At 38.0% G+C, this 72089-nt stretch overlaps 3 protein-coding genes across 4 annotated transcripts; 2 read left to right on the forward strand and 1 right to left on the reverse strand.

The window, feature by feature from the left end:
• Nucleotides 1–270: 270 nt before the first annotated feature.
• LOC121867292 lies at nt 271–16157 on the reverse strand. 2 transcript variants are annotated; one of them, XM_042367185.1, is made up of 5 exons: nt 15970–16157; nt 10865–11363; nt 5405–6221; nt 4856–5041; nt 271–1068 (listed from the first exon to the last, which is right to left on the reverse strand). In XM_042367185.1, exons 2-5 carry the CDS (start codon nt 11287–11289, stop codon nt 547–549), a joined length of 1950 nt encoding a protein of 649 aa, XP_042223119.1. In that variant the 5' UTR covers nt 11290–11363; nt 15970–16157; the 3' UTR covers nt 271–546. The 2 variants fall into 2 exon arrangements, with proteins under 2 accessions (XP_042223119.1, XP_042223120.1); XM_042367186.1 differs by lacking the exon at nt 10865–11363 and adding an exon at nt 13876–14012.
• A 9644-nt stretch (nt 16158–25801) lies between these two features.
• LOC121867293 (probable serine/threonine-protein kinase kinX) lies at nt 25802–36738 on the forward strand (the record flags this gene model as incomplete). Its single annotated transcript, XM_042367188.1, has 2 exons — nt 25802–26023; nt 34343–36738. A coding segment is annotated over exon 2 (2226 nt), but the record flags the coding sequence as incomplete, so codon positions are not given.
• A 2-nt stretch (nt 36739–36740) lies between these two features.
• LOC121867122 lies at nt 36741–51533 on the forward strand (the record flags this gene model as incomplete). Its single annotated transcript, XM_042366877.1, has 5 exons — nt 36741–37043; nt 37097–39615; nt 41513–42419; nt 49048–49236; nt 50873–51533. Coding segments are annotated over 5 exons (4440 nt in total), but the record flags the coding sequence as incomplete, so codon positions are not given.
• Nucleotides 51534–72089: the final 20556 nt, after the last annotated feature.

The following is a 72089-nucleotide window of genomic DNA, read 5'->3' on the forward strand; positions in this document are numbered from 1 at the left end:
GCAATGTTCAGTGGATTTGGCATTCTTTGTACTGCTGGCAAGGCAGTGGGTTCATAATGCTTGCTTTGCCCGTGGTGCTCACCGTTTCTGTATGGATGTTAGTCACACTATAATTACCCATTATAGCATATACCTGTTTCTTCACACAGCCAAACTGTGGAATGCTTTGCCTTCTGTGTTTCCATCCTCTTACAATGCCTCACTTCAAAAAGCTGGTTTCCAGCATCTTCGTGGTGTAGATTAACATACCGATACTCTTTGTCTCCTCTATTTTTTTTTATTATTATTGTTTTTTATTTTTTTTTTTCCTCCCCTCCCCCAGGCTCTGTTGTGGGCTATTCCTCATTAAAAAAAATTGCTTCTGGAATTCAGTGTCAGCAATCCTGTCAAATCAAGTTAATCTAGTAGTAAATAATGTGTAAATTTTCCTTTCATTACTAAGACTTGCTTCCAACAATGCAACTGATCTCAACATTGTATATAAAAGATATAACCTTGTTTATATATCACTATTACTACTACTACCACCTAAATAATAACCTTCCATTACTCAATGACTACACCACAGTCACAGATCTTCACATCTCTAATATTGTTATGGTTTATAACAGAATCAATGAAGTGAAGTCCATATTCTACACGACCAAATGCTGCCTCTTCTATAACGCTTGCATCATCCTTGGTGTATATGCGGAAAAGAGAACTTGCCTTTTCCCTTTCATAGCTTCCAGCCACTAGTCCTGCACTGATGGGTAACCTCCTATTTTCTCTTGATTTGTCATGATATTTGGCCTCTATTTTTAATGAAGTTCCTCCACTACCATCTCCTTGGTCATAGTCACCTCCCCAGACATGTTCACCTGGAAGGCCCTTCCACCAAACACGGTGGAAATGGGAATTGCGGAAGGTAGGTCCCATCTCCCCAGTACACAGCTTCAGGAACTGCTGGCCCCTCACTGTGTCACCCATTAATCGGATGAATACTCGACCAAAATGTGAACCACCCCAAGAAAGGTCCAGGAATGTTAAAGCTGAGGCAGAGTCGATGCATAACATGGCAGCTTGTAGCTGTAAGTATCAAAAGACATTGCACATTTAATGTTAGAAGTGATAACTATTTTGCAATGTAAATTAAATTAAATATATATATAAAACTAATTTCTCCACCCTTACACCCTGGGTGACATACTAAGTTGCCAGACTAGCCACTGTTTAAATGCCCAGCATGGGTTATCAGGTTCTAGTGTGACTATTTGCCTGTCACACCACAAAATCGGCCACAGGGAAGCTTCCTAAATGTAAGTACCTACTTTTTTTGTGTTTCATTTTCATTGTTTGTCCATTTTATCATGTTGTATCAAAGTAATCTTCATTATACGACGAAAATTTACTGTATTACCACTCCCAACTGGTGTTTGACCGTGTTTCCCATTTTCAAGGAAAGATGTTCTCTCACCCACTGCATGCAATGTCAACAGTGGTTCTTCAGCTTCTTCAATTGCTTCTCTGCTAGACATTAGCACATCTGAATTCGAAGATCCTGTGCAACCAAATCTTAAAACTTTTTCTCTAATAAATAAAAGAAAGTTCAACATAGGATATCATAAGAAGTATAAGTGGCGAGAATATTCTCAACTACAGAACAGTGTTTATTGTTTTGCACGTCGACATTTCAGTAGTATAAGAAGAGGGGGAGCTTCATGGCAAATGAACATTTATTGATGTGGGATTTTCAAAATGGAAGGACTGTTCAGAATTATTTTAAAAACATGCTCTAAGTGAAAGGCATGAAAGTTCTTTGAGCTTGAACGTTGTAACTAGCAAAAGAGACACTTCAATCAAGAATAAGCTTTGTGCCAACAGGACAAATAAAATTAAGGAGAATAGAGAACATGCGAGATGTTTGTTATGCGTTACGAGCTTGCTTGGCAGACAAGGTTTGCCATTCTGTGGTCATGATGAAAGGGCAACATCTGTAAATAAAGGAAATTTTGTTGAGACTAAAAATGCTAGCTGACGCCAATGACATCCTGCAGAAAAAGATGCATAACAGATATGGCCACTACAAGTCTCCTGAATACCAAAATGATTTAATACAGGTGTTTGTCAACAAGATTTTGAGTGAACTATCTACACAGGTTAAGAAAGCAAAATATTTCTCGATATTAATGGACAAGACAAAAGATCAATCATGAAAAGAACAGTTAAACATAATTATCAGACATTTTGATGGTGAAGTGATTCAGGAGTACTGTTGTGGCACCTATCACATGTGAAATTTAGATGCAGAATCTCTAGATAACTTCATCATGAGAAGTTAGAGGAATTAGGGTTAGAGCTGACGGCATGCGTTGCGCAGTGTTACGATGGCGCGAGCGTTGCGAGTGGATGGCCGTCTGGCGTTCAAGCCCGTGTCAGAGAAAAAATCCCCCAAGCCACCTATATTCATTGTTATGCACACAGACTCAACCTGGTACTTATCCACATTATCAACAACCTTGAAGATTATGCGGAGTTCTTTTCAACTATCCAAACATTGTATAACTTCATCTCTAATAGTAATACAAGTATGAACTTTATGTTCAATAGCAAAAAGGGTTCGGACAGGAGGTATTAGAGTTAGAAAGAACTGTGACAACAGGATGGTTCTATTGGTACAGAAGTATTCGCAGAATTCACCTTCGTTATGAAACCATTCTTGCCATACTAACTTCTCTATCCGAGGTCAGTAATGAGGCATCTACGGAAGCCTCTGGACTGAAATAAAAAATGGAGTCCTGGAGTAAGTAGTTTGCCTTTTTATTTCTGAAAACTGTTCTTGCAAACAAATTCTCTGTCCGAGCAGCTTCAAGGAGGAGGTACGGTGATATCCCCGTTAGTTGGAACAATTGGTGCAGAGCACTTCCGGGAATAAGAGATTTCCGGGTAACGAGACGACTCTCTCAAAGCCGGAAAACAATCCCTCATCCCCAGAATTTTCCAGATAACATAAAATGTTCTCGGAAGTTCCAGAAATTGCCCATTACATCACCTCTCGAACCTGGAAAAATATCTCTTATTCCCACAATTTTCTGGGTCACGGAAAATTTCTCGGAATTTCCAGAAATGTGCCTGATTTTCATCTTTCAAACCTGGAAAAACTCTCCCCATCCCCGGAATTTTCCGGAAAATGTGCCCCTCGGAAAATCATTCCTAAAGCCAGAATTTTCCAGGAAATTCCGGCTTTGGGAAAGATTTTCCGAGAAAATTTCAATTCCGGCAATCAGATAGTTCCGGGTTTGATGGATTCCGGCTAACGGAGATATTACTTATTTATAGTTCGAGCTGTGGATCTCCTAATGGCCATGAAAGCAAACCTTGTTAAAATGAGATCTGATAGCGAATGTGATCAATTGTATGAGGAAGCAGAGGAGTTTGCACCCAAACACGGCATAGTTGTTCCAGAGGCAAACACTCAACAGCATGAAGGATCAGCTCATAGCAAAAGAGTGCAACGAATATCAAATACTTTGAAAGATTATCTATCAAACAGTGTCCTTGGTAAGAGTTCAAAACATCTAGAGAATGTTCAGAGAACAGAAAATGGTTAAATCGTTCGATACGGAAGAACTGGTTGATAATTTTGCTCGATTGAAGAACAGTTAATAGCCACTAGCTGTAGACTTATGTATGTCAAAGATGTATCCTATTCTGAATATTCTGATTTGCTCACTGATGATTTTCTTCACTACACCCACCTCTCGTTTCATGCAGGGGTTACATTCTTGAAAACCACCGCTTAATTTAAAAACGCGCAAATTAAACAATTTTCCCGTATGAATACATGTAAATGGTATACGTTAGGGGAACCATCATATACAGTACAGAGTAACTTACAATAAATATCTTTATCTTCTCAGCATTGTCTCGAATGGTACAAACAGTGCTCTCACTTAAACCGAGCACACGGCCAACCTCCACCATACGCTCTGCTCTCTGAAGGCGGGTCATCACATTTAATTTCACGTCCATTGCGATTGTTTTTCGTGCCGTTTTGGCTTTAGGCGCCCCGGAGGAGGCAGACGGACGTTTTCCAGACATGCTCAATGGGGAAAACAGCGTTTAACACTAAAATAGTACTGTACATGATAAACACACAATGCAAATGAAAGCACAGAGAGAAAGTAGTGCTGGTGTGAACTGAGAAAGCAATATGCGGGAAGCTTGCTGGACGTCATCACAGTTGTTTTACAGAATACATCATTATCTTCATCATTAGTAGCAACAATCTTTATTATTACATTATTATTATTATTATTATTAATAATATTAAAATCGTTGATGTTGATATGACTGCGACTTTATAGTAATAACTTACAAGCACCTCACCAGGCATCACACGCAACTCCACCTTTTGGTATTAATTGAACAATCGCGTTATTCCAAAAATGCTTAAATCAAACGCAAGTAAAATGCAAATTACCTGTATTTAATTCTGTCAATATATTAGCTGATACAATTATTTAGTCAATAATTCAAGAATTGTACTCTTGATATTGATAAAGAAAAGTTTGCTTTGCTGGTATCATTATCATCATCTTAATAAAATGAAAAAACATTATTGGATTTATTTATCACAGCCATTTTACTATATACTCTATTTAACAACAATTTTGTAATTAATTATGCAGTCACCACATCAAAGGTTTGCAAGGTCAATCCCAAATACTATGAAGCAGGATTTTGACCCCAAACTCTGAAACCCCCCCCCCCCTCATAAAATCCTGGATCAGCACGTTAATACTGTATTCACTCAATGCCAAACTCACCACCCTAAATGGTTAATCAACAAATGTGTACATTACAAAGCCCTTACCGGTATAGCCCGAGTCCCTGAAGGAGGAGTAAATTGCTTTAGAGAATGTAGAAGAATGCGGTCACCATCACATCCTAATTCAGAATAAACTTGGTTCTCCTTTCTAGTACATACAGCAAGGACTCCACTTGTTGACGCACTTCCAAATGAGGTGGAGTGCAGCAACACTATAGTGTGAAGTTGTTCCTGAAAAGAATGTACAGTTCAATACCTGAAGTTATCTATACAGTAATAATCAATCAATGCATGAGCAACCAACACAAAAGACACTGAGTGCAACTGTGGTACTGTAATGGATTTCTTTAGGCATCCTTTATCCTATCATGAAATGGTAAAATGAAAGGTTGTATTCTCTGTAAACTTGGCAATAATTATGTAATCCCAGCACTTTGAGAAAATGATACAACTGCATTTCATAAACAATTTGGGAAATGTGACTTTCTTATATGTAGCTAATAACAGAAAACAAGTAAAATAATGAATAAGTATAACAAAATAAAGATGAGCTAATATTGTTTTGACTAAAAAATAATTCAGCATTTATCTTACCTTTGATAATTTATTCGCTCTATCACTCAAGTGAGCAGAGTCAGAACTTGACACCCACTGTCGAGTGTTACTGATCGAACCGTCAATATCATGGAAAACTTTTAATGCATCATTTACAGTTTTCATTTCTGACAAGTCCTCTGTAACTGATTGTAAAAGTGCTTCTGCTAGATGACCGTCTGACAAAACTTTTTCAAGACGTTTTTGCTCCATTTTAATACAATCAAGAGTAATTTGTACTGTTGCTGAGCAGGACTCCAATTTATCACTATAATTTTTTATTTCACCCCAGGATTCCTTTAAGTTTTTGCGGGCAACTTCAGCCTTGTTTTTCTTGGCTTGTTTCATTTCAGATAATGTTTCTTTAAAAGGAGTAATAAGACATTCTATTCCTCGATGATCAATTCTGCAACATTCCATACACAGCCAAACCTGACAAAAGGCACAGTGACTTGCTATATCTGCCCCAGCCTCAAGACATTTACTTGAATGGGGGGAACATTCTTTTTGTTTGGGATGAGAGGAAGTCCTGTTAATAGCTCCAGTAACACTTGATGAATGACTTCCAGAAGGCTGCCCTCTTTCTCGTGAAGCTCTTGCATTTTCCTCAAGCATATGTATCAGTGCAAAGTTTGCGGGTATCTCTTCAGCAGTCTGTACCCCCTGGACCTTATAGCGGCATTGAGGGCAGGTTACCATTTTCCCCTTGATTAGATTTTTAATACAAGATGTACAGACAGAATGGCCACAAGGCAGGGCCCTTGGTCTATGACCTTCAGTGAGGTAGCTTGTATCACACACATCACACTTCATATTTCTGTGGAAAAAAATGTAAAACCTTAAAAACTATCACTTCATCACTACTTTTAGGAATACTACACCAAATGATTACAGTAATTGAAAGGATAAGAGAATTGGAATTCCCTACCTAAACTAAATCTATTTACTTTAATACTGTATTTCAATCAACAAGAGACACACTTGTACACTGACAGAACATGCCTTTAGTGAATGAAATAGAGCAGTGGTTCTTAACCTTTTTCAGTGCCCATACCCCTTGAGTTTTCATATTTTCTCACATCCCTTGACAAAAATAAGTCTTAGAATTAGATTATTAGATGTATAACGCTTTATTTTCACAGCATAACCACACACAGAGGTGAAGTGGCACAACAACACAGGAGTGGCTAAGAACTTAGATTTAATAAATGGTACAGCCAATCATACATAGTACTGTACCTGTATTTGCTTAAAAGTCATTAAGTAGGTTAGAGTGCAAATACTGTACATAGCTTTATTACAGTAGTGGCGTACAACCATACTACACACTGGCACAGTCTTAGTTAGTGTCTCTTTGTTCTTGCCTTTGAGCAATGATTTTCGTGAAATGAGGTTCTTTCTTTGTAATGGCCACACGCATGTCACCACATGGTTTCTGGCCTTATTTTGATGTGTAGGAGTGTTAACAAACCTGCCTTGCACAATCAGGTGATCGCAAATGGTATGAGGACCTCCAGAGTTCTCTTTGCCAACTGTGGGAACGTTTTAAGCCGAACAATGACATACCAGAAGATGCCTAGCTGCATTGATTCAAATTCCATTCAGACTTTTTTATTGGTTTTTAAAAAGATCATCTTTCATTATATCAATGTCATCCATGGAACCCAGGTTGAAAAAAAATGGAACCTCTCCATGCTAAAAGTAACCTTGGAAAGACTGAATCGTGAAAAATATATAATAGTGAATCAGCCAGCATGTTTCGCACTTTAAAGGGTTGCGTGCACCCCAGGTTAAGAACCACTGTACCAGGGTAATGTAGCTACTTTAAAAATCTGTAAGCTATCATTAACCAAAAAATGCTTCAGAAAATAGATAATTATTTATGCTCACTTTTTCTGTATTATTATTTTTACAGTGTACAAATGAAGAGCCACAAATAAAAATTTCACGCATTACAGATGATAATTTCTTTTTCATGCAGCATAGGAAAAAAAATGAAAGGTATAATAGTAAAGGGTAAGGGTCCAGGTTAACCAGCTGCCTAATGAAACATTTCTCTACTGTATTAGAGAGCTTTATTTTCTTAATAATACTCGACAAAAAGCAAATTGGGTGGGAGCCTAACACTTTTCTTATTCCATTATTATTTTGTCTAGCTTTTCCCATAAATTAAGATGCTTCAGGCCACTTATCTATAGACAATGCCATGTTTGTTTCTTGCCCTTTACCCAGCTTTTTAAGTGCACAGGAGGAGGAACACTTTATAAATATAAATACATCTCCATTTCATACAAAATAATTAAGAACATCAGTAACTTTAGAAATTTTTTGAATAAACGATGGTGATACAATATTATTTTCAGTAAAGAATAAAAAATAAATAAAGGTGTACAATTTTGTAATAATATTAGTGACCAAGCTAAGCATCACAGGTTCCTTCGCATACTCTAGTTTCCTCCTGTATTAACATTGGATGATAAAGCTCATAATAAAGTAACTATGAGCAGACTGCTTGAACAGTTAGAAAGCTGAAAAGAGGTGAATGATAAATTAAACAAATTATATTAGAATAGGCAAAGTGAAATTCCTCCACCCAATTTGGTTTATTCTTGAGGCAAGAAATAAGTTTTCAACATACATTTTTTCATTAAGTATTGTTGCTGGTTAACCCAGACCTCTACTTTACTATCACTAAACAACAAAGGATTAACAGCAAAGACAAGAGAAGGACTTTAGCAGCTGGACACCACTTTCTTAAAGAAAAACTAATTCCCATCCCATCCCATCTGGCATTGTACGTATATAGTGAGAAAAGAATGTACAGTACAGTACTGTACATTTAAGTATTGTACAGTTTTCAACTCGTATTTTTGGGGCGATTTAGGGGATTTTTAGGAGTGTTTCTGACTACTATATGGTTTTTGGCTGTATGTGAGGTCCCAGGAACATATACCCACTTAAGTTGTGAGTCTACTGTAAATAAATTTATCACTACCGGTATATATTGGAAAATGTTGATAATTTTGATAGTCATGATAAATTCAAAATATTTCCTGCCCAGTTTCCCCCGCGAACTCTTACGAAATAAAAAATTTATCCTATATACCATACCTGTATAGGAAAACGCTGATAAATTTGTTAGCCGCGATATAAAAAAATTGTTATACAGTATAAAGTCGCTATATAGCGTGACACTACAGTACAGTATTTTTTGTCGTCACTTATTTATTCCTCACATTTACTGGTACTGTATATATTATTTTAAGAAAACTACGGCTAAAGGAGCAAAATACATACAGTACAAAGGTTTTTTCCTAAATACAAGTATACAGTACTGTACTACCTGCCTTAAAATATGGTACTGTATTGTACTTAGTATCCATAAGGGTGGTGAAAAGGTTAAGTCTAGGGCTTTATCAGTGAACTAAAAGAATGTGTACAGTACTTTGTGTACTTTACTTTTTGTATTAATTTTTATTAAAAAACACGTATTTATTTCATAAAAATTGGATACATTGGTGTTGTACTAATTTCTTTTTTAAATGGCATTCCTTTCAGAAAAAAATTGCTCTAAGGTGTAAAACCTCCTATCATAGAACACGCCCCAATTAGTCTGTCTGCCTTAAAGAGATTTTACTGTACTTCAAACTTAAAACTCAAGAGACTACAGTACAGTACTGAACAGTAATCTCACCTTCCCTACAATGGAAATGTATAGAGATCTAAAGAAATAAGTTTAAGTTACTAAAAACGGTTAACACTCAAAGTTTAAATCCACAGAAAGAATAATATCTTTTACAATTTAAATTCCATTATATCTGTCATTGAAGACATTCTTAAAATCAAAGGAAACATAAGTTCTACAAGCACCATTCTGTGACCATTACCTCCACTATATGATGATTTGTTACAATGATAAACTGTATGCTTTTATATTTATAGTATTTATACTTTACAACAGGTATCAAGCCCCCCCCCAAAAAAAAAAAAAAAAAAACCAGATTTCTGTTTAAGTGACCAGAAGCCAACAGATAAAAAATTTGGATGTGTAGTACAGTACAGGTATAACTAAATACTGTACTGAACTTATGATAGTCATTTTTAAACTCAATTTCGATGGCTACAGCAGAGATCCACATTCAGCTTGAGGTAATATACTACTGTATACCGGAATATCATACAATTCATCCGATTGGTTTCCAACTGTAGGACTTTTCATTTAACTACACCTTTCACTGCAAACAGAAGCCTCCTGGTGAACAGTTGTGCTATTCAATTCCAAAAACAAGAAACATTACATCTTCCATTTAGCATAAAGACAAAACTATCTGGTCTACCATCTCATATGTGACATTCTCATCTCAAAAATTTAATTACTGTATGCTGCATGTTCTATATACATACAGTACCGAGATACTGGACGGGGTTATTTGTAAGTGCAGTTTAGGGCAACTGCACAATTATTGACCTGAGAAGAGGGTTTTTTTTTCTAATTCTTTAACATATCTATAATCTGTTCACTTATACCATGTAGCAAGGCAGCTGATTGGCTGACAGACATGGGAAAAGTCACAATAGTTCTTTAGTATACTGTATAATGTAGGGTACTGTATATATTTATAGCCTTATATTTTAAGATAATAACTACAGTATTTTCTGTGTTATCTCTGATAATTTTTTACTTGCGGAAGCAAAATTAGCATAATAAATCCTCTGGTATGTGTTCTTTTCTATGTCACTAGAGCATTTCACATACTAATTTTTCCTCCAAGTGTGAAAATTATCAGATAACACAGAATACAGTACAGTATCAGAATATATATATGATATATCAAATACTTAATAACTGTGGTGACTTTTCTCATGTCCATCTGCCAGCCAATCAGCTGCCTTTCTACAAACTGACCCTAGGCCTTAGTTGCAAGATTCGAGTGAACAAATTATAGGCATTTAATTATATTAACCAATTATTTTAAACAGTTGTAGTCACCACTGAAAACTGGAGATCACTGTACTTCACAATAATGTGCAGTACAGTATATATGGTACAATTTACTGTTCCTACAAGTAGCATTTACTGTATTGGAATTTTGTGTGTGCATAAAATTTATTAACATGTGTACAATGAAATAGAAACGGTTTAGCCTGCACCATATAGTTCACCGGACGCTACAACAGACAGACCCACAGCTCAATCTAAGCTGAATTGTGTTTTGGTTCGACTGAACATTTGCTCAGCCCAGCCTGAACCTTTGAGGGAAATTTCCCAGTGTAATTGCAGCCAAGTCACATCAACCCAACAGCCTGGTGATACAGTACAACATATACGTCAGCAATAAAAAATGCAGCACAGATGCCAAATGTCACATGCCAGATACGTGATCAAGGGTGTCTTGGACCTTAATTAGTCTTTATTTAATATTAATACAACAATGGTAATCAATTTTCATATTTACTTACTGTGTTTTAGTATATTCCTTTGCTGTAACTGGCTCAGAGCTGGCACCCACATAATGCTGACCATGGAAGTGCCCACTGTTATTACCTTTCTGTCTGTTTTCTTTAGAACTAGATTTTCCGTAACTGTCGTGCCAATAATCATTGTGGTGATACCCTGGAGTATATTCTTGGCGGCAACAAGCACCTTGATTTGGTCGAGGATTATTCTGATTATGATGTTGATTACCACCTTGCTCATAATTTCTGCTGTTTCCTCTTGAACCCAAATCACCATGACTCACTTCCTGTGGTTTGGAAAGAGATGGAGGTTGTGTACTATGAGTGGTGTGATGTCCACTGTTTGCCGTTGCTTGTTCATGGCCACCAGAATTACCAAAATTTTCTTGATTTCTCTGACCCTTCTTTTTCTTCTTATTTTTGGCCATTGTTACCTAACTTATGGGAATTTTACGAAGTTATGGAAGTGCTATTTTCCTGAGCCCCACACGTGCTTCAGCCACTGAAAATGTTACAAAACACCAGTTACTTCTATCTCCTCTTTTTGTGTATTGTCAGTTAACACATAATGTTATGAAGTCCAACCGTTCCACAGAAATATATCAAATTAAAAAATCTCCCTTGGAAGAAATCATTACACATACTGTAGCTCTATATGTAATCTTAAAGAGCAGGCAGGCAGTTACAGATGTTTAATGTTTTCTTGATAATACAGGTACAGCATAGGTTACTGTGGACTTGGTGGTGCTCAATGAGCATGAGTTCCTGAAGTAACATTTATGTCCACTAAAGTGGTGTTGAAATCAAGTTAAGGTTATAGTCGGTCCATGCTAACCTGGCCCATAAGCCACGCCCCTCTTCTACAAAAATGGCTGATTGGTTAAAAGAAAATGTTCGTGTAGCTGTCCATTTATTCAAACTAAATACTGCATGTTCATAATTGGTTAGCAGCCCGGTTCTCTAAAATAATATTAAATATATGGACTATCAAACTGTAAATGGTTTCAAGGCATTAGCACTTTAGAGAGGGTGTTAGAAAATTTTAAATATTTATCATAGAAGGTCCAAGTCAGAGATGAAATTCACTTTCGAATTGATTCTTTTCATTATATCTTTGTTTTGTACCAAACATAAAGCAAACAGAAACAAATGATACCAAAAATATAGTACAATAGGTAATGAACTACAGTTTGTATGGCTAGATATATCCCAAATCATTTATATAACTGGTAAAACTCTATATAAATACGTGCAGTCCGGGGAGAGGTAAAACGCTCAGGGGAATAGCCACGTGACTTGGCGGGAATTTCACTCGTCCCGACACACAACAACCAGCAGATCTCAACTCTCAACAGATGTCAGCACTGTAATACTTAACCAACAAAAACATTTCTCACATCCACGAGCAAATTATTAAATAATTTATCCATTAACTTGGCATTCCCCATCTTAAATGCTGCATTGTGACAAGATATAAGTAATAATATATGCTACGTATTATTAAGAAGCGATGTAGAGGTTTTACATTTTCATCCTCCGTCATCAATTATCAAGAAATTAGGTGCAAATGAATGAAAATCTCGGTCAATGATGGACGAGCTCTACCATATTGGCAGTATGAGTCAACTGTCCAGTTGATCTGTTACTATTAGCTGATCACCCAGTCGATGTGGCCGCGAAGTCCAGTGGCTGTTCCCCCGAACGTTTTACCTCCCCCTGGACTGCAAGTATTTATATCGAGTTTTACCAGTTATATACAGTGGGGTATGCTATAACGAATCTAATTGGTTCTAGAACCTTGTTCGTTATAGCATTCGTTCGTTATAGGATTAATCCGTTCCAGGCCCCCAAATACAACCACTTAACACTGAAAAATATAATATAAAATTGTAAAAATCGTAAAAAAGTGCATAAATATGCATCTAAACCCCTGAAATAAAGAATATCATTAATACTTGTAATAAAAAACAATAAATTAGTAAAAAAAAAAAAAAATATTATTTAAAATAATGTTCATTGTAGGAGTTTCGTTCGTTATAGCATTCTCAATTTTATAGGTAAAACCGTTCGTTATAGGAATATTCGTAGTAGGATCCGTTCGTTATAGCATACCCCACTGTACAGTAAATGATTTGGGGATGCATCCAGCCCTACTTTACCTTTAAAGACATTGTTGGATTTATAGTTATACTAACTTCGCCCATCTTACTAACCCTTCTTAACCAGTATCTACTAGTAGGTCCTGTTAACTTTGTCCCAGCCAATCCCCTAGTCACACTGGCCCACATTCAACCTGAATGATACTTCCTGTTCGCCTGCGTCATCTTATGCTCAATCCCCGACAAATTAGGGGGAGTTATTGGCCTTGCTATATCAATCATGGTTCTAATAATCCTACCCTTTACATGTATCTCTAAGTTTTGAAGGCTAACATTCTACCCACTAAAGCATATTTTTTTATCCCCAACCGCTGTGGTAATCCTACTAACTTGAATCGGCGCACGACCTGTTGAGGATCACAGATCAAATTTTAACTGTGGTGTATTTCCTTTACTACCTTACCAACCTTCTTATACTACTATATGTGATAAAGTTCTTGACCGGTAGTTTAGCTTATATAAAACAGATGTTTTGAAAAATTCAATAAGAACACTAAAATGTCGTAACTACCATACCGGCTTTCAATATACCGTACTAAATTAGTTACAAATTCATAAGACAGTAACACAGTAACAACAATGCAAACAGCCTACTCATAAAGAAAATTCTTGCATACTCAGCCATAAAAATCAACGTGAAACCTCCTCCTCTATACTCAGTATTAAAACCAGACACTAATAGGCTAGGGAAAATATTGAAAGACCCATTACAAATTGCAATAGTAATTATTTTAATGTTATTCAACTTAGACACATGACTCAAATAAAATAGTGAAAGTATAATGGAATAAAAAAAATGGGTACACTGTCTAAAATGCATAAACTCAAAATGGCCATCAAATAACCGAGTTATACCTGGTGGAGGCTGACTTTATCAACATATTTGTTTTGTGTTGAATGGTTGACATGTTTTCATTTCCAGATATGGTTTAAGAATGATACTGTATATCATTAGGGCTCACCATTTCTTGTAGGCATATCACTCACGGTTACTGACAAGAGTACATCTCTTTTAACAGATTGAGTCATGATGGATGAAGAAGAGCTCAGGTGTGTATTGTGTCAGAAGGCCATATCTTCAGACCAGCTAAGATATAAACTAACACAAAAAGGTTGCGATGGCATCAACAAAGCAAGTGAGGTAAGGCATGATGACATTTGTGCTATTCCTGTACCCAAATGTAGCCGCAATGAAGTCAAATAATGGTCCTACATGAATAAATCGGACTGCTAATCACTTCTCGACTAGTATTTGGTGTCACAAAGTCACAAAAAATTGGAGAACTTACTTTAATCTGAGTTAATAGATCGCGTGCATGTACCGAGGGAGCGAGTAATTACCCAAATGTAGCCGCAATGAAGTCAAATGATGGTCATACAAGCGTAATTCGGGCTGTGAACCACTTCTCGATTATTATTTGGTGTCATAAAGTAAAAAAAAATTGGTAAACTTAATTTAATCTGAGTTGTGTTAGGTTAGGTTAGATTAGGTTAGGTACATGCACTTGATCTATTAACTCAGATTAAATTAAGTTTACCAATTTTTTGTGACTTTGTGACACCAAATACTAGTCGAGAAGTGATTGGCAGTCCAAGTTATTCATTTAGGACCATTATTAGACTTCATTGCGACGACATTTGGGTAATTCCTCGCTCCCTCGGTACATGCACGCGATCTATTAACTCAGATTAAAGTAAGTTTTCCAATTTTTTTTGACTTTGTGACACCAAATACTTGTCGAGAAGTGATTAGTAGTCCGATTTATTCATGTAGGACCATTATTTGACTTCATTCCGGCTATATTTGGGTAATTAGTCGGACCCGGTGGAAGAGCTGTGCCCACATTGTGATATAGATTATATTACGCCAATCACCGAGTTTCATCGGAAAAATAGTGAAGCAATTTTTTTTTTTTTAGAAAACACGGTGTATTACCGAACGTTATTTGTCCAGAGCATAATAATCAGTGTACACTGCGTGAAGAACTACACATTTGGTGGTGTCATCACAGTTTTCTTCAGCCGAACAGTATGAAACTAGAGTTGCAACCCTGGTTTGGTTGGTTGGTATTTTATTTATGTGATTTACAAAAAATTAAATAAAAAATACAACTTCTTTCCCTAAGATTGTTGGGTCTTAAAAAAAGTGATTTCCGGCGGAAATGAATATCAAATTCGTTGGAAACTCATCAAATACCTTGGGAAAAACATTTTTAATATCCAAAGAACGGTGCTTTTCTATAAATTTACCGGTAATTTTAATGATTAAAATACTCGAAAAAATATAAATTTCCGACGGAAATGCCATTGAAGAAAAGTGTCTTGGAATTGTCTGAACTATGCGAAAAAACGTATTTTGAATAAAGAAATTCCTGCAAGAAATTCCTGTGTTTAGTAAGTGGTTTTCGGTTTTTAGTATGTGTTGGTGTTCAGGTGAGGGCTCCATGAACCTCCCCTGTCACGGGAGGTAAGGGGCGAGATGAAAATAAATTGGGGTAAATTTTTACAAGTGGACAACCATCGATTTTTTGTTGAGCAATGTGATTTTCCGATGGTTTAGACAATGTTAGGACACTTCTTCTGTGACGATTCCCTCGCAAATGACTTAAATATTCCAGCCCGGTTAGGATGTTAGGTTAATTTTAAGTCATTAGAGAGGGAAATGTCATAGAAGAAAAGTGCCTTAACATTGTCTAAACCATTGGAAAAACGCATTGCTCAAAAAAAATCCATGGTAGTCCACTTGTAAAAATTAACCTAAATCTCTAAGTGTCAGCATTAAATGATTACGCATATACTTCAAATTTTTCACGAAATTCATAATTCTAAATACACCACCCCCACTCCATGGGAGGTCTATTATTATTTTCGGCACACACAACTAAACTCAGTACAGACTTTATAACACTTGTCCGAGGTGCAATTGTTTGACTCGTTATACACACTCACCAGTACCGTGTTTTTCTTTCCGCGTATCACTCAATAATAAAGTACTTTATCACGAGAATGACTTGAAACCACGACGACGAAGTGCGTGAATGGTGACTCAGTGAATGAGGCCTGAGGAAGTAGGTGAAAGAGTCCGCCCCAAGGAGCCAGTCAGCCAGTCTATCCTGATCAACACATGTACAGTCTGCACCCGTGTGTGAGAAGTACCAACACTTAGTTTCATTCGATTTTTCTTGTTTAATTCAACTACGTCTTTATAATTATCCACTGGATTTCTAATTTCAACATTTTTCGTCATTCTTAAAAATTGTATACATAAAAATCTGAATATATATCATTCATAACGTAATATATTCAATAAAGAAACCACAACAAAGATATGACCTTAGTAACACTTCTGCATAAGCGTGGCGCAATAACATCGACCAATGAGAACTCGAGAAACGCCCCTTCCTGCATGCCGGAGCCAATAAGATTAGTTTTTATTATTGGAGGCTAGGCGCGTGAATATACTTGTGTTACGAACTTAGGAAAGTTACGAGTACCACGTTGCTACGAGACGTCAAGAAAACACCTGTACAGATCTGCTGACAACCTGACTTGTCGGGGCAACAATTATGTCATGCATTTAAAGAAGCTGCATCTACCCTGTATAATTAGGTTCCATGACAAAACCCCAACGAGGTTGTCATTTGTCAACACTAACCTAACCTAACCTAAGCTTATTAGTGTATTATTTTATATTTTATATATGAGACAGGGATTTTATCCGTTAGGGTTTTATCCGGTCACCGTATAATTATGGTGTGTTCAATATCAGCTACTGAATAAATTTTCTACAGATAGATACTTCTATGATTAAACTTTGAAGAAATAGATGATATGCGTTGAATTGAATTGAAACAGTTTATTTAGCCAGAAAAACAGAGATATACAGTGGATAATAATGCAATATTAACACGGCTGAGTCAATTGAGAACCTGAGCTCCTTTTCTTAGGCACCTGATATATACTATACATACATTTATCCATTATTTAACCCACAAAAAAACAACATACGGTTAGGTGTGTGCTTACACCGTAACACGACATAGCAATTCAACTAACATGAGAATATAAACAACACCAGTACTACGAAAATAACAAAATAGTATTAAAGCACCAAGGACATCATTAACAACGCAATACAATACAGGAAGTGTACTTGAATATTATACAGTAAACACATGCCCGCAATACAAACGTACAATAGTAACACTAGCATTCATTTACCTTACCTTACCTGTTAAGATATATTAGATTAAGTTAGGTTAGGTAGACTGCATACTATAGTAGCACCCAAAATAGACAGCCCAACAATAATACATAACAACAGTAACACAATATATAATAGCCTCAAGAGTAATACCAGCAACATTTTACGTTGTGGGGTAAGGGATTGTTTGGTGTTCACTCAGGAAGGGTTGGCGAAAGGAAACTCATAATGTGCTCTCTGTATACATGTTGTATTGGATGTACAATGCAGCTTGGTGCTGGGAAGGCAGCATGGTTACAAGCGTGATGTAGAGAGAGCTGGTTGGTGAGGATGCTCAGAGGAGGACCAGACTGTGGGTCGCCATGCTCGCCGACGGGAGCGAGGACCGCCAGGCAGGCGGAGGAGGAGGTGTTGCTGGCTGCGGCTGTAGGTAGAAAGAGAGAGATCACCACGAGGTCAGGTCTTAAATAGCGGGGGTTGGCGTGGCTTAGAAGTTGACCCCCGCTCCGTGGTGTAAGGCGGCGCTGGTTGACCTAGACCACGAGGCATACACTGGGGAATTCGTGGGGTCGACTATACAGCGACAAACATCGTTTGTAGGGGAGGAATCCACTACAACGTAATAGAAATGTATAGGAGACGTACCGTTCCCTAGACAAAACTTGTGAATTAATAATAATAGCTTTTTGGTACAAAGATAATTTCCTGTTTGATAAGCAATTAACAGTCCTGATGATATAATGTTTTCAAGGTTATATCCTAATTCATCTGTACAGGGTGCTCATAACGGTCATAGTATATAATACCTAATACTTTGGTATATTCTACTGACAACTTGACGACGCTGAGTCCCTGTAAGGGTGATGCAGCTCATCTCCAGCTTTGCCAGGAGAAGATCAAGGCGTGGAATGGCCACCGTTCTCTTGTAGTATTCAGCCGGTCCATCAGCTGACGTGTTGTCTCGGTGTCGTTTGCAGAGTCTTGGGCATGGAAAGTTTAAAACCTACAGCCCCACACAGCTGTGCTGCCTGACGAAACCATTCAGTGTAGTGATCATCCATGTTTTTTTCGGACGTCTTGTAGTGCTGTTTTCATACAGTCAATTTCGCTGCTGGCCTCAACTATGCCCTTGGCCTGTGCTTGAAGGCTAGTGGTCACACCTTTCAGGTAGCCGAGTGCATCGTTGGTGATCAGAAACACAGTGAAGTCTGTGCTGGTGATGGCGAGCAGCAGGGCCTGGGCATCAGTCAGTGAGTCTGTAGACCAGCTGCCAGGACCACCCTCCACAATGTCCTCCATGCTGGCCACCACCGAGGGATGTAACTCCACAAAGGTTCTAGGGCATCTTGGCGTTGCACCCAACGTGTACGACACAGGTTTTTCAGCTTGTGTTTCTTGATTCAGGTTGGGTCTGTTGGACAGTTGCTTCAAAGGCATGTGCACGTTTGGGATGCTCTTCCATGAAAGTTGAGATCCCGTTCATGGTGCCCATCATGTTCCTGACACCGGAGATCTGGATGGATTTAACAACAACCAGGTTGAAGGCATGTGATGTCTTGGCAAAGGGCCAGGGGGCTGGTCTCCTTAATAATAGCTGCTGTCCCCTTGTTGCTACCAGCCCTGTTGCCAACTCCATCATAGGCCTGAGGTGAGGACACAGGCGAGGTCAAGTTCCTGTCCAAGGGGGGTTTCCGGGCAACCAGGAAACCCCCCTTGGGTGCACCTTGTGTGCAAAATAATAAAAATGTGTTACACACTATGTATATATTCAGCTTAATAAATTCAGGCATTTTATGCTTCTGCAAATTAAATATGCCCCTGAATCCATCTAGATAGAACTTTCTCAAGCGTAGTCTAGTAGGCCTATGTCGGTTCTTCACCTAGCTCAAATATTTGGAATTTGGAAACCCCGTAAAAAATCAGAGTGTGCCCCTGTCATTCTCAGAACAAGCTATAATTATCTTTTCTTCCACTCATCCATGCCCATCTTTTTAATTTAGCACATGTTTCATCCTCAGACCTTTCTGTTTCGCTGCTAACTCAATTATGGACTGGTGTGTGTGTGTGGCAACAAAAACTTTAGAATCACAGCATATCCCTGTATGGAAATTTTTATGTTGTTTGGTTACTGTGGAGGCACCCTTGTCTTACTGATTTTTCAGTCCTAAATTTTCATACAACACTTAACCCAGTTTACATAAATATTGTTTATGCCTAATTTTTCCATTAACTTTAATACAAATTTGATGTCAACTCAGTCAATGCTTTTGACGAATCCAAGTTTATTATGACACATTTTTTTTGTACTTGCTACTGGGAAATTGCACCACATCTCTTATCATAATATTGCAATCTATAATTGACCTTCCTTTAATACAACAGTATTGCAGTATTGGTCTTTTGACGATGTTTAATTTAATAAAGGTTTAATTCTGTTGGCCAATATTTTTGCGACTATTTTATAATCTACATTTAGGGGGGTTATTGGTCTCCAGTTTTCAATTAAATTCAGATTACCTTTCATGGATTTATGCGGAGGCAGATATAGATATGTGCGTTTCAAATTTTTCTTGCCGTAGAGTACTGTAGTGGACGTCTCCCCTACAACTGCGTAGCTGCAGGCCACCTGCGACGTCTTCCCTAGCAACCAAATGAGCGGCGTCACCAGATGCCGCAGTATCCTAGCAACGGAGCCAAAGACCGGCGACTTTCTCGGGTTTTCCCACCATGACTCATAGATGACTCACGGCTGCTGGGTATATAAGATCTGTCTCTTCATTGAGATTCATTCTGGCCTCTCTTCCTGAACAAGCAACACCTCCTCCTCCGCCGCTGCCTGGCGGCCCTCGCTTCTCCTCCGCCTGCCTGGGGTCCTCGCTCCCGCCAGCGAGCATGGCGACCCACCAGCTGTCCTTCTCTGAGCTTCCTCACCAACCAGCTCTCATTCTGCTCTCGGTTCCTGAACACGCAACACCTCCTCCAGCAAGCTCCTCGCTGTCCAGCTTTCATTCAACCAGGAGGCCAGCAACAGGCAACATCTTCTCTAACGAAGCTCCTGCACATCTACCTCCTTCAACACGCTACTCACCGAATGTGTCTACTGAGCAGCTCCTCACCACAATGCACCTCCAGCACCAGACTGTCTATCATATAACTTATATTATACAAGAAAACCACCTTAGAGTTTCTATCCATCCTGAGTGCTAGACAACATTATACCACGAAACCCTACAGTACCTTCACACTGGTTACTCACCCAGGATATTATAGATGGTCTTTGATTATGGTGTATCACTACGTAGAAATTCACTCCACCACCCGACATTCCATGTGATTTATACTTGATAAAATTAATGATGATTTAATGAATTCCATTAATTTCCAACATCCATCTAAGTTATTGGTTATACTTTGTCATAACCAATCGGTCATTACCTTTAGAAATAATAAGATAGGGATCACACATACGGGCAAATAAATTCCACTTACAATAGTAACAGAACGGTAACACCACACAGCGACATAAGTTAGTTACACTTCACAACAGCATAACAGTAACAACACAGCACCATAACAGTAGCAAAACACGACAATAAAATGCGTAATTGCATGATACACCTGTGGGTTGCGATTGTTAACATAATTATCGAGTATGTATAGGCTTACCACGTCATCATACCTATTGTCATTAGTGTCCTGATAACATTACGCTCGATGCCTGGCAAAACAACGAACAAACCTCTCTGATAATGTATTTTTTTATTATCTGTTATTCTAATATGGTTATAGTCAGTGAAAATAAAAAAATTATTTCTTGATCTTGATATTCACGCTTGTAAGAATATTACCGGACAGGGACATCTATCATCTCTCTACCTGCTCCAATTAATATACAGTAATTATATTGTCACATTTACCAGTTTTAATATAATATGTTCTTAGAACTAACCTTTATCAGGCTGGAAATTATAGTTGCTGGGGAGTTTATGAAAGGTGTTGATACAATGATTTTTTGGCGTTTCGAGAGCTGCAGGGTATCGTTGTTTATCCTGGGGAAGACAAGCATCAAGGTCAGCGGCAACACTAATCCATAACATTTGTTTTGGTGGTTGTTGTCAGGCTAAATAAGCTTGCCATCCACTCCAAGGTTAAATCAAATAAAATGTCAACACATGTGAATTAACTAAGTACTGTACAGTAGCTGTGTAGATGTCGCTCATCGATGCGCATACTATACCAACAGTAGAGGAGCAATTCATAATAGAATTACTGCTAGTACGTACAGTCACATTTCGATATTCTTTTCTACGTTATTTTTCTTTAACAACTGTTTGGCATTGAATGTAGATCTTCCTAAGGCAGGTGGAGTCTGATAATCAGTCCATAGTTACATACTATTATACTACTAATTAACGCTCATATGTGGGAGGCGGTCACCCTGCCTGGTTATACCTTCACACTCTGGGACCTCCGATTGTAGTACAAAAGCCCCAATAGGTTAAAAGCCTCTAAGGGCAAATAATATATATTTTTTTAATAATTATTTTTATTCTTTATTACTTACAGTTTACAGTTTAACACCCCTCTGACATGTAAATTATTACATTTATTATATCATAAGACTGCAAAACCTAACTTAACATAACCTAACCTAATGGGTCTTCGTTGTAATGGAGTTTAGTTTTAATGGGACTTAGTTCTGTTGTGACTCACACCTACCATCTTGTTGAGCAGGTAGTGGCCTATATGAACCACACGCTCGTCACAGCATTTGATGTCACACCACTTGTTGCAAAATATGTTAGTGCACTGTGACACTTGCTCACAACATGTGATGCTTGGCAGTTTGGGCAGTGCTTTTATTTTTGCTCTGGCGGCTTCACATGCGTTAGCATTATCATCGAACAGATAACAAGATTAGATTAGTTTGCCCCGGAGGGGGCTAGTTTATTGGGCACCCCTTACTTCCTGTGCAAGGTGAAGCGCAGAAGCGTTTACAGGGCCCATCTGGGAAGCATGCGGAGTTCATGCTTGCCTTTTTGACTCGTGTATTAAAGGCGTAAAAGCCTGAAGGGCCATGGGTTTTGTCAGCAAGTTACATAAAGTGACAGAATGATGAGTGTGTGGGGGGGAAATTTCCCGGTACAATTTATTTGTTTATGACAAAGCGTGGCAGGTCCCTAATAATGTCAAGTGCCAGGCCATAGCCATAGGCATTGATAATATTGAGGGACATACCTTTTAGTGTGATTGTGATGGCGTGTACGTCGGTAGTGTCGGCTTCAAGGGGGACGTCGAGAGATTGGTAGGGGACGTCCTTCTTGGCGTAGATACGTAGTCCACTAGCATGTCCGCAGGGTGGTCAATTGATGTGGAGAACTGGAGTGGATGGGCCCCAGGTGCCAGCATGCTGGTGGGGGACGGGGAGCCGGGGGTGGTGTCCTCGGGTCCATAAGCGCGCGGTGGGTGGACGGGGCAGGCTCGGTGTGGACGCCAGCAGTGGTGCCAGGCGGCGGTGGAGTAGGCCGTGAGCATGAGGGGCACACAATGGGGCTACCAGGTTGTGTGACTGGGTAGCAGGTGGAGGCAGAGGTAGTCTGTGTAGGTTGGAGATGGCAGTACAGAGTGTGTCAAAGAGTCTTTCAATACGGTTGGTAAATTCGTGGAAGAGGGATATGATCTGTGTCGTGTCACCGGAGGGAGGTTGTGGGGGGGCACCCGTGGGGGCACAAGGTCTGACAGCGTCAGAGTAGAGACGGAGAGGAGGCCCAGTTGTAGTTGAGTTAGGAGACGGCCGGGACTGCTGTGTTGCAGCCAAGTGAGGCTAGGCAGGGGCAGGTGTTGTTGAAGAAGGCTCGGTACGCTGGGGGAGAGGTTGAGATAGACGCAGCCTTCGGGGAGGCTTTTCTCCTGGGACAGGCGGACGTTTGGGGCATTGTGCCAGCCACCACAATTACAACACCTGGGGTCAACAACATAGCCCACACCACCCCCATTGAGGTGGGCTTTGATTTTTTGGTCACAGATGGAGGAGTGATGGTTACGTGAACAGAAGCGACATCTGGGGACATCTGGGACGATCACGTCGGCAGCAGGCGGTGAAGGTGTGACCCCAATGGGAGTAGATGACACAAAAAGCAGGCCCAGGGTGATATGGTTCAGCGTACGGGGGGGGGGGAGGAGACTGGGTGAGCATCAACAGTGGTTGGGCACTCCCTCCCCTTCCATTTAACTATGACAGCTGCTTGTGGGGTCGACGTACACTGAGTATTCATGGATTAAAGTTAGGAGCATCTTCGACTTCAGCGTATAGGGGGAACTGTTTAACTAGGATGTGGCGAATCGAATCGAAGAATACTAGTGACAGGGGGGAAGGAGGTTCAGGGGAAGAATAAAGGGAGGATTGAAGTGAATTTTAGTTCATGAACTATGCGGCGGTCGACAAAGTTAAGAAACCCAGAAATTCAAGATGGTTAGGTCAAACGACGAGCAAGACAGGAGGGTGTATGCAAGAGCCAGGAACCGAGCAAAGTCAGAGTGTAGAAGGGCTGGAAAGGAGTTCCAGAGGCTGGTTTCAAGCAAGGTCAAGTCAAACCCAAAGGCGTATTACCGCTATGCAAAGTCGAAATTAAAAACGCTAGTAGGAGTATCGGACCTGAGGCTTGAAGATGGTAGTTACACAGATACTGACCAGGGCAAAGCTGAGGCATTGAACAGCTTCTTTTCCTCGGTGTTCACAAGAGAGGATGCGAACAATCTTCCTGTGTTTGAGGACAGACGGTACGACACAGCACTGACCCACATTGTGTTCACAGAAGAGGTTATAAGAAATAGACTGTTAAGGCTAAAGGTTCATAAGAGTCCCTGGCATGGTGCATCCCAGAGTGCTAATGGGGTTGTGCAACGAGCTAGCTGTGCCCCTAAAGATCCTGTTCAGGAAATGCCTGGATGAGCAAAAGGTCCCCAGTTATTGGAAAATGGCTTATGTGAGTCCTATCTTCAAGAGGGGCGATCGGCACTCCACGAATAACTATAAACCGGTGAGCCTAACCAGTTTAGTATGTAAAGTACTTGAGACCATTACAAGAGATGTCATGATGGAACATCTACTACGAACCAACCTTGTAAATGATTGCCAACACGGTTTTATGCCAGAGCGCTCATGCTTAACACAATTACTCAAGGTACTGGATATTTGGACCCAAATTCTGGAACAGGGTGGTAATATCAACAATATTTACCTAGATTTTGCCAAGGCTTTCGACAGTGTACCCCATGAAAGGCTGAAAATTAAATTGGAAGTGTACGGTATTCGGGGAAATGTCCTCGCGTGAATCGGAGACTTTCTTCATGACCGCAAGCAGTTTGGTAATTAATGGCATGAATTCATCAGGTGTATCCGTCACAAGCGGGGTACCACAGGCCACTTGTTTCAAGACGCGAGGGAAGACTTCTTGTAGTTTCTTAATTATGCAATATCAGATCATCCAGAAGACCGCGAGACGTTATTCTCACCACTTGTGACAAAAGAAAACAACAATGCTGCCCCAAATATAAGAAAAACCAGTTACACCATCACTTAATTCACCAGCAACGGTCGTGATGCTTAACGCCTGGAGAAACTTGCTAATTTTATTAAGTACAGTATATATTGTAAGGCAATATCCAGTTATCCGATTTACCCCCAGACATTCACCTTGCTATGTCTGGCAAAGTAAAATCTTAGCATTGCTATTTAGCTAAAAAAATTGAGTTGCTTCGTCCATGTCATTAGCGAAATGCCCGCCATCCCCGGAGTTTCCATGTATTTTTTTTTTGGCTATATCACTTATTTTTTGGAGGATTATGAGAACATAAGCATTCATTTTGTTGTACCTGACCACAGAAAAGCCTTCGCCTTACCAGTATTAAAAAAAAAATCAAACGTCAACTAAGGCAAGGCGTAGTCTTGGTCAGGTAGCATAACGTTATTGAATGAGGCGGAGGTAAAGTTTGTGACGTTACAGCAGTGTGTTACTTTCCTTGGTCCTTACTGTATATAGTCCTTGGTAGTACCTCCCAGTTTGATAGCTCCTAACTACCTTTATAAAAATTCAAGTTAAAGCCTACTAAACATCGAGAAAGGAACTTTATATATGAAATTTAACTACAGTTAATTTTTTTAGTTTATCATTATTACATAAAAGCAACCTTATAAAAATTTAAATGCAGTGTTAAAACTTTTCTTTGGGGTATAAACTGCGTACGGACGGTATATAATGTGGTACAACTTTACTCCTTGTCAAAAGAGCGAAAGGTTGTGAACAAAAGCTAAGGTTGGGGAAACATTCTTGCTCTCTTAAACTGAATTCTGATTGGTCCCGTTGCACGAGGAGACGAATCCCTGAGAAATGTAGAATTATTATTGGCTGCCGTAGTGAGTAGTGCTTGCAAGCCATCAAAAATGCTCTTTCGATTTATTTATACAATTTGCTCAAACAATGTATTCCTTTCGTATAATTTTGATTTCCCGAGTTTTTAGTGAAAAGGAAATATATACATTATATTCTAATAAGTGACAGCTTCATATTTACTTACATTATTAAATAAATAAACAAGAGGCAGTAGTGTTGGTAGTGGGAGTCTACAGTACAGCCCGTCTGTACGTGTGGTGATCGTGATCAGTTGGGACGACCTTCCAAGAGTGTACATGAATAGTACGGCATATTTACTGCTCCACGTACAGTGTTACAGCTACGTAGGTCGAGGTGATCCTGAGTAACTCCTATATTCGTCACTGCCAATCAAAAGAAATTCACTGTGAGTTACTGTTGTTCTTAAAATTAATGATAACAATAGAGACTAGGAATGTCTTTATAGTGGGAAAGACTCTGGTTAGATAAGTCGTATATTATAAATACATGTTTAGAGGTAGGAATTAAAGTACTGAGAACCACTACTACCTGATGAAGTTGTTCCATTTGGTCTATTTTTTTCTGTGTTCATATCATAAGTATTTGAAGAGGCAACATTTACTAGAACCTAATAGAACATGACCTAACCAACAACAACAAAAAACTACCCAACCCTACCTAACTTCCTATATAATGATACGAACATTTGTAGAACGGAAATACGAAATTGAATAACTTTTGGTAGTAATGCTGTTCTCAGATATTACATAAGAACATAAGATGGAAGAAACTCCCATACTGGGCAGTCCCATTCACACCCAACCCCTATTGCTCATACATCCATCCAACCTATGTTTGAAGCTATCCAGCGTATTTGAGTTAATGATGATATTTGGTAACTTGTTCCATTCATCCACTACTCTATTTCCAAACCAATTTTTACCTATTTCGTGCCTAAATCTAAATTTGTCTAATTTAAAACCATTGTTACGAGTTCGCTCCTGGTTGGATAGTTTGAGTACCTTTATAATGTCCCCTTTGTTTAGCCCTGACTTCCGTTTATACACCTCTGGAATAATTAATACTTTTATCCTCTTTGCCTGTAATTATTGATGACCGACCAGCTGCCGACGATTAAAAACGCCTCAATTTCTCTATATTTTATAATAGACACTTGTAATTTAGGCAAATCCGTTAAAAAGTGGTTATTTCTAAATTACCGTATACATACCTCACCTTAGTTGATAAGAAAACTAATGGCTGAAGCATTGTGATAAGCCCTCACCAACCTAACCAAAGAAACCTACCTAACCTAACTTCCTAGCCGTGAGGCTCCACCCTCATGACCCCCCAGTATATTAAACAGAAATAATTTACTATGATCTGGTGTAATTATTTAAATTTTTTTTGTGGAAGTGAGAGCAGCCAATAAATGTACACTGAGCTGTGTAAGCGTAACCGTAGACCGGGCCCTGCCTTAGCGATTTATCACTGCATCTCTGTACCTTGTAAATTTATTTACAAAATCATTAGACACCAGAGTTGTGCCAGACTTGTGGAAACAGGCAAATGTAGTACCCATATTCAAAAAGGGAGACAGAGCATCATCGTCAAATTACCGGCCGATCAGTTTGACGTCAGTAGTGGGGAAATTTCTTGAATCAATTATAGCAGATAGCATCCGATCGCATCTAGAGAAAAGCAAATTAATCTACGACTCGCAACATGGGTTTCCAAAGGGAAAATCTTGTCTAACAAATCTGCTGACGTTTTTTAGGAAAGCCTTCGAGGAAGTAGATAATGACGAAAATTACGATGTTATTTACTTAGACTTTAGCAAAGCATTTGACAGAGTACCTCTGAGAAAAATTAAGGCTCATGGTATCGAGGGGAAAGTTTTAAATTGGATAAAATCATGGCTCACCGATAGAATGCAGAGGGTCAGCGTAGACGGTGTCAAATCTGAGTGGGGCCGTGTAACCAGTGGGGTTCCCCAGGGGTCAGTACTAGGCCCACTCTTGTTCATAATCTACATAAATGATCTAGATACTGGGATCAGCAGTGACATAAGCAAGTTTGCGGATGACACCAAAATAAGGCGGCAGATTAATTCAGGGCAGGATGCAAATGCATTACAGGAGGATCTAAATAAACTGCAGGGGTGGTCTGAAAAATGGCAAATGAAATTCAACACCAGCAAGTGCAGCATACTTAATTTTGGAAGAACAATAAATACAGTACTGACAATGTATACAGCCTTAACAACATCAACCTAGAGAAGTCGACTTGTGAAAGAGACCTAGGGGTACTTGTAAGCCCGGACCTACGGCCTAGAAAACAGTGCGTTAATGTTCGAAATAAGGCAAACGGAGTACAGTATTGGGTTTTATATCTGGAAGTGTAAGTAATAAGAGTGCAGAGGTCTTATTGCAACTATATCATGCGCTAGTCAGGCCGCACCTCAATTATGCGGTTCAGTTCTGGTGCCCTTATTATAGAATGGATATAAATTCACTAGAGTCGGTGCAGCGAAGAATGACGAAAATGATTCCGGGACTTAAAACCTTCCATATCAGGATAGGTTAAAGAAAGGTAACTTGCATTCCCTAGAAAGACGAAGAGTGCGGGGAGATATGATAGAAGTATTTAAGTGGGTGAAAGGAATCAATAAAGGGGATATAGATAAAGTTCTTATAATATCCGAGCAGGATAGGACTCGGAGCAACGGATTTAAGTTGTATAAGTTTAGGTTCAGGAGGGAGATAGGAAGAAACTGGTTCACAAATAGGGTGGTGGACGAGTGGAACAAGCTTAGCAACTTTGTAGTAATTGCTGGAACTCTGGAAAGTTTCAAAAGGAGGCTAGATAGATTCATGGATGATAGAGAGTGGTAGTAACTCTCGACAGGAGCTGCCATGCACAGGCCAACCGGCCTATTGCAGACGCCTTATTTTCTTATGTGTTTATGTTCAAGACAAAGTAGTGCCACTAATGTGAGCCTCTGCACCTAATTATCTACCAAATGAATCATTTTCCAAAGAATTTATTATTATATTAGAATTCTCTGATTAAAATATACAGAGTTACAACCGACTCGACTTACGTCCACCCGCACCTACGACCTGCCTCAGTCTTACCAAAATGTGGTCAAATGTATTTTTGAGTCCCAAAGTCAGTACACAGACAAAATTTTCATCTGTAATTCACTTTAAAATGGCTGGCAAGCTTAAAAGTGAGTGTTTTGTGGTGCTGAGAAGAAAAAGAGACCCAAATTTTCGATTTTCTTTGTGTTATTTAAGCATTTCCGACTTACGACCACTTCGACTTACGACCTGGATGTCTGTCCCTAACCCCGTTGTAAGTTGGAGTACCTGTAGTAAGAAAATGAAAACAAATGATGCATCAGCTAGTTAGTCGTAAATATTAGCTGAAAATATGGTACAGTATTATTTTACCTCCGGAAATATGCCCCCAAAAGTTATAAACTACTGAAACATTTACATCTCACTATTTTGAGCATTTTGAATCCCATATATACCAGGTGGAAATGAATAATAGCGACACAATTGAATTTAATTGATTTTAAGTAGTATTCAGTCTTCGTCTGTGAGGAGATGTTATTGGCGCATCTCGCAAGCGCGATGTTGACTGACATCCTCCAGTCGTGACCAATTAGGTATCGATATCTTCACGCAAATTTTTCTCTACCACTCACATTTGATGTTTTTCAAAGGAAGCAGCCTTGGGTAATTGCATTGACCAGTCTCACAATGGCCTTGGTGGAGGTTGACCTTGCTCACTATCCACCTCTGGAACTGTTATACCCCTTCTACACTGACTTTGCTCAGTTCCCGGATCTGGCATGCATCCCCCTGTTCTGCTCATCATTTGTCCTAATCAACGCCTTGAATTTCTGAGTATTTTGTTGCGGTCTCCTTGTATGCCCTGAGGCACTGGGTTTGTTCTTGGGTATATATTTATTGATCAATTGGTTCACTTTACTGGCTATGTTATTCAACGTAGAGTCTGCGTTTTTCTATCTTAGTGAGTCAAGCCAGCGAATCCCCCTCGTCTCCTCCCTCATCCCGTCGTAATTGTCATTGATTGTCAATTAAGGCTCTTATCTTCCTTTGGTTTAATAAGCTACAGTTTGGGGATCTGTATATACTGTACATCCAACAATGAATAAAAGCGTCGGCACACTGGGCACTTTCTTCCCACCATGTCAGCCGTTTGCTGGCTGCTGGCCTGATGGCCCAGCAAGCAGCAAGATTTTGTCTGTTGTGAGAAATGGACAGCAATTTAACAGCAAGCTTTGCTTTACTTTTAACTTTCATCATCTTAACCACTGATCGTTTCGTTAGCTGCTTAGGCAGTCAGTCACAACTTTGATATTCACTGTTGGCAGACACTGGGCATGCACTGGCTTCTGAATATATCGGAACCTGCTCAAGTGTTGATCAAGTCTGGTTTGAATGAGCTCACATTCGGTGCCATCGCAATGCTCTAAGGCAGATTGTTCCAAGAGTTCACAATTCTCATTCTGAAGAAAGTTTGCCCTCACAGTTTTCTGGAAATGTGGTATCTTCAAATAAGTCTCTCCCCCTGTACCCTCACCTGGCTGCCTTTAAGGTCTTTCCTAGCATAGATAACCACTCCTCTCTTGCAAGTTGCTTGAGAAAGAATCGTAAATGAGTGTCATATCCATCGATATTGAACTCGCATGTTCTTGTAGGGGATGTGATTTCAACGTTTATTTCGCAGTTTCCATCTTTTACCCATCGATTTAGGCGACCCACATGAATCGCGTAGATCCGTTGAGAAATTTTTTTTTGGGGGGGGGGGGTAATGACCATGACGAGAGAAATATTTTACAATGAATAGAAATAATTGACCCTCTAGGGTTGATGGGTCTGCCGTGCGAGGACGATGAGCCGCACTCTACCTGTTCATGCATTACGTCATGTACTCTATTTCTCATTGGCTGATTATTGCTTGTTTTGCATTCCATTCTTCGATTCTTTAGTATTTCATTGACCAAATATCAATGAGGACATACAGCGTCACTATTAGAAGCATTATAATATGCCCCTCCACCATATCCACTTGATCCAACCAAGGAGCTAAGCATATTTCAATGTAACTTAGATTTTATATCATTTTATACTTTCTGATAATCACAATTTATTTTATAACCCATGACATATTTCATAGTTGTATAGGCAACTCAGTAGGGCGTATGTGTGTCCCCCAGGAGGTCAAGGCTGTAGGGTATGTGTGTGTCCTCCGGGAGGTCAGGGCATGTGTGTGTGTATCTGCCAGGAGGTCAGGGCTGTAGGGCATGTGTGTGTGTTCCCCAAGAGGTCAGGGCATGTGTATGTGTGTCCCCCAGGAGGTCAGGGCATGTGTGTGTGTATCTGCCAGGAGGTCAGGGCTGTAGGGCATGTGTGTGTGTTCCCCAAGAGGTCAGGACATGTGTATGTGTGTCCCCCAGGAGGTCAGGGCATGTGTGTGTGTATCTGCCAGGAGGTCAGGGCTGTAGGGTATGTGTGTGAGTCTCCCCAGGAGGGGGACCCTATGATGTGTAGGAACATAAAACTCTCCAGCAGTGGGTATAGAAGCATGTTAAAGCAGAAGAGGTTGTAGCAGGAAGAAAATGAGGGGAAATTTTTGTTAGAGAAACAGAACCAAAAAAAAACCAGTGTGAGGAAATGGCTCAAAAATCAAGGAAGAGCAGAGAGGCCTTCCAGCAACAAAAACAGAAGCATTTACTCTCCCTGAAGAAACTAGCCGATGCAATTAAAACTAAGATTAAAACAAAACCAAATGAGTGAATATTACACGGGAAATAAAACTAAATATATTTGTATACAGTATATATCATGGAACAGCTTATTTTTCTCATTTTAGTACTACATATGCTATTGAAACTCCAGTTGCTGGTATGTATCAAATTTTGAATTCTCACACAATACAGTGCAAAACAAAAAAAAGCTTACCTCTTCAGTTTATCTTCTCTCAATAATGGTGCACAATTAAAAATCTTAAACTAATTCACATTTAGTAACAGCTAATATTTGTAAGACTATATGCATGAAAAATATTGTTGCAATAAACATACATATTTGATTTTGGGTGCTATATATTCTAACTATTAGGCGCTCACAAAATGAGTAACAATGTGAGAAATTAAGTTAAATATAAGTATCGTAAAAATTTCCTGGATATGTGCCCCATCCGCTCAATTTTTATTTTTTCCTTCAAAGACCCAATCACATCCCTGTCTTGTACAACAGTTCTACAATTCTACCTACTATATTGGGTTGATGTATCAAGAAATGTGTCCGTATTAGTGTACATGACTTTCAAGCCAGAATTAGTCCTCGGTAACGTCTCTGGTCTTAATAGTTTACATTGGTCTTCCTCCATTCTCAGCTGCTGCATTGGTTCCAAAGTCCATTGTATTTTGTGGGGTGTGACCAAAGATAACATTGTTTACATGGCGCTTACCTCTCTACAGTAGTAGTTGTCTTAAAGGATGGGATAGATGATGACCTCACTGTCAGGTCAGTGATGCTTTAGTATGTGGTCTGCTGGGATATATGCACTATGGCGTCCATTAACCTAACATAACTTAGCCTAACCGAACACGATAATACCTGACCTGACGCTACAGTGTAAATATCCCTGTAGACCAACTCTAGCTCGGTAGACTGCATACAGTACTATAGTAGCACAGTCATTAGCACTGTCAGGTCTTAGTCAGCAGGGTGGGGGCTGAGGGGCACGTTTACCCCCTTCCCCAGACACATGCAAATTTGCCCTTGTGGCCCAGAAACACGGGTCTGTATACGGGGGCTTGATAGTACAGTATTGCCATATTTTATTGTTCATATACAGTAATTTAAACTTCTAAGTATCATTTAGGATGAACAATAATTAATATGCCGTACTAAGGTTTTATTATGAGGTACTGTAATGTGTATTTTCTGGAATTTTTTTATTGAATTCATTGAATGTGACGAAGTTGACGTTACATTAGCCAACAGAATTTTTGCAAAACTTCTTGATTGTGTCTTAGACCTGTCAAAGCTATCTGGTCAGGGTTATGATAGTGCAGGAAATATGTTTGGTAAAAATAAGGGATTTGTTGCAAGATTCATTTTAGGCCATAATGTGAATTTGATAACGGAAGTAGGTTATCTTATGTTTTTTATGTTGATTTAAATGAGTATGGCCTTTATTTTCACACGTTTTCGCTGTTTACTTCGCGATTGAGGCATAATGTGACTTAATACAATACTTCTATGTAATGTTTTTTGTTATAGTAGATCATGTGAAGCTCATGTGAAAGAGATTTCAATGTAATATGTTTAGAGAACTTAAACTCCATCAATATTGTTGTATCAACTTCCAAATGTAAACACAGGTTACAATATAAGTTAGGATTTTATTTTATTTTATTTTATTTATTTATTTATTTTTTATATATAACCTCACATTTTCCCTCATCCTCAAAGCTCTACCCACTTGGAAAAATCAATCATTGCAAGTGTTAAAGTGGGGCCAGCCACACAAGGAGTCACACAGCACAAGGTTGAAGAAGCCACTGGTCCAGAAAATTGTGAGGGCATACTTTTACTGAGTGAGAATTGTAAACTCTTGGAACAATCTAGTACTAGAGAGTGTTGTGATGGCACCAAGTGTGAGCTTCAAGATCAGACTCTGGAATTCTAGAAACCTCAATGTTCTCAGTCAAAATATCTTGAGTCCATGTCTTGCTGCTGCTTCATGTAGTGATCCTGTGAGACATGAGACATAAATCACTGTACATGTACTTTATTTTTAGTTTAGTTAAGTACTCTTTAATACATTACAGTACAGTACCGGAGCCAGTACATGCTCAGTGATATCTCCGTTTGTTGGAATAATTGGTGCAGAGCACTTTCGGGAATGAGAGATTTCTGGGTAACGAGACTACTCTCTCGATGCCGGAAAAAATCCCTCATCCCTGGAATTTTCTGGGTAACAAAAATTTTCTCGGAGGTTCCAGAATGATGTATTATTTCATCTCTCAAAGCCAGAAAAAAATTCCTTGTTCCCGGAATTTTCCGGGTAATGGAAAAATATTCTCAGAAGTTCCAGAAATTGCCCATTACATAATCTCTCAAACCCTGAAAAAACTCTCCCATCCCCAGAATTTTCTGGAAAATTACAGATTTCGGAACGATTTTCCAAGAAAAATTCAATTCTGACTATCTGAGAGTTCCAGGTTTGAGGGATTCCAACTAAGGGAGATATTACTACTGTACTGTACTTGCCAACAGTGTGTATCAGGGACATAACTGATCTGTCATCCAAGTGGCAAAGAGGATAAAGTAAAGTTTTGTTTAATTGACTTTATAATGAGATACCTGTTTCAGCTCCTCAGCATCTACCAATGCTGCAAAAAATGGAAGAAAAAATAATCATAACTTTGTATTTTATGTATGTAAATCAGGACATGGAACAATTTTTTTGTAAACAGAATCATTATAGATCGGGGACTGCCTTTAACAGTATTATGCCATAGTACTGTACCATATATAAGTCCTTACTGTTTAATTTATTGAGTCCTGATTCTGAAGTTTTTACTGTACTATACTGTATATGCAAGAATGTATATAAGGTAACATTAGTGTGTTTATATGACTCATTTTTGTTCATACATGTATTTGTTTTACAGGGACTACTGAAGTGTGACTCGTCTTGCAGTGCTACGTATTACAAATGATCAAAAAGAGAGACTGTTGCACAGAAACTGAATCAACATTGAATAAGTTTCACAGACAACAGTGTTCTGAAAATTGATTATTGTATTGAAAATTTTGGTCATTGACAGCTAATCAGTTTATAATGGTGGGTGAAAGAAAGAGAGTTAGGGGTAGAGGTGGCAAAAATCAAAATAAAAGCAAAACTCATGACCAACAAGTTAGACAGCCTAAGAAAAAACTGGTGAATGATAAACAGTCTGGTGCAAGTAGTTATGAAACTCCAGAAAAAGATAAACCTCATCAAGGTGAAGATACTTTTAGCCAAGCCACAAGTCCTCAGAAAGGCAACAATCAACACCAGTATGATGTATTTAATACTGAATGTGTGAGAGGTTCTCCTAGTCCAGATACCTTACCACAACTTAAACAGCATCTAAAACAATTGGATAGACAACAACAGGGCAAAAAAAAACACAGCCATAGTAAAAGCTCCAGTCTTGAAGAAAATTCTGCAAGTAAAGTTCCCTCATCAGAAGTTACTTTTACTGAGCAACAGCCTTGTCAGGATGATAAAGGTCATGAACAACAGGCATCTGCAAATAAAGGCCCTTGTGTGTCTAATAAGCGTGAACTTGAACACCAATCACCAAGTCTACAAGATGGTACACCTAATAAGTGCCTTTGTGTGGAACCTGTCTACAAGACTCGAGGAAATATCCAAAATGAAATTGAATGGTTTTATGCCAAGGAAAATGAACAGCTAAATGCCCAGAAAAGTGAACAGCTTAATGCCCAGAAAAGTGAACAGCATAATGCCCAGAAAAGTGAACAGCTTAATGCTGAAGAAAATGAACATCTTGGTGCTAAGGATAAAGAGCAGCTTAATGCTGAGGAAAATGAAAATCTTGGTGCTCAGGAAAAAGAGCAGCTTAATGCTGAGGAAAATGAACAGCTTAATGCCCAGGAAAATGGACAGCTTTATGTCAATGAAAATGAACAGCTTAATGTCAATGACAATGAACAGCTTAATGTCAATGAAAATGACAAGCTTGATGCCAAGGAAACTGGACAGCTTATTGTCCAGGAAAATGAAGAGCTTAATGCAAAGGAAACTGGACAGCTTATTGTTCCGGAAACTGGACAGCTTATAGTCCGGGAAAATGAAGAGCTTAATGTCGAGGAAACTGTACAGCTTATTGTCCAGGAAAATGAACAGTTAAATGCCAAGGAAACTGGACAGCTTATTGTCCGGGAAACTGGACAACCTATTGTCCAGGAAAATGAACAGCTTATTGTCCAGGAAACTGAACAGCTTATTGTCCAGGAAAATGAAGAGTTTAATGCCCAGAAAAATGAAGCGATTAATGCTGAAGCAAACAAAAAAGTTTATACCAAGCAGGATGAACAGTTCACAACGACGACAATTAATCAACAGTTTGGTACCAAGAACACGAGGAATAATGATAAAACAACCAAACACACTGATGCAGAGGCAGATTATAAAAGTGACACTAAAGAAAGCAAATGGGTAGATCTTGCTGAAAATGAACTGCTTGAAAATACAGAGGCTAATACCGTGGGAAATGAAGAGCCTGATGTTACAGAAAATGAAGAGCCTGATGTTACAGAAAATGAAGAGCCTGATGTTACAGAAAATGAAGAGCCTGATGTTACAGAAAATGAAGAGCCTGATGTTACAGAAAATGAAGAGCCTGATGTTACAGAAAATGAAGAGCCTGCTGTTAAGGAAAATGAAGAGCCTGATGTTAAGGAAAAGGAAGAGCCTGATGTTAAGGAAAATGAAAAGCCTGCTGTTAAGGAAAAGGAAGAGCCTGATGTTAAGGAAAATGAAGAGCCTGATGTCAAGGAAAATGAAGAGCCTGATGTCAAGGAAAATGAAGAGCCTGCTGTTAAGGAAAATGAAGAGCCTGCTGTTAAGGAAAATGAAGAGCCTGATGTAAAGGAAAATGAAGAGCCTGATGTAAAAGAAAATGAAGAGCCTGATGTCAAGGAAAATGAAGAGCCTGCTGTTAAGGAAAAGGAAGAGCCTGATGTAAAGGAAAATGAAGAGCCTGATGTAAAAGAAAATGAAGAGCCTGATGTCAAGGAAAATGAAGAGCCTGCTGTTAAGGAAAATGAAGAGCCTGATGTAAAGGAAAATGAAGAGCCTGATGTAAAAGAAAATGAAGAGCCTGATGTCAAGGAAAATGAAGAGCCTGCTGTTAAGGAAAAGGAAGAGCCTGATGTAAAGGAAAATGAAGAGCCTGATGTAAAAGAAAATGAAGAGCCTGATGTCAAGGAAAATGAAGAGCCTGCTGTTAAGGAAAATGAAGAGCCTGATGTAAAGGAAAATGAAAGCCTGATGTTGAAGAGCCTGCTGTTAAGGAAAAGGAAGAGCCTGATGTTAAGGAAAATGAAAAGCCTGCTGTTAAGGAAAAGGAAGAGCCTGATGTTAAGGAAAATGAAGAGCCTGATGTAAAAGAAAATGAAGAGCCTGATGTCAAGGAAAATGAAGAGCCTGCTGTTAAGGAAAAGGAAGAGCCTGATGTTAAGGAAAATGAAGAGCCTGATGTTAAGGAAAATGAAGAGCCTGATGTTAAGGAAAATGAAGAGCCTGATGTCAAGGAAAATGAAGAGCCTGATGTCAAGGAAAATGAAGAGCCTGATGTCAAGGAAAATGAAGAGTCCCTGCTGTTAAGGAAAATGAAAAGAGCCCTGATGTAAAGGAAAATGAAGAGCCTGCTGTTAAGGAAAATGAAAAGCCTGCTGTTAAGGAAAATGAAGAGCCTGATGTTAAGGAAAATGAAAAGCCTGATGTTAAGGAAAATGAAGAGCCTGATGTAAAGGAAAATGAAGAGCCTGATGTAAAGGAAAAGGAAGAGTCTGATGTCAAGGAAAAAGAAGAGCCGGATGTAAAGGAAAATGAAGAGCCTGCTGTTATGGAAAAGGAAGAGCCTGCTGTTAAGGAAAAGGAAGAGCCTGATGTCAAGGAAAAGGAAGAGCCTGATGTTAAGGAAAAGGAAGAGCCTGATGTTAAGGAAAAGGAAGAGCCTGATGTCAAGGAAAAGGAAGAGCCTGATGTCAAGGAAAAGGAAGAGCCAGATGTAAAGGAAAATGAAGAGCCTGATGTTAAGGAAAATGAAGAGCCTGATGAAAAGGAAATTGAAGAGCCTGATGTTAAGGAAAATGAAGAGCCTGACGTTAAGGAAAATGAAGAGCCAGATGTAAAGGAAATTGAAGAGCCTGATGTAAAGGAAATTGAGGAGCCTGATGTTAAGGAAAATGAAGAGCCTGATGTAAAGGAAAATGAAGAGCCTGATGTAGAGGAAATTGAAGAGCCTGATGTAAAGGAAATTGAAGAGCCTGATGTTAAGGAAAATGAAGAGCCTGATGTTAAGGAAAATGAAGAGCCTGATGTAAAGGAAAATGAAGAGCCTGATGTAAAGGAAAATGAAGAGCCTGATGTTAAGGAAAATGAAGAGTCTGATGTTAAGAAAAATGAAGAGCCTGATGTTAAGGAAAATGAAAAGCCTGCTGTTAAGGAAAATGAAAAGCCTGCTGTTAAGGAAAAGGAAGAGCCTGATGTAAAAGAAAATGAAGAGCCTGATGTTAAGGAAAATGAAGAGCCTGATGTAAAAGAAAATGAAGAGCCTGATGTTAAGGAAAATGAAGAGCCTGATGTAAAAGAAAATGAAGAGCCTGATGTCAAGGAAAATGAAGAGCCTGACGTCAAGGAAATTGAAGAGCCTGACGTTAAGGAAATTGAAGAGCCTGACGTTAAGGAAAATGAAGAGCCTGATGTTAAGAAAAATGAAGAGCCTGATGTTAAGGAAGATAAAAGACACACTTTTGAGGAAAATGAGTTAAATGTCAAACAGGATACTGGGGTTAGTGCTAAGGAAGTTAAAGACACTGACACCAAGCAAGTCCAAGAGGTCATACCCAAGCAAGGCCAAGGTGTTGAACCCAGGCAAGGCCAAGGTATTGAACCCAAGCAAGGCCAAGGTGTTGAACCCAGGCAAGGCCAAGGGTTTGGTCAAGTCAGAACCCAACATGTTGCTCTTGAGGAAGACCCTAACCAAGTTGAAATAAAGGTCATGCAGAATGAGACTGATACTAATAAAGACTCAATGTTGCAAGGTACACTGCAACAACACTGCCATTCCCAGTTTGCTAAGATCGTTGAAGGCAAACAAGAGGACAAGTGTAATGGTAAACCTATTGTAGAAATTGATAGTAAACAGAGTGACAAATATGCACATAAGAAGGCTCCTCATAAGCATGATAATAAACAGGATGAACACTTCAATGCAGAGCAAGAGAACAAGCAACAGCATCAACCTAAGGAACTGGTAGGTGTGGATCACATGCCAGACCACAATCAGTTTACTGACCACAAAAATAGTGAAGCTAAAAGCACTTCTATAGATATTCAACAGCAGAATCAAGGTGGCCATCAGTTCAATAAACAAGTCAACAGTATTCAACAAGTCCAGAAAAGTGGTGACCATCAAGATGATGGTAGGGAAAGTATTGGGCATTGGAATGATAACCAATTTAATTACATGTATTTGCCGTCCTCTATGTCAAGTGAGCAGCGAGGTGAAGACGAAGAAATTAATTGGCAACAGACCAGTATGCAAGGTGCTGAACAGCATAGTAGCAGTTTTCTTCCTCACTCTGAAAATGGCAAGATAAATTCTAATGGGAAAGCTCAACACCAGAGGTGTATTTATAACCCAAACAAATACCAGCACCATATTAATCAGAAACAGGTATCACAGCAGGACTATAGTTCAAACTTAACTGAAAATATTCCTGAGCAAATAGGTCATCCAGTAGGTAAGGGAGACGAGTTGCAAGAAAAGGTGCTAAGAGAATACCAGGGTGTTGTACAAAATACCCAGAGAGATCATCACCAACAGAGTAGCAAACATGACAATTGTGAGAGTGTGAACCAAGGTGAAATGCATTTTAGTCAACAAAATTACAAGCATCATGAAAACCAACAAGGTTATCTGCAGCAATGTGATCAAGCTTATCCTGATAGTCCAAATCATCACCAACCCCACCATAAGGACTGTACCAATGCTTACTACAGTCCTCCTCCAGAATATGGCCGTGGCTCATATGGTCGTCGGCCTCGAAGAGGAAGAGGTAAAAGTGAATACTACCAGCAGCAGCAGCATCATCAGCAGCAGCATCATCATCGTAACCAAAATTCACAAGGATTCTCTCAGTCAAGGTAAATATTATATTATTTAATTACAGTTACACCATTAGATGCATTCTTTTAGGCATATACCTACTTTTGATCATAAAATTGTGGTAAAATTACTGGAAATAAAAAAGTGTGAATTGTGAAATGAATTTGATGCTTGAGATGGACATCAACTTTTAACCTTTAGCCCAGGTTAGGGTGCTGCTGGCAGTAACCCCACACACACACACACACCCACATGGATAAATCGAGAAAAAATAAACTTTTCCAAAAATAATTAAAAACTAAAACAAAAAAGTGGCGGGAATAGGCAGACGTTCTAGAATGTCACCTGGGGTGCGCTGGTCGGACGTTTTGGAAAGTCACCTGGGGCCTAGGGGTTAAATTGGCTTACTGCTATTCAGGAATTTACAATATCACATTGCATTATTCAATTAGAACTGCATACTGAGAGAATAATTATCTGATATAATCTCTAGATTAATGGGGATGTTCATTGAAAATGGTGATGCATTTTTAGAATTATGAATTTCTTGATGAATTTCTTGGTGTTTTTAAAATTAACTTAATGGTACAGTATTTAGTTTTATAAGATCCTTTGACCAAATATGCATATGAGCGTACAGTTAAACTGCTTGTTGGTTGCAGAATGACAAAACCGAATAATTTTGGAAATCTTTGCATGTTTACAGTCCTGAACCAAATATAGTACAGTAGTGTCAAAAGTACAGTAAATGTTGCATTTAGATGTGATCAAAGGAGCAAGTAAGTAGGTTATGGCAGGGTTAAGTTAGGGAATATGTCCTGTACCCAGTATGCATTACAAGGTTAATAAGTACTGCAGCATTTAATGTTGTTGTATAATATTGGTTTTTCAAGTTTAGTGAGGGACATCCGTTATAACTGTACATTTGGAAGTAGATGGAATGATAATTATTATAAACTGGGATAAATAACCACATAAAGTAGAGAGAGGCAAGTACACAAAGACATCAGCTGTTCCAAACTGAGGCCACCCTGGTGCTATCAAAAGTAAAACAAAGTAGCAAGCAAACCTGCAAGTTTTCAGGAAAGTCCAGTTTCTTGGAAGCTGGATAAATGGTCTGGCACCTTTATTTGGTTTTCTAGCCATAATTTCTTTGTATGCAAGTGTTCATTGCTGCTTACAATATGTATTGAAATGAAGTTAAGTTTCAATATCCTTGGTGGTCTATTTATACAAGTATTTATTTCTGTCAAAACCATCATCCCCAGGCATGTATTTACCAGGTACAGTAGTTCATAAAATCCATCCATCACTATCACTAGTTTAATGATGACACACCATTATGTTCTTCAATAAATGATGTACTGTAATGTTGTTTCTAAAGAAAACTTTTGGGGCTAAGTTGTGATGGCCAAATGTAAGTGGATCATGAGTTAATCTTCGTCTGTGACTTTATGGGGTTAAGTCTGGGTTTGCATCCCAGGACAGATGGTTATAATTCAAGCATCACCAAGTAAGACATTGACCATAAGTATTCTGATGTTGAAAGTACAGTATTAGGGTTAACCTTAGTGATGGTCATTCGAAATTTATGATGTAAAGATTGATAAGCAGTTACAATTTTACAAGTTAAGGATATCCACGGGAAGTAACACACACTGTAAGATTATTGTGTTTTGATAAATAAGGAGATATTGAGGTTCAGATTTTATATAATAAGATAGAGTAAAGTGTTATTGAGTGTAATTTTTTTTTTTTTTTTAAATTGGCCCTTTTTATTTTTATTTGTTTTAATATCCTTAGATTGGGACCATCAATCCCCCCACCCCACCTGCCCTTAAAGCAAAGCCCAGCTCATAGTCCCATTCTTTCCCATATGCACACATACACTGTCAATCTTACATTCTTAAAACTGTGTTGCATATTTTATTGCAGATTGCTTACATGTGGTTGCTGTAATGAGAAATACGATCTTGATTTCAAGCACCCAAGAGTTCTGTACTGCCACCATACTTTCTGCACAGAATGTATAGCTTACATGTATCATATGGGAACAGTTTACTGCTATACTTGTAATAAACGTACTTGGAGAGTGACTGCTCCAAACAATCTTCCAATTAACCAAACTCTTTTTGGATTAATGAAAGAAGGAATTTGTAAGCCTACTGTCACAGTTGGTGAAAGTGATCAACCTGTAAATCAGTCTTATATCACTAAGGAGGATCCAATAAGGGGAGAACAGCTTTGTAAACCACCAAAACAGAGAGGAAAATCTATTAAGACAGCACAAAGTGACCAAGTTGATTCTAGAAGAGAAAATCTAGCCTCATCATCAAGTGAGTTACCCCATGATGGTAGGTGTGTAGAATATGGAATACGCATAATTGCACACTGCACAACATGTCAACAGTGGGTATGTGAAAGTTGTCAGAAAGTTGATCATAATAAAAAAGGCTGTGTTCTGAGGCCAATAAAAATTGCACTTGCAGAAATGAAACAGAACAGTGTAAAAAAGGCACATTCAACTTGTGATTTCCTCAGCAAGTCTGTGAAGGATCTCCAAATATACAGTGATCACTTAAATGTGCTCCTTTTGTCTATGCGTGCTGCTTTTCAGTGTTTCGAGAAAGAGTATGACAGTACAAAGAAGGCTTTACAGGAGGGTACACAGAATGAAAAGCATCTTAAAGATGTTGAATTAAAACTCTCATCATTAACCAACCTTCCGAATGCAATAGCAGGTTTACAAGGTCTTGACAATGAGTGTGATGTAGCTCAACGGTGGATGTCGAGCACTCTGTCTAGAACCATCAGTACTGGTGCAGTAAAAGGTGCAGCCAAGGTAAGTTGAAACAGTGTAGATGAGAATATTTTTTTTACTATACTTAGGATACAGTAGGTAGGCAAGTTACAGTAGGTATGTCATTTTACTGGACTGTTGAATAGAATGAGGAACAGTGGAAATTGCCAGTCATTGTAACATTTTATGCAAAGGTACACTTCACCTTGTCCCAGAATTTTGTCACTGTATGCACTCCAAATACAGTACAGTAGGCTCTCATATTTGGACACCTATTTAGACTGGATAAACCTCGCGAAATTCAAATCGTCCAAATTTAAATACAACTTCCTATGGAGAAAATTAATTTGAGTCTTGTACATTTGATGTTTGGCTAAATTTTGTCTTATTTACCCTACTTTTTGGCGAATTACTACCTGTAATAAAGCAACATCCTAATAAACCAACAAAAATAACACAGATAAAGTTAAATAAAAACTAAAAACAACACAAAAAGTTTCTATGTTCTACAGCTTCAGCTAGAGTTGAACCTGATGACTTGGCAACTTCGTCATCTGAGTAAAAACACACTCAACAATATTGGCTGTCCTTATGCATTCAACTTTACCACCATTAAAATATATATGAACAGTAAATAAGTGTTGCTTCCATATTCTTATGTAGAGTAATAATGATATATTTTCACATGTACGTACTTACATACGCGATCTCTTTTATTTTCTTTACCATTAATGGTTAGCTACTTTTATTGTTCCATTTATTAACATTAAATAACGTTACTTAAAACAACCATATTATTTTTTTTACATTAATTTTACTACAGCTACAACCAGGGTCTTATTTTCTTCAGTTTTATATGTCGAACCAATCAGTCACTGGTTTTGTAAACATTAGCGAAAACAATGCCGTCTCGTCTCTTCGTGTGTTTTAATATTCTACGTATGTATTATTAATGAATTGTATTGTTCATTTTGCACACATACCGGTAAACATTAATTCAATCAAAAAGACATTCAGTAATAAACAATAATGAATCTTTTGTACACAAGAGAAATGACGCTGTTTACACGATTGTGCACGTCTGAATGTTGGTGGGCCGCTCAAACCCATCGAAATTCGAGTTTCCACCGTCAAAATTTGAAATTGTGTAGTTTTTTTTGTGTTCAAATAAAAAAGTCAAATTAAAAACTCACAAAACTTGAGAACCTATTGTACTGTACATATAAGGGGCAGACACGTAATGTTATCCTTTCTGCAAATTATTATACAGTACTGTACTGTATACATTTTATTTATCTAAATTACTCCCCAAAAAAGCTTTATGTTGGTCTGAATGTGTTCCTGTATGTCTCTACACAAAAGTACAGTATTTTGTTTTGTAAAGTGAAACTGGTGGGTTATGTATTAAGCCTAATTGTAAACCTTGCTCTTGTTTAGAGTCTGAAGTCTGACACATTTGATACAAGTCACTATTTCAAAAAGTGTTTCTTAAATCAGCTGCATCATTAAAAATTATTTGGGAATATAGGACAGGAGTCCAGGTTAACCAGCTAGCTAAGAAAAAAATCTAAAAAATAAATTATTTTATGCTTCAAGAATAAACCAAATCGAGTAGACTCGTATGGTATTGCACTTTTCATGTCACTTTTTCTCTAGTTTTCTTGTAAATAATGATGCTCCTTGCATATCGTCTTATTGATGATACCATATTTGCGCTCCATCTGTTGACAAACACATCCTGGTGACCAACTGACTGACCCTGAATGTTAAGCATTAGAATGATTCCCAGTCTGTCATCAATTTTTCTTTGCATATGAACCGAGCTAACCAAACTGAACATAACCTAACCTAAAATAGTAATAATATACAGTACTGTGCTGTATTTCCATCCTAGGATAGGTAGGTTTTGTTGGTTCATCTTATCTATGGTAAATCATAATATAATTTAGTTGTTAAATTTGTTGGGAGTCTTTGTATGTATGGAAATGATGAGTGTACTACAAGGAAGCCATGTGCTTATGCATGAGTTTGCCAACAATGTAAGGCTTGACCAATTTCCCAAGTGGCTAACAAGCCATCAAGTGGTGTAGTGGATGAAGTAATGTTTCTCCAAACTAATATACAGGTATAACAAAAATTCCACATCCAATTAATTTTTCTTTTTTGGGGATATTCTTCTTAACCACTTGTATATGGGGGTCCTCACTCTGTTCAATAAAATCAACTGGCAATTTTACTGTATACCTATGCTGTTTTGGCGGTATGTACTGCCGGAAGCCTAGTCTACCATGCCACAGCAATAAACTCTCGTCAAGACAAAGGTCATGGTATGGAGCAAACATTTCCCTATACAGTACTTGTACTTCCTACACATGTGATCAAGACCATTTTTGTTTGATTCACAGGGATGTTTCCATGACGGTTCATCAGTTCCTTGCATAGAAAATATATTTTTTAATGCATTTAAAGATAATTTATATTTTGGGTAAGGAAGGTTATGTTAACTAGGTTAGTTTGGCTCATTTTATGAACAACTGATTACAGTATATGATGTAACAGTGTTTAGTGATTGGACCTTGGAATTTGTTACCAGGGTTCAAGAATATTCATTCATAAAAATATCCAGCAAAGGAGCAGGTCCTGGTTGGCATTTAGGAGCTTGGAAATAATATACTGTACAGTACAAAACCCTTTTTGTCCTAAGTGATAAAGTATATACTGTATCTTTATGGAACAATGTCCATGTTACTAATTCAGACACAACCAACATCAAATATTACCCTAATGCAGTACTGTTCCCTTAACCCCTTTGCTATGGGGATGCCACTTCATATTTTATTTGGCTGATACCAGACAATTTTATTTACCAGAGTGGGGACCCTGCACAGTACTATACACAAGTGGTTAGTAGTCTTCAACAAGCTTCACTAAAAATAGAAAAGAATTAACAAATAGAATAGAATAAATTTCTCCTGTAATGACTGCATCAAATATGCAGTCACGGTCAAAAGTCCGGTTGCCTCTCCTGCTGCTCCACGAATCCCGAGATTTGTGCCTGGAGTTTTAATCCCCCGCTTTTGTTGGCAAGGGTCGACGGATTTACAACCAAGAGTTTTAGAGAAACGTCTGATTTACAATCAAGATTTTTTTTAAATTAAATCGTGAAGCACACCACACTGCAGCGCTCGACAGGGAGGCGTAGCGGTAAAATTAACTTATGATATTGGAATTAATGTATTTACTGAAATATAGGACACAAAAAGTGACCCTGCACCCAATGCGCCAATACGGTGCAAGTACAGTAATACTAAATATTGTTGGGATAGATTTGTGTTTTTAGGTCTGCTTGTCCTTTATCAGTACACAAGCTCTGCTACCACAGGGAATGATATAAAATACTGAAAAGCAAGCAGAATTATCACAACGTAAAGTAACGCACCAACCATATATTAGCTTAATGACAGAGGTAAACTCATATCATCTCGTTGTACCTCCTTGCCCAGCATTCATAAACCATACCACAAGCTTTTATTATGTTGCTTAACACCCAGGGGAAAATAAATTATATAACGAGCTTCCAACATAACAGTATACGTATATGCGAATGTTGTAGGGGTTTTGAATTACCACCACTGTCATTCTATTATTGTTTCTTTAGTGACTAACTATATTACCTTGCAGGTATACAACTCTATAAATAGTCTTTCTGTCAGGGGTGTGGAGTGGTGGTGTTAATGTCATGTCTGGATACCGTCATCATCGTGTGATCTGTGTGCCATTTTTTCTCTTATTTATACGTATCTACCAAACAACTCAATAAAATACAATAGACTCGCAACTTACGCAGAAGTTACGTTTCTGGGACTCCGTGCAAAGTCAGACACACTCTTAAAAATCCCCTAAATCGCCTTTAAATCACTATATATACGTACATATACACGAGAACTCATAAATCACTACTGTAATGTAATATCAACATCTGTTACAAGTGCATACAGCACATTGCCGTTGACGGGAACACGTTTCTGGTTCATATCCTCCACCCAGATGTTTAATGCCTTCTCCACCTTCACTAAAGGTATGTCACTAACCTGGCTAGTCACCTTAGCAGTAAATGATGCACTTATAGACACGGTTTCACGAATTTCCCTCTCCCGAATCTTGATGGATTTCACGCTTGATTCGTTCCACCTCAACGTCCGTGCTACAGCAGCTATCAACATGCCGCCTTTTATTCAGTCTAACACGGCCACTTTTTCTTCCAGTGTCATCACAGAGCGTTGTTTCTTTGCTGGAGGACCAGAGGCAGAGGTTGGCTTGTGTTAGGGCATTATGAACGAGAATGAGAGAGGCTTAAGCGCACTAAATTGATACACACGAGAGGCAGCTGTTACTCCGACGATACACGTGCGGCAACTGAGACAGACAGAGGTGGCGGGGTGGTGCGTTTGGCCGGCTTGCGACCCTTTTTTAAAGTTTTGAGCTTGAAATAGGAAATTGTAACCTAACCCCCTGGATGACCCGCGTATAGTTAAAACTGCATAAGAAAAAATCCACGTAAATTGTGAGTCTACTGTAGTGCGATTAAAAATTTAAAACTTAATTGATGATAAAAATGATATGCGCATGACTAATGTTTATTTGCCTAACCAACCTTTATAAAGCAATCTACTATATCACATTAAAGTGTGTGTGGATGTGAACTGAACAGCTGACTCACCCTCCATGTAGTCGTGAAGGTGACAGCAGCGCACACAATGTAAGGTGGTCAAACTTAGGTCGAATCTTGGGATTATAGTACTGCATAGTATATAGTACTTTTTAATTCTGAAAATGTACTCATTTTTTGGTTAGATCGGGGGTTCGCAACTTTTATACATTAGTCGGCCACTTAATGGTGCAAGTAATCAGTGATTGGCCACAGGTGTACTAAACCAACATAAGTCAACACTGCATTCCATAGAAGTGAATGTAAAATCAGAAATGCAGGACTATATTTTATTGTCAGGAAATTGTTATGAACAATACCGATATTTATGACTAAACATAACATTCATTTTCAGCATTGAAATACGTACTGTAATGGCACTAGTCACTAGCCTCGTTAAATATTCTGTAAAAAAAAATTAGAATATCTAGCTGTATCTAGCCACATATTTATCAGATTAATGAAAAATATGCAAAAATTAAAAGATTAATCTACATAGGACCTCTACCACAGAAATTTAAGCCAATAAAATATAAATTTTCGAACATACCCGGTATTGGTCAATCAAAATCTGGAACTCGGTTTTTTATTATTTCTTTAATTTCCCTGCCTTTTATCTTAACCCAAAATATTAGGAATAACAATCTTACCAACCAAATAGCCAAAAATTTAGATGTCACCCAGCCGGCCGCATACATACCCCTTTCCAGAAAACGGGGTTGCAGACCCCTGGTTTAGTTAGATAGATTTATTGAGTTAAAGGATCATACATCTTACACATTTGTTCAACATGTTTTATTTAATACTAAATGTACTAGAGGGAATGTTATCAAAGAACATGCCATAGAGAGATTTATCAAGTCATATCATGCAATATGCAATAATCTTATGTTACTCATAACCTATAAAATCGTCATCCAATACGCAATAGTTCACTACAAGATGAAGGCGACTGGCTTAGATCCACATCTAACAATGGGCAGTGAGACACTGAGTGTGGTCTCTATTGACTGTCACTTCCACCCTTCGCCCACCAATTCCCGCACGCACGGCGGTGGCGGGAAATTTGAAAATTAATTCTTCCAAACGCGGTTAAGGCGTGTATGATGCGGTTTAATAATATTGGTAGTATACTGTACTGTATTTACATTTACAAAATATGTTTTCCACTAAAAAAAAATAAAAATTGTTCCACAAATACTGTATATGAAGTGTACTGAAATTTTTTCCTTAAAAATCCTTGTAAAATAAGGATGCGGTGGTGCGTCTTTTATACCGGCAAATTTGGTAGTTCGCTTTACCGCCCCACCTCCCTGTCAAGTACTGTAGTGCAGTGTCCTTATTGACTCAAATTTTTTTAAACTGGTTGTAAACACGACGACCCCCGTCAATAGAAGAGGGTGACTGAAACTCCAGGCGTTTGACTCGTGAACCCAAAGCAGTAGACACTGATGTATTCTGTTCACTGCTGTTTCTGATTCACATGTCTAATTTGGGGGGTTTGTGGAGCAGCAGGGTGACTTGCTTAATAAAATAAGAATGGTGAAGAGTTACTTTGAGGAGGTTCAAATAGGTGGAATATAGCAGGAAAAAAAGACACACTGTATTTTCAGTAATGTATGGGGTTTTAAACTTCACCTTTGTTTGTTTGTTTGGGAATTGGTATGGGAGTGAACCAACCTCAAGGTTCTGATCCATTGAATCCAGAACCTCACTGGTTCATGAAGCAACCACAGGGGTTAAGTTTGTTTTGTTTTTTTAGCTGATCAACTGTAATTTATACTGGTCTGACTGGAGTATGTAGCTTCCTACCAAAACATGCCAGGGCCTGTCGCCAATCTTGTCGATCTCTCGCTAGTGAAACCATAGCTCATACTGAATTTAATCGGCAGTAACGGTTAAATAGATAAATGGATAATATTAACAAGATACAGTAACACTAAACTTTTTGTATTTCCTCAGGATCTCTTAAGCATTACACTTCAGACCCTTAGGACATCCACAACAGATAATGGCCAAGTGAAGCAATTGGTGGCATGTCAAGAAAAATCATCTGGCAAGAAATTTTCACACCTGACAGTCAATGGTGGCCGAATTTTTCTACACTGTCTCACTGGCACCTTAACACTCAAGGAAGCTCGCCAGTTGCCGGTAATATGTTGAAATTTAAAGAACTGATCAATATTAAGGTTTCTTCACTTTTAACTCGGAGAAATTTAAAGTGTGTGTGTGTGTGAATACACACACTAAGCTTAAAATTGCCTGTAATCCTCAGATGGGGTTTGTGAAATATAAAAACTTTAGACAATAATTTATATAAACTTATGATTTTAAATGAAGCTCCTTAAATTTTTTTTATAATTAATGACAGCCATGAATAAAAGTGAAGTAACTCTCAACTTATTGATGGATGTCTAAATGATTTACTGTGAAGGACTATCTTATTTTACATGTTGTTCTCATTTATGTAAGTTTCACAAGAAGCAGATATGCAGTAATATGGTTTACTTATTACTATCCAAATTTTTTATGCCAGGTTAAAATTCTCACACATAACTGTGTCGTGTTTTTCATCTTTACCTGTGCAATGCATCATTAGATTTTCAAAAACATCTCGAGCACTAGAATACACCAGGAATGTTTAAAATCCCACTATGTCATTGCCTAAGTCTGTATATACATCTAAAATAACTTAATTTAAGACAAAATTAGAAATAGAGTGACAAAATGCAGTTTATGAAAGTAAAAATAAGTCATTAGTTAAATAAAATTCTGTAAATTTGAGGTTTAACCCCGTTCGTTTCGGCGGGCGTTCGTAAGTCGGGGACCTCCTGTACTCTCGATTTAGCAGAATCCGATAAAACGAACTCTGGAACTTGTAACTTTTTTCTCACCCCTCCTCCCCCCCCCTACCAAACAGGGAGTTACTACCGCCTGGGAACATATTGGAAGCAGAATGCATTGTATAATGGTAGACCCTGTTGCCATATAGCATCACAAAAATTTTGACCAAGTCCCAGGTTGCTGTTCTGACTTTCTGCCTCATTTACACAATTGCAGGTCACTCTTGTTTCTCTTACTTTGACAACAGCATACATGCCCTGTATACCATTTCCTTTATTATTATTATATTATATTTTTAATATTTAAAAAAAATATAAACCCGGTATATTATTTTTATTAATTTATTATTATTATTACAGTAAGTCCTCATTTAACGTTGCCCCCGATAATGTTGTTTCGTTATAACGTCGCTACTCTTTAGTTACCAATAATTCGGTTAATGTCCCGACAACTCAATATGACATCGTTTTTTATCATCGTCACGGACTAAGGTACTATGGAAGTGCTGGGATGGGTGTGAAAGGGATCTGCCCTGTATGGGCCAGTCGGCCTCCTGCAGTATCCCACTTTCTTATGTTCTTATGTTATGTTATGTTATGTGTTGTAGAACTATTGTACAAGAACAGGAGAATCGCCCCAGAGGAATGTGTGTTCAGTAGTGGAGGATATGACTTATTTTTGAATGTGTCCCACCAAAGGTGGGGAACATATTTTTGTCTATTAGTTTCACTGGTATTGGCCTTACTCCAAATGCAAACCCCCAGAATATATGAGAACGACCTGTATTTTTATTGATAAATTGACTTTGTAATTTAGTCAAATTTATGCTTTGTTGCTAGAATTATTTCTTTTCTTATATTCTTCCTTTGTTTTTATATTACCTGTATAGAAATTATGTTAAATAAGCACATGTCATTCATGCGGGTTTCACTTATATTGACAGTTGGAGTGCTTCAAGTCCTACCTGGATGGTGCTGCATCTCTGACTTTCTTCGACCTGTCTTGGGATGGTGCTTGTCAAGGTCAAGTTTACATACGCTTGACTGGTGATACAGTCAGAGGGCGCCAGTTTCTAGACTTGTGTACTGGCGAGAAAGGAGTTTCTTTCCAGAAAACTCCCTTCCATCGTATTTGGTGGAAGGGTCACCCAGGTGAACACATATGGGGTGGTGATTATGAACAAGGAGATGGTAGTGGAGGTGCATCAGTCTCAAATAACAGTGATATTGATAAAGCAGGTATATTAGGTCGAGCTGTCCCTATCACAGCTGGTTTGGTTGCAGGGCGATATGAAAAGAAAAATGTTAGTTCCATCTTTCGGATCTACACCAGAGAGGCCAAGGGTGTTATTGAGGAAGCTGCTTTTGGTCAAGTGGAATTTGGGCTTGATGTAATACAGAGAGCTATCAACCAGAAGAACATTAAAGATGTGATTATTTCTGACTGCGGGGTGGTCTTGGAGTAGTAAGAACTATGGTAAATGTTATGCTGGTGAACTGTTCCTTTCTCTATTACTGCACAGTACTTGGAAAGGGGTTCTGGGTAACATTTGCTTATTTCATGTTAATTGTTTTTATTTAAAGATATGCTTCACATTTTAAATAGTTTACTTTGCATGGTATTGTGGAATCCTTTTGTATTTGCTTTAAATCATCTACAGTATTTAAAATATTATTTCAGATAAAATCTACTTTTATAATGAAGTTAGTTCTTCGACTGTGAAGATTATAATTCGGATGTCTCCAAGAGGTGAGAGCAATCAAGGTACTGTTGGTGACCATGGTCCTCCACTCTCACTTCAAAATTTTGGGGGCTGTCTTTAGTAATCTTATTGAATATTCCATATCCCTGGGGACCTGAATTTTTTACGTTCAGCTTTCATGCTAGTACCTGTTTTCCTTTGGCCCCCCTTCAGTTTTACCCATAAATCTTTCTTCATTATTGAAGCATCCCTAATTATTTGACATAATTTTTTCATTTTATTGTATTCTATAAATTTTCCAGTATTTATCTCATTGTTCCAGCTTGTCTTAGTACATTAATCCACCATTTACTTCTTTATTGGTGTAACATATTTTAACCCTTAAACAGTAGCCATCAACTGTGAAAGTTAGCTGTGGTCATCATCTGTGGTAGTTTCATGTCCTTTACATTCCATTTTTGCTTATACAGGGAGTGTAAGGAATCCTTAGCTGCTAAGTAAGGGTTAAGAATTGTATTGTGGCACTACATTTTGAAAAAAATAAGTCCTTTTTGTATCTGCTGGAAGTAGTCGTACTGTACTACCAACTTCTAAAATAATATTTATCATACATTGCATACCAGTATCTATTTCTTTAGAATAAAATTAAGTACCATTTTTCACAGATTTCTGATATTATTAGAAGTTGTCCTTGCTTGACCTAGGCCAGTTATAATTTCATACTTCCCATCATAATTTATGTTATTTTGCTAATACAAAAATTTTTCCACCCGTTACATTCTGTGCTATGTGCCTAAATTTCCATTTTATGATCTGCTATATTGAAGGGCATATAAGATACGCTTTTATTCAGTAAAATAACAATAAAAAAAAATACCCTGCACCATATATATATATATATATATATATATATATATATATATATATATATATATATATATATATATATATATATATATATATATATATATATATATATATATATATACATACATACATACATACATACATACATACATACATCTTGATAAAATCACACGGGAAAATGGAAACAACGGAGTACCTTAGCTTTCGTCTTTATTCAAGACGAAAGACGAGGCCAATTGGCTAAATTCAACCTAATCCAATTCTAGAATTAAATTAAAATTTTAATTAAATAGTTAAACACATTATTAATACCTCTCATTAATAATAAAAAAGGTTATAGTTATAAAAGCTGGATAAATATCTACTGTTCTGCTAATGAAAACCCAAGATGATCTGTATACTACCCAACTCTTGAGAGCTAAGCATCGCCTCAGTAGTTTGTAACATCATCTGCCGGTGTGCAGTTAAGACTTGTATTCAGTTGTCATTTAATCTTTTTAGAGAGCTTAATATGGACATCATAGTACAGTGAGTAACAATCATAAAAATGATGGCTGAGTATGTACAGTACTAATATTGAATTTAATTTTATCCTCATTTTATGAAACTATGGCTGCAGGGGAAAAATACACTGAAGTTTATTCCTAAATATTCTCTGCTGAAATATGAGTGCATCTTATATGCTGTAAAATACAGTATTCTTAATTTGGAAACAATAGTTATTTCAATTTCTATAAAATTTGCTTTAAACCCACATTTGCCATTTTCCATTAATCTAATGACCAGTATTTTAATGCCTCTGTACTGTCAGTAATATGAGCAGTATCATCAGCATACAGTACCAGGTATTGAAATTAATATGAATTAATTTTTCAGATTAAGACAGACTACATAACATAATTATTTATATGGATATGTATTGATAGATTAGAGATTTCAAGTGCCTAACATTGTATTTATTTTGACACTATGCCGAACTCTGGTGATAGTTCTCGTGATCTTGACTCAGGTTCTGGCGAATTAAATGTGATTTTGTATATACAGTACCATACTTAAGGTTGTAAAATGTAAGTATTTGATGGCTTTTGTGCATAATGATGCCGCTCATGTATTTAAAAAATATTACTTTCAGAACGATGGAGGCAGTTCTGCTAGATATTAATCAGCAGTCTTATCAGTTTGATATCATGAATGGCAATTATATATGAAAATGAACACTGTTAATTTCTCTGTATGGTCAGCCTCCAAGAGGTAAAAGCTAGAGAAAGCTAATTCTTGAGCTTTAAAAATTGATCTTTAATTTTGTGCATGTACATTAGTTAGCTTCTTTTGGACAACTGTCTTCTTATTTGGAAAACCATCCTAGGTGTTGAAACACAAACTCAGAAAAGTTGCAAAATTTATTGTTAAAACACATTATCTGTATTATTTCTTTCTCCTCCAGGAACCTATACTGTACAATGTTGAACTTTCCATTGAAACTCATTATGTGAGATATATGCAGTGTGGGCATCATTCAAAGCCCAGCAATTAGTTGCTACTCAGCAGCTTTCCATGCTTACCTTCAGCCGGTGACCAAACTTGGGTAGTTAAAGCATGCTGTGTGAGACTCATGTCTCCCTTTGTTAACATTTATTTGCACTATAAGCACTTATTGGAAAGGCCAGTATAATTTATTATGATTTCTTTAACTTTGAAATAAAAGTTTACGACGTGGACTAGTCACAATATGGGACCAAAGACCGTTACAAGTGTAGCTTAGTAACTGGTAGAGAAAACTCAAATTTACTCACTGACAGAGATAAAGTAATATTTCTTGGATGTAGTTAATGCTGGGTTCAAAGTTTTTAGGGGGGGATCTGTTAGACTTCCTCAGGTTTTTCCTTCATTCTGAATTACTTTGATTGCTACTGTTCCTGTAGATTTGTAAGCTGTTACTAGAGAATGTTCATATGACCTAATCTTACAAGTATTCTTCCTCCCTGTTAATGATAAGCATAAATTATCATAAAGCAAAAAATATGTCCTTTAAATATTTTTCTTGCTTGTAAATTTTTCTTTCATTATGCCTCATATGGGGATGAAATTCTGCTGGTACTCATTAAACTCTCACTGCCTGACAGCTTGTCACTCACATAACCTTGGAGGCAGTCTACATAGGTACCAGATCACATCAATGTTGCCAAATGCATATCTAGCAAACAAAATTTTTTTATTGTAATTTTTTAGTTAATTTCCATATGCAAACCCATATGTCATGGGTGTTAGTTGTAAAATTGGATACCTATTTTACTTTTACTTATGCTCTTTGGTGGAGGTAGTTAAATTTTTTAGCTAAGCACATTGGGAACCATTGATTTTTAGAAGCAGAACTAAAATATTATGTTCATCCTACCTTTAGGCAGATTGGTTGCATCAGATTCAGTTTTCCCCATGCAGTGCAGGGGCTAGTTTATTGGGCACCCCTTACATCTTGTGTAAGGCAAAGAACATAAGCATTACAGCATCCAACTTGGAAGTATGCGAGTTCATTGCCTTCTTAAATTTAGATGAACGGTGGGCTAATTGCATTGATTCTGCCATTGGCCAAGTCTCTAAACTTTCTTTAAAGCTGATTGGTACTTTACTTTTGAGTCATCCAGCAGGAAAGAGTTGATACTCGTGGCTTTTTTCCAGTATAAGTGAGGGCTGCTGTAACTTTCCCTGCCACAGGTTGGGCATTGGATGGTATTCCTGATTTCTGTCTTGTAATTTGCCTCAGTTGGTTGTAATAAATTGGCTGTAATTGTAATTAATTCTTCAAGGTCATACCTTGGTTCAATCCTGGTACATTATCACACAATAGATTACTGTACAGTGTTTATGTTCATTACTAATAATCATGTTAGTAGGTACTGATATTTGGGTTTATTTGATTGGTTGTTTACATTGAATTTATTAAATGTGTTGTGGTTTGATTGTTAGGAAGCAAATCAGTCACTGATTATCTTGGTCTATGCATTATTCTTGATGTGAATCCACTTAGAAAACTGTGTATTACCAACTTAACACTGATAAATTGTTTGAGGGCTTATGCAAAATAAAACTTTAAAAATATATACTGTACTGTTATATCTTTAAAAAATTCTATTGCTTTTATTGATTAATTATTCTTACTGAAAAGGGAGTCTCATGTTTGTGATCATTGTACAGCCTCCCACACTACCACCTGCGACAGTCAGCGGTTTTGCCAATCATCGTCTCGGAGTTGTGAACGACGGGAATATGAACCCGTGTCCTAATCACGTGTCGGTCGGGGGGTTACTAGAGGAATTGTGTGGCTAGCAAGACTGGATTTTTTATTTAGAAGCATATACAGTACTTAGTTAACTTGTCGCTTAATACCATGATTCACTCATACTGGCTGTGAACTAATATTTTGTCATTCTTGCTTGTGCAACCACTGGTGCCAAAGAGATTGGCTTTATCAGAGGGAGAGTTGACTATAGAGTTATCAGGTCAGAAAAGAGGGAGTACAGAAGTGAAAATTTTGACAGAAGATGGGATAAATGCAATCATACCCCCCAGTATAACCCCAGCAATGCTGGCAGCGCATACCGAGACATCCCGAATGGAAAAGCAACATTCATCCCAGGGAAAGTCAGAGAAGAATTCTTGCAAGGATTGCCAGTGTGCACTATAAAGGTTGTAGTTAGAGACTTGAAAAGGTTTGGGAGAAGCTGCTTTGGTCAGTTGGAGTTCAGATAGTAGAAAGAGATTGGGGGAAAAGGTTAATGAAAGAAGGTGCTCTACAGAAGAAAAATTGGATCTCAGGCTGCAAATGTTGGAAAATTGAAGTGTGAAAAGAGCCGATCTTCCAGCAACTGCAGTGATGCTAGTTGAATCCCCAGTAGTTTGATGATGGTCAGGTCGACCCGGGGGTCCACTACCTTCCTGACCAGTGGGACCCATCTGAGAAGGCCCTCCTATAATATTATTGTCAACTGGTATCACAGGAGAATAAAATAGAAAAAATAAAAACAGATCAAGAGTGAGAAAAGATATATACTGTACTGTATGTTGTGTTAATAAAGTAAGAGAAACAATTGAGACACTGCAATTGTGTGTAAATGAGGCTTAATCCTTCTTAAGGTACAGCTCCTTGTACCAGAGCATGCCCTCCTCCACCACTGTCCACTGTCCTCACAGACAAACTCCTGTTGATGTTGGGGTCATTCTCAGCAAGGAGATCCATGGCAGTGCTCAACATCTTCAGACTCGACATCATGGGTGCAGGGTTTTCCTCCTCGCCTGCTGACACCTCCATTCTCTGCTGCTTTTCCATGAGCAGAAGGTCTTCTGTGCTAAGCTCCTCAGAGTGGCTGTCCAAAACCTCAGCCACATTCTCTTCATCCACCTCATGAAAGCTGGCTTCCTGGGAGGTGCTGGTGATGTCACAGTGTACTGCTACAAAATTAGTGAAGCCGCTAAAGTTGTGCATGCACTCAGGCCACACCTTCCTCCACACTGCATTCATGCAGTTTTGCATGACCTCCTTCCACGACTTGTTGATGTTATGTAAGTCATGCTTGATGTTGTAGCTACGCCAGAATTCTTTGATGGTCGGCTTTCCCTCTCCATATGTTGCCTCAAACAGCTGCTTCATCAAACTCCTCAAGTAGTAGGCCTTGAAGGTTGTGATGGTGCCCTGATCCATTGGCTGGTTGAGTGAGATGGTGTTGGGGGTAGACACATCACACTAATGTTTTCAGTCCACTCACCTATCATAGGCGGGTGCGATGGCATATTGTCAAGGATCACGAATAATTTTTTGACGATGTTCTGCTTCTCAGCATACTCCTTGAGGTGCTTGGACAGATAGCCAACCCTGTAAGTCTGGCACAACACTGTCGTTACTCAGGCCTTCTTGTTGGAGCACCAGATGACTGGGAGGTGCTTCTTAATAAACCCCTTAAGAACTCTAGGGTTCTCAGAATGATACACCAGCATAGTAGTCAACTTAAGGTCCCCTTCAGCATTGCCTCCAAGCAGCAAAGTAAAGTGATCCTTGGCTGCCTAGAAGCCTGGTGCAGTCTTCTCCTTGGCCAGGAAGTCCTTGATGGCATCTTCTTCCAAATAGGCCTGTCTTGTCGAAGTTCAGGACCTACTTGGTGGTGTATCCTCCTTCATCCACTTCAGCCTTTAGGAGTGCCAGGAAGGCGTTAGCACTCATGAAATTAGTACTGGCTGCCTCACCAGTAAGAAGAAGGTTGTGGAGATTGGCACGCCTATTGAACCGCTGAAACCACCCAGGATTTGCCTTAAAAGAGGCATCACCTCCACTGCTCTCACCGCTTTCTGCCTTCAGCGTCACCCAGATGTTGCTGGTCTTCACCAAGATGATCGCTGTGGAGAGAGGCATGTGGTGTCGAGTCTGGTCCTGAATCCAATCTTGGAGCAGCCTCTCCATCCTACCCATGATTGGTTCATGCTTCCTCAGTAATCTAGAAGCGGAAACTGGGGTGACATTCTCCAGCACAACCTTCACTTGCAGTCCCTTTTTGATGAAGGTAGACACCGTTGATTGGACCAGACCAAGCACTCTAACAATAGAGCATGCTCCTTCACCCATCTCGGCCACTTCACAATGTCAAGCTTCACCTCCAGAGACAGTTTTCCTGGGTGTTTTGGCCTTTGCCAATGCAGGAGTCTTAGCAACACACTTGCTAGCCATTTTCACCTAACTGTACAGGTACAGTAAGTCCTCGCTTAACGCCATGGTTCCATTCCTGAAAACCGCGATGTTAATGGAATCAATTTTCCCCATAAGAAATAGATAAAATACGGGAGTTGCATTCCCCAGCCTTCCTTTGCCCTATAAATATATTACATATACATACATCAATTTGATGGATTTTTTATAGAAAACAGTATATATTATACATCCAAAAAGATAAATAAACTAAATCATTTTGTATTGTACTCACTGATGGGTGGAGGTGGAACGAGTAGTGTGGTGGGTAGTGGAGCGGAGGAGGGTGGTGAGTCATTGAGACCTGGAGGGTGGCTCCTCCTCCCTCTCTGACTGGGTGAGAGGGGGTGATGCGACGTACAAAGTAGTCCGTGATGACGTTATACCAAATCAGCGTGACGTTTTCCGAATCATGGGTATCTTAAAAGTAGCGAAGTTATAACGAAACAACGTTGTCGGGGGCAATGTTAAACGAGGACTTCAGGTTGTACTTGTCTCACTTCACAGTCACATTAATTGAGCGGAAATATTACTGTAATGTACAATATTAACCTGTAGTGCTTGCTTAACTGTAAGAAAAAACCAGGGATGACAATGTAAGCACAATGATATCAGCCAGCATGCACATAACACTTGTTCACAAAAACAGAGTCGACGCACTTTACAATTACAAAAACAGGAAATATCACTTCACAGTTACCATAACACAGTTCAATCTAAATGTTAGTGTTGTCCTCTCACTTTACAAGAAAAAAAAACTGATAAGTACAATGTACGAAGCTTGCCGATAATCATGGAGCCATGCGATGGCAGGTTTACAATCGACAAAGAATTACGGGGAGGGTTGTAGTGTGTGGGTTGGCTGTATGGCAGTGCAGGGTAGCTTACAAGTGAAGGTAAAGATGCCTCAAGCATAGTGTCAAATATTGTTTCCTTATAAATTGTCACTGACTTGACGTGGAAAAATATGACTTACATTGCTGAAATTCTTGCAAGACAGCAATTAATTTGAGTATAAACAACCCAAAGTTAAAAAAAAATCCAAGCAATGGATATCATTAAAGTAAGTAGTTTTGATCGTAGTTAGTGAGATTGTGTTAATTTATAACCATCATTAAAGTTGAATATCGCATCTCAGGATATCGTATTTCAAAGTTTACCCGTAATTCTTTAACTGCTTTTAAATCCCCCTAATTCCCTGAAGATCAATGTACAGTACTATAGTACTGCACCAAAATTTTGTAAACCACCTAACAGGATAATAAGAGAGAAAAATTAATTAAATCTAATTTATTAAGATTACTCCAAAGCTGCTGTCAATCTTTACCAGATATGCATATACAGTATTGTAGTCTATAAGCTCACAAAGTGAATATCTGCTCAGAATGAGACTATCATAAAAGATAAAACAAGTTTCATGAACTAATTTTAAAAATACTAGGAATAATTTACTAAATATATAGCATATAACATGAAAAATTAGTATTTACCGAGTACTAAAATAGCTCAAAGTATATACTATAAATGTAAAGTTCAATTAATATAGATCAGTGCAGCAGAATCTTTATTGTGGCAGACTAAGAGATCTAAATGTTGGAACTTGTGGGGAAGATCGAGTGAGCTTATCAAGACATCTAGCCACAGAACGGTGAATGCTTGTTGTGAACAAGAAACTACAGTATATAGATGGATAGAAGAATCAGCAAGGGTGATTATTTGAAAGACAGCTGAAAAATCTTCTGTGAGGGTGGTAATTCTGGGTCAGGTGGTGTAAGAATCATGATTCCTAAGAAGTGGGTGGAGAACAAGGCAAGAGGTGGAAAGTGTAAATGTGAGAATTTTGGTTTTGAAGCTATTGGTAGGCAAGAATTTGGGAACTTGTAGCTGTATATACCCCACAGGTTGGGCCAAGTGAGAAAGAAAAGGACAAGTTTTGAGATGAATTGGTGCAACTATAGTATTTTATCAGAGCTTATTGAAAGGGAAATTGTAGTACCATACCTGTACATGTAATGTATTGAGTGATGATCTAAATTGCCACATTGGTGTGCATGGAGGCACAGGTTTCAGAACAATGAATACTGAAGGTGAAAGAATATATATGTGAATTTGGACATGTACTGTATATAGTTGTATGCAACAAGATGTTAAGAAGAGTACTGATCTTGTAAGAGTCAGTTGGCACAAACACCCAGATTGACTATAAACTTGATGGGAAACTAGATGAGTTTATTAAGGATATAAAAGTTATAGCAGGGGAAGAATGTGCCTTCCAACAACAGATTATTTGTGTGACATGTGGTTTAAAAAAGGGGGAATGGAAGAAAGTGTTTGTTCCAAGAAGGAGAGTGTGAAAATTGAAGGAACAGAATGCAAAGGAAGGATTTTATACAAAGTTGAGAAGAGTGGAAATGGTTAACAACATTGTGAGGGGTAGTGCAGAGAGTTGTTAGGCCATATTAAAGGATGGCCTGTTAAGAGCAGCTGACAAAGGTTGCAACCAGGCATTCAATAACATGGTGTTGAAATGATGACGTGGCCAGAGTGATAAAGAAAAAAAGAAGATTGTATACAGTCTGGAAGATCGGTGATGATAATGAGTGCCTGGAGGTCAGCGGGAAAACATACATTGATTTAAAAATTTTCAGTTTACAAATATTTTATAGGAACATAACCTTTTCATAAATTGGGTACTGTATTTATATTCAGTACTGTATATACATATATACTGTATACACATACAGTATATGAGAGGTATAGCAAGAATTGAGAGATGTTTGGTGTAAAGGAGAATGGAAAACCAAAAAGGAGAATGAATAGGATGGGGTCAGGGAATAACTGAGATTGAGGATAATATGTTTGAATGATTGGAGAACATGGCATTGAGAGATTTTTAGGGAAGGGTGTGCTACTGATGATATTCTGGCTTGTGTGAAGTGGTGGGTAAGATAGATTTGGGGCCCTTGTTACAAAACATACTTATAACAGCAGTAATTAATTTAAGTACAGTAGTCACAAGTTCTCTATATTCTGAAAAATTCTGTTGCACCGAGATGGAATAATATATACAATACAATAAAATTTATTACTTTAATATATGGCACATACATCTCAATAAAGTTGAGAAGCATTAAAGGTTGACAAATACCTAGTTGTTAATTGTGCAAATATGGAAACTGACTAACAGCTTGCCAACTATTCCCACATAATGCTTGGGTACCAGGTAAATTTACTTAATTATAATTATCACAAGCATTGATCCCAATCAGCTTAACAGCAATCATCAGAATTATTGATGATATTTGGTTTAACATAATTACAGAACAGTATCAGCAAATAAACTGTAGACAACACTCCTTATTTCTCAATAAACATTCCTTGATTACTGTACAGTACTGTACTGTATTCACAACCTTTATTCAAAGATACTAGCTACTGTGAATGTCAAAACATGTTCATTAGCACTGGAATACATTTGTCTTTACAGCAGGGGTTGGCAACCCCTGGCACGCGTGCCAAAGTTGGCATGCGAGAGGGTTAACAATGGCATGCTAAGTGATTTTAAAAAGATATGACAAAATCAAAATATAATGGCGCCATTTCAAATAAACAAACCGTGACATGAGATTAAGCTAGAACTAACATGGCCAGCACCCGTCGCATCAGACCCAGTGTTGCCATAATAAATTTTATTATATAGATACATGTAACAGCATTTGACAAGTTGGTGCTAAAAGATAATTTTGTATGATACCAGAAAACTAAGAGTTTCTTTCATGATTTTTGGACTGCAAAATCATTTATGATATCAAATGCACATAATACCTAATGCTGTCAGTTTTCCTTGCAACACAGTGGATCGCAGTTCATTCTTAATGGTTTTCAGTATTGAGAATGATCTTTCCCTGAACAGTTTGTGACAACAAGGTTCAAAAAGTCTTAATATTTATTCAACATTTGGGAATGCCATCAGAATTTTATCTTTGATTGTGACTTGATATAGGTCTTGGTGGTTTAAGTTAATTTTATTTGGGTAATTCTGCTTCACATAACCGTGAAAGTGCTTTGGTTCAGGGAACAAAGGTTGTCATCAACATCATTAGGGTAGATTCTCTTTAACTGCCTCACTGCCTCGGAGAGGCTCCTCTGAACTGTGAGGCCCTAAGTTATAGCTTACCTAGCATATACCTAAATCTAGCACTGACTGTACTGGTACTGTACACTTCAAAGATTTATCCTGCTAAAGATGCTTCCCTTTAAATCACAAAAGGACTATTCAGGAATGAGATTTTCTTTTTGCATTTTTTACGAAGTGTTAATCATTGTTGATATTTCTGTAGTAATGAAGCACTGTACATACTATATATCAAGAAAGGTCCTGATAGACTGAAAAGATCACAGTAATGAGTTTATGGTTGAATAGAAAATAGATTTTAAATTAAAAAATTTTGTATGCCACAGAGCCATGGTGAACAGATGCTCATCACTACCTCCCTGCTGCATCTGATAATGGTTACAGTGTAATACAATGTACTGTACAAGCATTTCCAACTAAAACTGTCATTGAGCAGGCTTATGAAGCCAAGGACTATTCAGGTGTGAAAATAAATGGATAAGCCAAATAATCATTGTAAACCTTGGATAAACTTTAAAAAAAATGTAAGTACTATACTGTACAGTTCAGTACTTTGTAAAATGAAGTAGGATTTCAGTTCCTTTGAGATGCTTAATTTACGATGCTATACTGTATATGGCATTATACAGACAATAAATGAACACTCTAAATTAATTGCAAATCTTTTGAATTTCAAATAAAGTACAGGCAGTCCTCATTATCTGAAAGGGATGTGTTATGCAGAAGTGGTGTACATGTATGATGCAAAAATTTGTATAATGAAAGCAGTTTTCTCACAGACATAGTGTTATAAATGGGGGATAATTTTCAGAATCCTTATGCAAACAAAAATAACCAAACTATACTGTATACTCATATGATATAACTCAATAAATCAATAATCAATACTTGTACTGTGCAGAATATCAGTAAATGTATGATCAAAAGAATACTCACTATCAATACATTAAAACAACAAAGCTTCCATGTGTACCTCCTCTCTAAATTATGTGCAACCCAGACCAGTACAGTACAGTACAGTACCAACAACAGAAGTCTTTTGATATGAAGGACAGATCCCTGCCCTGACACTCTGAGTTGGAAAAAGAATACTGTATTACCTGCACAGTGAAACATTTGGTGGAGTAATTCGGGTTGCAGCAGGTTGGGTGCAACTTTTGAAATTTACACAACAGGAAAATATGTGTTTGCTGCATTGGTGAAAAGAAGTATTATGTATAGTGAAGTATACTGTACGTAGTGAGGGCTACCTACTTTTGGAAGCAAGAAGAATTTGAACCTCTATAAGCATTGATAATTTCTTTACTTATGCAATACAGTATTATGCTACAGTATTTTTGACACTTTAATGATGTGTCTTGCACATGAATAACGAGGAAATGTCCAGGGATAGTGGTTGTGAAATATATACAGTACTATATGCTACAATTAAACAGAATATTGTACCTGTATTGTCATAGATAACCTTCATCTACTACTGTACAGTATTCTGGGCAATCAACATTAAATAAAGTCAATGAGAACAAACTCTCATGTTTGAAAACTGTAACACTGGGGTATCTTGCAGAATTAACATTTAAAAGGCATTTCAAGACAATATCAGTTTATGTCCCCTAAATACCAAAGAAAAGTGAAATGCTTCCTGGCTCCTTTATGCTAAAACCAAACACAGTTCAGAGATATACAGTACAGTAGTAGTTTTGTCTAATTCACCAGAACATGTACAGTACAGTATAAAGAATGATCGACTTGGGTTTTGCATTGCTTATTTTATTAAAATGACTGTCACAAAAGGAACACAGGGTATTATTTCTGCTCAGTGATATAACTTGAGAGAATACAAAATACTTTTCATGAATACAACTGTAGATAAATCATGTCTTATGATAAAGATTTTTTCCTCTTACAAAAATCTATTACCAAAACCATGAACATTTTATTGTTTTGAGTACTGTCAGTCAGTAGTGTAGTATATATATTCTCCTAAGATTTTACATTAGTTAAAGGAAAAGAATTTTTGCACATTCATAGCTTCTACTGTACTTAGATAATCAAATACTGTACTGCAATTTGATGCCCATATTGAAATAATTTTGTGAGTAAATACTTTTTCCAACCATCCTTAATTAAAACTCAGAATCTTGAATTATTCTATTATAAAAAAAATAAAATAAAATACAGGCAAGAAATTTTTCCATCCAGACCAATGATTATGAGAGAACAAGGCTTACTGATTATTTCTTTTAGAAACTCCGGAGTATAATTATATAATGTACTGTATACAAGTACAGTAACTATATTTCTTATCTTTACACATCAAGGTAATTGTTCTCATCCCTTCACATTTGCATTGTGAAAACTAACACTGTATGTCTTTCTCTTCTTTATGCTCATACAGTACTGTACTGGGGCCACATACTCAAAAACATTTATGGGACTGTATCTCTTTGTTTACCCCATAACTGGACTTACGGTCTCCAATCGGTATACTGTACTCTAAACAAATATTTGGCATCAAAATCCGTAAGTGAGCTCATAATCTAGCGCATAACACCTCTCCTCCATCACCACCAGTTCCTGCATGCCATCCCAGCCATCATTCAACGTAAGTGTTAGCACAAATTTTCATTTCAAATCTATTTTCTCACCATAGGTTGGGTATCCCTTATCCGAAATTCCCAAGTATGAAATGCTCTGAAATCCAAGTCTATTTCAACATATTTATAGTAGATAATTAATACACTGAATATGGCATATATCATATCTTTTACTAGGGTAAGTATGTATGTGTAATGAATAAAGGTAAGACACAGGCCGTTTAGTGCCTCAGAGTCAGGCATCATGATGATACCAAACAAATGGTAGTGACTGCTTACCTTTCTGGGTCTTTAGTGTACAGTACCTGCAGAATATATGTATCCATATGCTGTAAATGAAATATAAATTAATTTTGTGCATAGACTTGGACCCCATCCCTGCTGGGTGAGCTACAGTACTGCATTATAGAGGTTCTGTATACTGTACAGGATATACAGGTAGGTATTCCCAAACCCTTAAGGCCCCAAGCATTTCAGATAAAGGATACCCAACCTGTACTGTATTATTATGTTTGTTTCTATATTATATTATTATTATATTATTATTATTGTAAATAAAACATAATGAAGGAAATAGCTAAACAAATTACAGTTTTTAGGGAGCATTTCACCTGACCCCTGCCATTTCCTTTATTTCTTATGGGATAATTGAGATTGATTTACAGCCATTCTCAAGAATGTAACTACCATGTAAATCGAGAGATGGCTGTACAGTACAGTATTTAGTTTCTCTAGTATATATTTGTTAAATAACACTCTAAACATAAATTAAATAATCTCAAACTGTACAGCTCCCAATTCTTCCTTTTGTAGCAAACTTTCTTCAGTACTGCTTTGACTACTGTATTGTGTTTAAGTCTTCAACAAGATGTTCTCACTGATGCAAAATGATTCTTATTCATATTAACAGTGTTAAAAGGCAACTTAACAAAGCTTGAAAGAGTCTATGCAGGCACTAGAAAACTGTGTACAGTACATGTGAAGTGTCTATACAAATATATAACTATACTCTACTATACAAATCACAAGTCTTGAAAGGAATCTGAATGAGTTACACAATTAACAAATATCGTTTTAAAGTTTACAGGATACCCAATTATACTTCTGATGCTCTATAACTTAAACGTGCACCATAATACAGTATACTGTACTGTACAAAAATTAAACAACATAAATATGAAGGGATGATAAAATAGAATGATTTATTGTTTCACTAAATACTGTACTGTATTTGAAGCATCAACAAAAATATATTACAAAGAAAACAGACTAGGATGACATTACTGTACTTACTGTAATTCAGCTTTCATACATATCCAAGGGATGAGACACTTAGATCATCAGAGAGTTTGATGTGCTGAAACATGTGTAACAAATAAAACTCACATAATGCTTCTTGCCTTGAATAACAACATTTATGAAGACCTTAGTAATGAGGATAACAGGAGCATGTAAACCTCAGCTTCAGGCTATGGCTGGTATCCCCCCCTCCCAGGTATATTCGGGAACATTTAAAAAACAATTCTAGTCTTAGAAACTGGCCATGCATGATACAAACAGGAAATAATGCATGTCCTTACCACAGGTTGGCAAAACATGGGCTAGGAAGAGTCGAGAATGTTCGTGAAGTGACGTGAGTACAGTATGACGCAGTAGTAGCGAGGTAAACAGCACTAATTTGTAGGCAGTATGAGGTACAGGACACTTGTTTTACTATGATATTACTATTTACACTATTAACAATCATTATTATTACTCCAGTACCTGTAATTGATTACAATAATAGACTTTTGCTTCGGGGTTGGGGAGGGGTTAATACATTAGGTGAAGTGAGTCAAATCCAATGGCAAGATTCTTACATCACAAAAGCTGAGAAACTACTGAGAAGCGGCTGGGAGACTCTCATGTGAGTGTTAGTGAAACATAAATACCCTCTGGCAACATGATCTAGCCAGGTCTGCCCTTTTTATTCAAATATGCCCGCTAAAGATCAAAACGTCATATGACTTGACTCGAATTTCTACTGACGCACGTTATATGACGTGACCCGAAGCCTAGGGGTTAATGATAATAAACTAGGTGTGGAAATAATAGAATTATCTTTGAATAATTCTACAATACATGAACCAAAAATAACCTTTCTTATGCGAGTAAAATATTTGTTAACATTTATGTGACCATGAAACATTAACCTACTCAATTGAAATAAGAGAGCTCGATGCCAGGGATCATAATACAGTACAGGGTATAACAAAAGCATCTGCTCTTGGTATATGGCCACATAATGTTAGATAAAATAACTCCATTTGTGGACCATATTACAGTACCTGTACTATAGTACAGTACAGTAATTGTATATAAATTAGAATAAAAGTCTAGTCATGTCCTTAGATAATTTACAAAAGGCATTATAAAGCTAAGTTAGCCAACTTAACATGTATCTTGTACTACTGTGGTTTAGCAAGTGTAGGTAGGTAACGATACCCAGAAGGAAAGAAAGGTGTCAAGGAGAAATTCAATGTGGTGGGCAAACATTTCGTCACCGGTCTACTGGATACTGTGTGTATATTTACTAAATTAAGATAATGTCTTTATCTTGGAGGTGAGGAAGCTAGGATTAGTTTAAGTTAGGTTAGATTAAGTTGAATTTATTATGAACTTGTGACGATTTGTACTAGAATGTACACTACAGTACTGTACAGCAAAGTATCTGTCAACCAAAAAGTTTGGGACCAAAAGGTTTCCATAAAACGGATAATTACATAAATTGGATACTATCATGAACATGTGTACAGCATATGTTACAGCAAAGACTGGTATGTTCCACTCCCATGGAGCTGTGGGGGATTAGTGGGTCTAATGTAAGTGACCTGAACTGATGCAATGTCAGGTGAAGGTAGGATGGGGGATTGGTGGCCTCATATTACCGACATTCTGATGGAATGTCAGGTCACCCTTTCTAGGGTCGGGGATTAGTGGGTCTCATGACCTGAAGATGTCTTGAATAAACATGAAACCTCGAGTATTTTTAAGGAGATTGTGATAAGTATAAATGAGCAAAGTTGTATCCCTTCAACATTATGTTCCATAACTTTTTAAAATATGGAGTGAGAAAGAAGAAAGGTGTGGGTAATTGGAGAGATGGAGTGGAAAGGAGTGTTGCCAAGCGCTCAACAGCTGATATTTAACTCCCTACCACGCAGTCACACACACGCAAATTTGTCATACAATAAGACCCTCATTCTTCATGCTTGCTGTCTTAATTCCTGTGTTTGTTTATTTATTTATTTTGTGTGTGTGGGGGTGTGGGTGGTGGGGGGGGGTGTTGGGATGTGTGTGAGTGGTTGCTAGAGGGTGTGTGTGTGGTTGTTGGTGTGTGTGTGTGTGTGTGTGATGTGTGGGTGGTGTAGCACAGTGTGGGGTGAGAGTGATGGAAGGGGAAGGCAATCCTTTTTGAGGGGGAGGGTCGTGCGGTCAGTTTTCTTCCCTCCTTCCTCACTCAAGCGTGGCTATTTGTGATAGGGAGATGAATTTGATACCATAATGATCCTTTCTAAATTCTCTATGAGACATTTCCAAAAAGATATCATTAAAAGAAATATTTTGATATGATATTATGATTGGAATTCAATTCTTTTATATAAAAGAATTAATAAATGTTGATACCGGAGCCAATAAAATCATTTCTAATTTCATTAGACACCATTTTTTTATCAAAATAATCCTGAATACTTTATCTACAAGTTAGGTTAATTAAATATATTTAAAAAAACAAAAGCTCTGCATATGGATGTGAATACATCTGTGTTACAGAAGCAAACACATTGGTATTTTCCAAGAGTAAACGATGCAGCTCGTAGGATCTATTTATTTATGCAAACACCATTGTAAAAGTACATTAGTGTTCATACTGTAAACATAATAATGTATGCTACTGTACTACTATGCTCAATACAGTATATTGTACTCACCAGCAGATCCTGTCATCTTTAGCCTAGAGTAGGCAGACACTTCACTCCGCTGACTGTAATACACAACTGTAATCACGTCTAAAAACGTGTGATGCAATGTCAGGTTATAAACTTCTAGTTGTGTTAGAGAGATGGGTTTGATACCATAATGATCCTCAATAAATTCTCAATGAAACTTTTCCAATATGATATCCTGAAACAAAATATTCGACATGATATGATGGATTCCATTAATTTTTTACCAAAATAATCCTGAACACTTTATCTAAAGTTTTTGTTCAATAAAATACGGCATATAAGACGCACCTCTCATTTCAGCAGGGAGTATTTCGGAAACTTTTGAGTGGATTTTCCTCTTGTAGCCATATTATTTTTTCTAAACAATATATACAGTACCAGTAACTATGAGGAATAAATAAAAGTAATACCAATAAATAAGTTACAACAAAAAATACTGTATTGCCAAACCAATAAATAAAAGCTAATGAAAGTTTAACAGTCGCGATTTGCATATACTTCCTGGTTCAGCATAGCAAAGCAGACGCCCCCCCCCCTCCCCTCCACATGTTCTGCCTCCTGCCGCTCCCCCAGTGAGACGGCTAACTTGTGTGCAAAGAAATGTATATTCCCTTTATGTGTTTGCCCTTTGGACAATATTTCTTTTACTTTTTTCACAATATGTATGTAGGATGGTGTGTGCATGTAACCGAGTAAAATTAAATGAAGAAAGTTACATTTATCTACCCAAAAATACGACTGAAAACCTACCATAACACCAGTAGCTTGGTGGTTATAGTGACAAGTCTAACCTGGCTACAATGCTGCCAGCGATAATAACAGACGCAAATGTGAAAAAAAGTTATATATAAATCTTCATTTGTATCAGGTTTTTGTAGATTTAAAAATAAATGTTGCAGGTATGGCAGTGTAAGAGTTCAGAAATGATTACTGCTTAGCTACCTCTTAAGAGTTAGGTGTCTGCCATACGGGCTATTTTCCACGCTTCACAGGATAATTTCCACGAGTCTAAACGATGCAATTTGCAGATGCTGTATTTATTTATGCAAACACCATCGTACACGTACAATATTGTTCATACTGTAAACAAAATAATGTACACTACTGTACTACAGATTGCCCCAGGGGGGGCTAATTTATTGGGCACCCCCTTACATCCTGTGCAAGGTGAAGAGCAGAAGCGTTTACAGTGCCCAACTGGGAAGCATGCTTGCCTTTATGACTCATGCATTAAGGGTGTGGAAGCCTGAAGGGTCATAGGTTTTGTCAGCAAGTTACATAAAGTGACAGAATGATGAGTGTGTGGGGGAAAAGTTCCCGGTACATTTCATCTGTTTATGGCAAAGCCTGGCAGGTCCCTAGTGCCAGGCCTGTCTCTAGGAGGAGGGATATCTGGTCAGGGAGGGAAGAGGTGTTGGTAACAGCTGAGGACCTGTAGGAGGAGGTCATAGGGCAAGTGAGGATGTAGTGAGGGAGGGTGTGAGAGTCGGGTTGGCCACAAAGTTTACAAACAGTGCGGTCACGCTCAGGGTTGCCAATGTACTCCCATAAGTACCTGTACCCTAGGCGCAGTCTCATGTACATGATCTGTTGAGATCGAGTCAGGGATTGATACTCTTTGTAGTGGTGGTTGTCGTCACCGGTTACAGCGTCATAGTGGCGTAGTGTGACGCTACCCCGTTGTTTCAGGTGTGTCCAATTTTCGTCGAATGCTTCTCGTTGTGCGGCATGTATGCGAGATTTGAGATGATTCAGTGCTACTGACTGGTTATGATATGAATCATTCCTCCCTCCCCTTCCCTCGCTGTAGTTGCCAGATTTCATCTTTCACATTAACTCTAGTTTCTAGAGTTTATGTGAAAGATGAAATCTGGTAACTACAGCGAGGGAAGGGGAGTGAGGGAGCAACGGGAGGGGGGGGGGTCATCTGGTTTACAGTTCAAAAATATGCTGCCCGACCTGTATCATGTGTATGCTGAATCATTCCATCAGAAACAGAAATTTTTGTAATGCGCGGCTCTAGGGATGCCCATTTGTTTATGCGGTCATATTCCAATTTTCAATTATTGCCAAAAAATTTGGAGCATTGTGCTTGCGCTTGAAAACGCTTGTAAAAGTTGTGCCACAACCAGTTCCACAACTGGAAAAATGTGCGGCGCAACTACACGCACAACCAAAAAAGTTGCTGCACAAGTTGCGCCACAACTGCCCACCTTTGGGGCTATGACAGGCATTTTATGCACTTGGTTCAAGGTACTAGTGTCCCATATCATTGTAAACCCCTTAAACTGCTGAAAATATGATGTACATGTACTTATTTGAGAATTTGTGGCTCAAAAATGAGTTACGCAGTATATTTAATTGTGCAGTGAAATGTCACCCAAAATTTTATGATATAAGACTTTACTAACCTGTTGAGCCTCTTATAATATGGAGCTCAATATCTTTTTAATATCACAGACACAAGTTCTTGATCACTGGCCAAAGTGTTTCTACTGTTGAACTCTACATTTACACATCTGCTCCAACTTACATGACATAAGAGAAAGCATAAATTAAGAAAGGAAAAAATTACTAAAGCAGAAGGCACTATATATTTGGCAATACTTGAAGCAAGTTATTACCAAAGAAGACGAAACATTGTTATGATTATGAAGTTATTAACTATAAATTACCTTTAAAATTCTGTACTTTTTATCTAATACTGTAATTATCAACATATTATTTCAATATCTAATCCCTAGATATACAGTGTCAGAGATTACAAAAAATAAATTAAATTTATGCCTGTGACTGTAAAAACAAAGTACAGGAATGTCCAAAATCAACCTCAGTGGTCACAGACAATCATGTTACATTAACTACCATCCTCACCAATACACAACTCTACCAGCTTAAGATGAAAGAAAATAAATTAATGTGATATTTGCAGCTAAATCCATTTCACATGTCATATATTATACTGTATATAGTACAGTATACCAGTCTACTGAACTTTAAGTTTTTAACATTACAGTATTTGCAATTTTACTTTCAATGATAAAAGCCCAACAGATGCTGCTGTATTGTAGATGCCAGAAGCCCCTCTCTTTCATTGTGACTACTATTTGGAAAGTGTTTCCACAGTTTTTACCGAGGT

This window comes from Homarus americanus, unplaced genomic scaffold (genome assembly GCF_018991925.1).
Source record: "Homarus americanus isolate GMGI-L3 unplaced genomic scaffold, GMGI_Hamer_2.0 scaffold6317, whole genome shotgun sequence".
NCBI lineage: Eukaryota > Metazoa > Arthropoda > Malacostraca > Decapoda > Nephropidae > Homarus > Homarus americanus.

What these genes read in the sequence shown, in the direction of transcription:
- LOC121867292 (XM_042367185.1), bottom strand. Translation starts at nt 11,289, where the DNA reads ATGGCCAAAAATAAGAAGAAAAAGAAGGGTCAGAGAAATCAAGAAAAT. An exon ending in GAGCGAATAAATTATCAAAG is followed by an intron (nt 5,042 to 5,404) that starts GTAAGATAAATG and finishes CATTCTTTTCAG; the next exon opens with GAACAACTTCACACTATAGT. An exon ending in CAGGGACTCGGGCTATACCG is followed by an intron (nt 1,069 to 4,855) that starts GTAAGGGCTTTG and finishes TGATACTTACAG; the next exon opens with CTACAAGCTGCCATGTTATG.